The 72,089-nt window shown below is 45.1% G+C and overlaps 1 protein-coding gene across 1 annotated transcript; it reads left to right on the top strand.

The window, feature by feature from the left end:
• Positions 1-20,760: 20,760 nt before the first annotated feature.
• On the top strand, positions 20,761-43,489 carry LOC144150059 (uncharacterized). The gene is made up of 6 exons (XM_077681858.1): positions 20,761-20,843; positions 27,840-27,877; positions 33,644-33,679; positions 33,743-33,955; positions 37,821-38,027; positions 43,175-43,489. Exons 1-6 carry the CDS (start codon positions 20,807-20,809, stop codon positions 43,268-43,270), a joined length of 627 nt encoding a protein of 208 aa, XP_077537984.1. The 5' UTR covers positions 20,761-20,806; the 3' UTR covers positions 43,271-43,489.
• The last annotated feature ends 28,600 nt before the right edge of the window (positions 43,490-72,089 follow it).

Below are 72,089 nucleotides of genomic sequence, written 5' to 3' on the forward strand. Positions count from 1 at the left end.
GACTCTGAACAAAGCAAAATGGAAGAAGGTGACGTTGAAGTTCAAGAACTCAGGCGGGCGGATTAGCGAGGGGGCGCGTCCTCAAAGGAAAATGCCGCTGCTTCTCGAGGAGACCAGATAATAGCCACAAATAGCTTAGCCGCGGCCCGCGTCCCGGGCAGAAGGCGGACCCATCGATGGGCGCCGACGCCGACAGAGGTGTCCATGAGCCACCCAAGATGAGCGCAGGTTGTGCGAGTATCTTGAGAAATGACAGACAAGGCAGGAAATAAACAAAGAAACATCACACAGAAAAAAGCAGGTGAACTAACCCCCGGCTCATGACATGAAATTGATAGATACAACAAATTGTTAGCGTAGATTTCATATTTTTGCAAGTAACAAGGGATTGCACATTATGAAAAAAGTAAAGAAAAGGTGTGACGCACGTACGAGAACAACTCTCCAGTGATCTAGGAAAAAAATCACACTTCGTAGGTAGTCATCAACGGCAGTATGAATTCGCACACAGCATTCTTTAAACAAACTGACAAACGAAAGAACAAACAAAGAATACACGCGTACAAATAGTAGGACATGGGGAACCATAGCAGTGAACAAAAATAGCTTACAAAGTGACATTTCGGGCAAAAGAGCAATGAAGCATACGGAGAAAATGTCTTATCCACAACGCTAGACCGAATAGTGCTTGGAAAGTGTAATGGTGGCATACAGCAAGATCTCGTGCATGAGAAGCATTAAAGCACACGGAAAAGTAACATGCTGACCACGATGAACCACCCAACGCTTCAGAAGTGGTAACATGCGATACGGGCCGCTACAAGGTCTCGGGTTGAAGGCACGACAGCCTTACCGGAGACTCATTGATACCTCTTGTGAGAGTGTTGTTTTGTGAATCAGATAAGATTCGCAGGCTTCCCTGTCGAAATAGGTTTTAAATCCTGATTGGAGCACTGTAGCCTTACATTGGTCGAACGGGTGTTTCAAAGAGCTGATATGTTTGGAAAGGGGGAGATAAGGTTTTGTTTTTGCATCGGATCTATGAATATTGATGCGAGTTCTAAAAGAATTTTCAGTCGGTCCAATATATTGCGCACCAGAAGCACCACATTCTAGAAGGCTAACTATATTTGCAGTGTCACAATAAAAGGTGCCCTTGATCTGAATAGAAAAGTCAGATTCCCTGCTTTGAGCGCTTGTTGTTGATGTCATCATCAGACAGAATTTGCACCAGGGTTTTCCACATGGTGTGGAACCTGTGAAACTAGTTTCTCTTGATCGAGATGATGTTACAATGTCCCTGATGTTTTTTGCCCGGCGATACACCACGCGTGGTGGGTCTGAGATGACGTGCTTCATTATTTCACTCTGGAGCAAGATGTTGTGGGTCTCCTCAAAATTGCATTGACGTTTGGGCCAGGTGCCCAAAATGTCAGAATCAGATTGGTTTGTGACCTCGAAGTGGAGGTTTTATTGCCCTTAAGAAGTCTAGAGCTCTCCTGTTCTGAAGCCTTCCTTATTCAATCTTCAATGAGTGGTAGTGAGTATTTTTCTCGTGCGAGGTCAATACGGAGCTGATCACAATTAGAAGCGAAGTCATGTTGGCTATGGAATGGCCGTTTTGCAGTGTCTCACGTGGCTGCTATGAAAGTTCAAGTATTGGTGTCGGTCGGTAGGTTTTCTGTACACCGAAGTATTCAGTCTGTGCCCGTTAGTTGTTATCTGCACGTCAAGGAAATTTATTGTACAAGTTGAATACTCATGTGATAATGAGATATCACTGTGAGCACTGTTGAAATCGGATATGGATTGATTCAGGGTTTCCTCACCATGAGACCAAACCAAGAAAATGTCGTCGGTGTACCGTTTGTAAAACAGTTGTTTTAATGGGAAGTTCTCCAAGAACTGTGTCTCTGTGTCTCAAGGGTTCCCATGAATGTGTTTGCATAATTTGGGCCTATTTTTGTCCCCATAGATGTGCCACGTATTTGGACGTAGCGCTGGTTATTGAATTCAAAATTGTTTAATTCTCGTAATAAATTAATTGTTCGGCCAGAGTGTTGCTGTCAACAGGTTTGGCCCCTTCTGAATTTTCGTAGGCTCTTATGACGGATTCGATTCCACTGGCGTGAGGTATGCTTGCATAAAAAGAGGCTACATCCAATATTACAAGGAAGGAGTTATCTGTTATAGTGAGGTCTTTTATTTCACTTAGAAAATGAGTAGTATCCTTTATGTACGAATTGAATATGGGCGGAATTTCTCTTATAATGTTGTCAACATATCTAGAAATGTTCTCGGTCACGGTTCCTATGCCAACGACTATGGGCCTGCCCGGATTGTTGAATTTGTGAATTTTGGGAAGGAGGTAACAACGTCCTGGCCTGCAGTGCAATGGAGTAAGAGCTCGCGCGGTCTTTTTGTCTATCAGTTTTTCATCCCGAAGTTGAATTATGGTATTGCGGACTCGTTCTTTGTATTCTAATGTCGGATCGACCGCAAGGGGCTGGTAGAAAGACGTGTTACCTAATAGCCTTTGCGCTTCAGTTTTAAAATCCGTTTGGTTCATACCAACAATGACTCCTCCTTTATCAGCGGGCTTTATAATGATGACAGAGTGGGTGCTAAGGATTTACAGTGCCCTCTGTTCCTTTCCTGTGGAATTCAGTCGGTAGCAGGAGCACTTTCTGTATTCCGCTATGACATCTTTTTGAACTGCGTTGATGTACGTATCCCTATACTTGTCACGTTGTGGTGGTGGCGTCCAATGGCTAACCGATGGAAGGCTCGGTCCTGTGTTTTCATCTCTGGGGACTTCATGATAATACGCTTTTAATCGGAGTGACCGTGAGAAATTTTCAAGATCCTGGTAGAGTTGCAGCTCATTTAATTTTCCACTGGAGGACAAAAGGATAGACCCTTAAACAGTGCGGTCAATTCATCCTCTGAAAGATTAACGCTAAAAAGGTTTACTAAATTATCAGGAGTAGTAGTAATTTAGTAAACCTTTCCACCGTTAATCTTTCAAAGGATGAATTGAGCGCACTGTCTAAGGAGCTATAATTTTGTCCCTCCAGTGGAAAATCAAATGAGCTGCAACTCTACAACCTTTCCACCCTTAATCTTTCAAAGTAGAATTGAGCGCACTGTCTAAGGGTCTAGCCTTTTTTCCCTCCAGTAGAAAATAAATGAGCTCCAACTTTACAAGGATCTTGAAAATTTCTCACGCTCACTCCGATTAAAAGAGTACTATCATGATGTCCCCAGAGATGATAACATAGGACCGAGCCTTCCATCGGTTAACCATTCGACGCCACCACCACAACGTGACAAGTAAATGGATAAGTACATCAAGGCAGTTCAAAAAGATGTTATAGCGGAATATAAAAAGCGCACCTCCTACCGACCGAATCTCAAAGGAAAAGAACAGAGGACACAAGAAATCCTAAGCACCCGCTCTAACATCATTATAAAGCCCGCTGATAAAGGAGGAGCCATTGTTGTTATGAACCAAACGGAGTATAACACTTAAGCGCCAAGGCAATTAGGTGACACGTCTTTCTATCAGCCCCTTGCAGCCGATCCGACATTAGAATACAAAGAACGAGTGTGCACTACCATAATTGAACTTAGGGATTAAAAACTGATAGACAAAAAAACTGCGCGAGCTCTTATTCCATTGCACTGCACGCCAGGACTTTTTTACCTAATTCCCAAAATTCACAAATTGAACAATCCGGGCAGGCCCATAGTCTCTGGCATAGGAACCGTGACCGAGAACATTTCTAGCAATGTCGACAACTTTATAAGGGAAATCCCGCCCACATTCAATTAGTACATAAAGGATACTACTCATTTTCTAAACGAAATAAAAGACGTCACGATACCGGATAACTCCTTCCTTGTAACATTGGATGTAGCCTCTTTGTATACAAACATACCTCACGCCGGTGGAATCGAATCCGTCATAAGAGCCTACGAAAATTCAGAAGGGGACAACCCTGTTGACAGCAACCCTTTGGCCAAACAATTAAATTTAATACGCGAATAAAACTATTTTGTATTCAATACCCATCACTACGTCCAAATACGTGGCACATCTTTGGGGACAAAAATAGGCCCAAATTATGCAAACACATTCATGGGAACCCTTGAGACACAGAGACACACGTCTTGGAGAACTTCGCCTGAAAACCACTGTTTTACAAACGGTACACCGACGACATTTTCTTGGTTTGGTCTCATGGTGAGAAAACCCTGAATCAATTCAGATCCGATTTCAACAGTGCTCACAGTGATATCTCATTCTCACATAAGTATTCAACTTCTACAATAACTTTCCTTGACGTGGAGATAACAACTCACGGACACAGACTGGATACTTCGGTGTACAGAAAACCCACCGACCGACAACAAATACTTGAACTGTCACAGCAGCCATGTGAGACACTGCAAAACGGCCATTCCATACAGCCAAGCCCTACGCGTCCGCAGAATTTGCTCTAACGAAAATGACTTCGTTTCTAATTGTGATCAGCTCCACATTGACCTCGCACGACAAAAATACCCACTACCACTCATTGAAGATTTAATCTGGAAGGCATCACAACAGGAACGTTCTAGACTTATTAGTGGCAAGAAAACCTCCACTTCCATGTCAGAAACCAATCTGATTCTTTCATTTTCGGCATCTGGCCCAAACGTCAATGCAATTTTAAGGAGACACCACAACATCTTGCTCCAGAGTGAAAGAATAAAGCACGTCATCCCAGACCCACCACGCGTGGTGTATCGCTGGGCAAGAAACATCAGAGACATTGTAACATCATCTCGACCAAGAGAAACTTGTTTCACAGGTTCCACACCATGTGGAAAACCCTGATGCAAATTGTGTGTGATGATAGACACCAACAACAAAAGCTCAGAGCTGGGAATCTGACTTTTCCATGCAGATCAGGGGCAGCTTTAATTGTGACACAGCAAATATAGTTTAGTTTCTAGAATGTGGTGCTTGTGGTGCGCAATATATTGACAGACTGGAAATTCTTTTAGCACTCGCATCAATAATCACAGATCCGATGCAAAAGCAAAACCTTATCTCCCCCTTTCAAAACATATTAACTCGTTTAAACGCCCGTTCAACCAATTTAAGCCCACAGTGCTCCAATCAGGATTTAAAACCAATTTCGACAGGGAAGACTGCGAATCTTATCTGATCCACAAATACAACACTCTCACAGGAGGTATCAATGAGTCTCCGGGAAGGCTGTCGTGCCTTCAAACCTAGACCTTGTAGCTGCACGTATAGCATGTTACCACTTCTCAAGCATTGGATGGTTCACCGTTGTAAACAGGTTACTTTTCTGTATGCTTTAATGCTTCTCATGCACGAGATCTTGCTGTATCACATCATTATGCTTTCTAAGCACTATTCGGTCTAGTGTTGTGAATAAGATATTTTCTCCGTATGCTTCATTGCTCTTTTGCCCGAAATGTCACTTTGTAAGCTATTTTTGTTCACTGCTATGGTTACCCATGTCCTACGATTTGTACGCGTGTATTCTTTGTTTGTTCTTTACTTTGTCAGTTTGTTTAAAGAATGCTGTGTGCGAATCCATACTGCCGTTGATGACTAGCTACGAAGTGTCCTTTTTTCCTTGATCACTGGAGATTTGTTCTCGTACGTGCGTCACAACTTTCTATTACTTTTTTCTTAATATGCAAGCCCTTGTTACTTGCACAAATATCAAATGTAAGCTAACAATTCGTTGTATCTATCCATTTCATGTCACGAGCCGGGGGGGGGGGGGGGGGCGGCGTTCAACTGCTTTTTTCGCTGCGCTGTTTCTTTGTTTATTTCCTGCCTTGTGTGTCACTTCTGAAGATACCCGCACAACCTGCGCTCTTCTTGGGTGGCTCTCACACACCTCTGTCGGCGTCGGCGCCCATCAAGGGGTTGCCATTGTCCTCCTTTTGCCCGGGCCGCGGATAAGCCATTTGTGGCTATTATCGGGTCTCCTCGGGAAGCGGCGGCATTTTCCTTTGAGGACGCGGGCCCTTTGCTAATCCGCCCGCCTGAGTTCTTTAATTTCAACATCGCCTTCTGCCATTTTGCTTTGTTCAGTGTCTGGATGACTAATTGTCGATTCTACGCTTCCGCCTTGTGCGGCAGGTTGTTTCCGCTCCTTTGGAGTGAAATGCCCAGTACCGCTTCCTTATTTGTTTACTTTTCCTAATATTGCTGTGCGTGGGTGAGCGGTGGCTGAAAGTAAGTGCCTCGCTTTTTCTTTTCGCCGCGTTTTAATTGAGATGGATTACCTGCACGCCCAGTCGTTCAGTATGTTTCTTTCCACTTGTTTCTTACTGTACTTTCTTCTTGTACACTTTTGAAATCATGTGTCCACTTGCTCACAGCGCTCCCTACGAGCCTACATAAACCCTGTATTCGACCAATGTACTTCACTTGAAAAAGGCTGGATCCCATCCGAAACGTCGTATTAAATATTGTTATATTTTTCGTGGTGACTGCATGCGTAGGAAATGGCTCTAACGTCTCCATGGATGCCGATTCAAATGACGCCATGGGTGTTGCTGTAGTGGGCACCGCAGGTTTAACAGTTCCGCAAGCAGGTAGGGGCGCGAAGTCATGGCCGAAGCTTGCATATAAAGTGTTCGAGGTTGGCGGTTGCCTTTTCGCGGCCTTCTGGGTTTCTGAAGAAGACTTTTTCAAAGGAGCACCCTTCCCCGCTGCTCATGCAGGCTCGCCTTGGGTGACTTGTAGTCAACGTTTCTGTCACCCTTCAGCTTTTGTATGGCCTCCTCTTCCCGAAGGACCGGACAGCGGGCAAACGTCGACTCGGGACTGTTCGAACAGTTGGGGCACCGAAGGTTATCTTTCGAGACTGCCACCGCACCCAGCACAGCGGCTCGGAAGTCTACAGATGGTTGCCACGTGGCCAAAACGCTGGCACTTGGTGCATTGCCTGGGCATCTCAACATAAGGATATATGCGGAAGCACGTGTAGCCTAGCGAAACGTGTTCAGGCGCTGTTTCAGCGGCAAATACAATCCCCACTCGCTTGGATAACTTGCCTGAACGACACAGATTTTACAAATGTTTTCTGACGCAGAGCTACGAGGATGTTAGGCTCCGACAGATCAACTGGAACATCCCTGATCACTCCTGCTCCGCACTCACTCGAGCAAGCCTCATACGCCTGAAAAGGGATGCCGTCACGATTGCGCGTGTCCACAGCTAGAAGGTTGAGCCGATAGTTTGGCCTTACTTGAAAGACTCCATCCAGTGCCATTGACTCAAGGCCACTTTTCAGAGCGAGCAGGTTGAAACGGAAAATGACGCTCGCCACCTTTATGGGTTTGAGAATTACTACACGCCCGTGCTTCGGAAAGAGCGGAACCCTCCCACCGGAATGGAAGACCGCAGAAGTGCGATTCATTCCCAAACCTGGCAAGGAACCACACATTGAAAACCTCCGTCCCATCTCTTTGACTTCTTGCGTGGGGAAGCTCATGGAACACATTGTCCTCACGAGGTTGCAGAAATACCTAGAAAGCACCGGAAAACTGCCATCAACCATGTTTGGTTTTAGGCCGCATCTTTCAACTCATGATATCCTCTTACAACTGAAAGAAGATATCATGATGCAAGCCAACAGCCACACGCCAAAAGCCATACTGGCCCTCGACCTAAAGAGGGCATTTGATAATGTCACCCACCAGGCTATCTTAGTAAACCTCAATGGTCTAGACTGTGGGAACCGGACTTACAACTATGTCCGAGACTTTCTGTCAGGACGGAAAGCAGTTATCAAGATCGGAGACATTGCGTCGGACCCCATCGACCTCGGTGGGAGGGGTACGCCACACGGAGTGGTTCTGTCACCCCTACTGTTCAATATCGCCCTTATTGGCCTCCCCGCTAAACTAGGGGTCATACCATATGTGCACCATGGCTTGTACGCCGACGATATAACGGTGTGGACTGGAAAGGGCTCGGTGGGGGAAATGCAAGACCGCTTACAACTTGCCGTCAACGTAGTCAATGAATACGCGAAGAGCTGTGGCCGCTCTTGCTCACCGAAAAAATCAGAGCTCCTCATGGCGCACAGGGGAAGGCGGCAAGCCCCAAGCATCCAGATCATCTTGGATGGCCATACCATCAGGCCTTCCCGTCAGATCAAGATCTTGGGAATGTTCTTCCAGGCGGACAGCAGGAACACAGTTCTTATCAGCCGGCTCAAGCGCACTACCGAACAAGTGACACATATGCTCCGAAGAATAACGACAAAGTCTACGGGCATGAAAGAGGCCGACACACTTCGGCTCGTTGAGGCCTTTGTGATTTCCCGACTGGCTTACACCCTTCCATATGCCATACTCAATAAGACTGAAACAGCTAAATTGGACGCATTAATCAGAAAGGCATATAAGCAGGCTCTGGGCCTCCCAGTAAGCACGTCGAATGAAAAACTTTTAAAACTGGGTATTCACAACACAGTGGCTGAAATCATCGAGGCTCATCTATCAAACCAGCGACAAAGATTGGGGTCAAGTATTACGGGGGAAGCCTCCTAGGCAGACTAGGAATGACGTCCCCTGAAGAAGTACAGTATCGGGATATGCCAATCGAACTGCGAGAGAAGATTGCAGTAGCGCCGATACCGCGCAACATGCATCCAGTACATCATGCAGGCAGAAGAGAGGCAAGAGAGGCAACAGGGCCAGCACGGTCTACACTGATGTGGCTGACTACGCCAGAAGGGGATCGATGACTGCTGTTGTGACAACCGCAACGTCGCATATTACCAGCATTACCCTACCCTGCACGACCACTGACCAAGCAGAAGAGGCTGCAGCCATTGCCCTGGCCATCTCTCAGACAAACGCAGATACAGTTGTCACAGACTCCCAACAGGCATGCCGAAATTACCTGCATGGAAGAATATCCAAATGTGCCTTAAATATTCTTCTTCAACGTCCGCTTCACCGACGAGTCAAAATACTCTGGACTCCAGCCCATTCGATCCTCCAGGGCAACAAAACCGCCCATAATACTGCCTGAGAGCTATCCCGCCGGGCACCACGAGGTATAGAGGCTGCGAGCCCATTGCTCACCTACCACGAGATCAGCCAGCATTACAGGCTCGAGCGCAAGATTTACCCCCCGGCCCACGAATCCTTAACAAAAGCCCAGGAAAGAATACTTAGGCTGCTTCAAACGAATACGTTTCCCCACTTGACGAAATTGCGCCTAATGTACCCGACCCAGTACTCCTCTCTGTGTCAGTTTTGTGGAGAACCTGGCACGCTTTACCATATGGTGTGGGGTTGTCAGAAAAACCCCAAGTTGGACAGAATTCGTCGCCCGTGTTATGAGCAGTGGGAGAGCGTGTTGTCCAGTTCCAGTCCGGAAGACCAGCTTCGGTTGGTTGAAAGGGCTGTCGCAGCTTTCACCACGAATGGGGTCCTGAAATGAGGACACCACTCCACATTTTTTTCTTTTTTTTGCTAATAAAGAAGTTTATTATCTCTCTCTCTCTCCGAAATTTAATGATAGGCTGGCAACTGAGAGGCAGATGCTGTCTCTTAGAGCTACCTCGCCGTTTAGGAGGCATCACGGTGTGAAGATGTTTTTGTTAGTTCATCCTTACTCCCCGAGTTTTCTTCAGCATAAATAATTGTGCCAGAGGTTGCATTTGTCATGTGTGAGAAGGCATCCTCATCGTCCGGCAGCGGTTGATGAGACGGGTCAGATGACAGATGAGATCAGATGAGAGGGGACTTGCCTAACCAGCTGGTATCGGCGACAATTTCAATGAGGGGGCGTTAGGAGCGCCTCCGTAGGCGTTAGGAGCGTGTTCAGAAGTCATTTCGGAGGCTGCCTGATGAGAGGAGTTCATCTCCAAGTGACCGCTAGCAGCCACAGAACGGGGGCAGAGAGGTGACATCCAGACGTAGCACCCGGAAGCAGACTAGAAGGCGAGCTGGGCGGCAGCCCCGGTGTGGCTGCGCCTGCCGCAGGAAGCATATCCTTGGCTAGTGGGACGTACCAAATTCCACAAGCAAAACGTCAAAACGTCAAAACTTAGTTATAATAAACTGCAAGGAGAGACCAGCGCAGCCAGCCGATCGCTTCTTGCACTTTTGTTTTCAATGGATGTAAACTCTTGATTACTACATATTGCCACGATGACATGGTATACGGGGCTCACGCTTTTAGCCAGCTGCTGCCGCCGCCAAGCGGCTGCACGGCTTTATGAGCGAGGGGATCGGCCTGGTTGCTCTGTGTTCTTCTTCTTCTCTCTTCAGACCTGCGGCTGCAGGCTGTTCTGATCGCCGCTCTTCAATCATTAAAACCCCCTTCCACCTGGACTCTGCTTTGTGATGTGACATTTTGGTGGAGGTGCTGCGTAGCTGTCCATGCACTTTGATCCGGACGATTGCGTCGCTACTGGTTCGGCCTCGGTGGACACAACAAACCTCCACAAGACCAGACGGCGCCTGCGTGGCCTTCAGCCTGAGTTCTGCCGCCTTGCTACGCCAAACAGGGCCGCGCCGAGCAGGGTCGCGATGGTTTCAACGGCGAGCCAGACAAGTATGCAAGCTCCGCCAGTGGTTCTCCATACCCCGCGCCCTCCGAGACCATTCTATGATGAGAGGTTTGAGGACGCCGAAGATTGGCTGGACAGCTTCGAACGTGTGGCTGCGTTCAACGAGTAAGACCAGGTGCGGAAGCTCAAGCATGTGTATTACGCTCTCGAAGAGAACGCCAGGACGTGGTTCGAAAGCAATGAAGCTTCTATGAAAACGTGGCCAGAATTTCGGCGGAAGCTGCTCGCCACCTACGGTGACAGCGAGTGGAAGGAGAAGGCAGAGCTCGCTCTCCAGGTGAGAGTGCAGAAGCCGAATGAGTCGGTTGCCATGTTCGTTGAGGACAATTGTTGGCTAATTAGGCCAGCCGATCCTAACATGCCCGAAGAAAGGAAAGGGGCGCCATTTAATGCGCGGCGTAAAGGAACAGCTGTTTGCGGGGCTTGTGCGTGATCCTCCGGCCACCGTAGCTGACTTCAACAGGGAAGCGACCCCGATGGAGCACGCACTAGAGCAGCGCTTTCGCCAATACCTTCGGCAGACTGACCCGGCAACTCAGAACTGCCATTCGCTGTCCACGGGTAATTGCGGCACAGCCGATCTCCGAGAGACTATCAGAAGCATCGTGCGTGAGGAGCTGCAGAACCTCCACGTCGCCGGTAACCAGCCAAACGTCGACGCCATTTCCGACGTTGTCCGCGACGAAATTCGTGAGGCGATGCAAACCTCTACTTCATCGCAGAGCACTCCTGCTCCGTATTATGAAGCAGCCCCTCCCGTCATTGCGTACACGGACATGCCACGACCAACTGCCCCCACAGTCCAGCACATACAACCCCAGCCTTGGCCGCTATTTCAGCGGTATTCCGACTGTGCTCCGCGAACTGAAGCAGGCCATTACGCAAGAAAGGCTACCATTTGGCGCACGGCGGACAACAGGCCTCTATGTTATCACTGCGGAGAAGCCGGACATGTTCTTCGCCATTGCCCATATCGCATGATCGGCCTACGGTGGTTCTCGCCAGATGCTCCACGACCGCAGTACGGTGAACGTCCCCACGACATCGAAGAGTACCTGGCCGCCCACCTGCGCCCTTCTCCGCCCGCACAACGCCGTGAGTCTCGGTCGCCCTCGCCCCGACGCTTCACGTCACCTAGACGTCCATTCTCTTCGGGGACGACCAGCGGCCGGACCCTTAGTCCTAACCGGGGAAACTAAAGACGGCGTCCTCCGGAGGTGGGACCACCGCCGCTCAGAAAGGTTAACATCCTCCACGTATCCCACGAACCCGCTCACCCGACTTGACACCAACGATCCATACCGACGACTTCACTGGAGCCTGTTCAGAACCCGACTCGACCTCAGCGGTCCTTACCGACGACTTGACCGCACCAGCTCCGTCGGCGCTCCATCACGACAGTAAAATAGTTTCGGCCGATATTGCAGTTATGGTCGATAGTCATCACGTGGTGGCTTTGGTGGATACCGGCGCCGATTTTTCCGCGATGAGTAGCGAGCTAGCCACCAAACTGAAGAATGTAACGACACTATGGGACGGTCCACAGATCCATATGGCTGGTGGTCATCTGGTAACGCCGATTGGTGTATGTACCGCGAGGATCCAGATACGTGCCGTACATTTGACTGGCTGCTTCCTAGTGCTGCGGGAATGTTCCAAGCAGCTAATATTGGGATTATTCTTCCTCCACGAGTAGGGTGCGATTATTGACCTTCGAGAGCTACTCGTGACGTTCTCGACACATGGAGCTTTCCGAAACGAAGGGGAACTACCCAAGGCGGCGTTACGCATTTGCGACGAGTACGTAGCAGTACCGCCCCAAGCTAGCCGGTTCGTCACGGTAGAATGTGAAAGCGACGCCAGCTGTGGGATCGCTGAAGGCAACGTGTCCCTCTTACTAGACCGGCAAGTTTGCGTAGTTCGAGGACTTGTGCAGCTCCGCGACCACCGGACCGAAGTTCTGATAACCAACTTCGGTAACGCACACCAACGCCTAGTGAAGAAAACTGCCGTAGCCCATCTGGACGAAGAGTATGAGTGTACCGGACAACCTTCGTTCTTTGCGATGGAGGAAAATTTTCAGCAGCACACGTCGACAATGGGAGCCCCTCAGGTCGCTTCAAACTTAGGCATTAATATTGTTACGGGGAAATTGAGACAATATTGACAATATTGAGGTTAACCCGTGACAATATTGAGGTTAACCCGGACCTATCGGCAGACCAAGAGCGCCGACTCCACAGCGGCATCTCTTCTTTTGCTGACTGCTTTGCTCCTTCGTCGAAGGTCCGACAGACAGCGGTCACTAAGCAACGCATAGTGACAGAGAAAAGGGAAAGACCTGTTCGTCAACATCCGTACAGGGTCTCCCCAAAAGAGCAAGATGAAATACGTCACCAAGTCAAAGAAATGTTACAAGACGACGTTATGCAACCGTCGACGAGTCCATGGGCGTCACCCGTGGTTCTGGTGGCAAAAAAAGACGGCACTCTTCAATTTTGCGTGGACTATAGGAGGTTGAACAAAATTACGAAGAAAGACGTTTACCCACTCCCTCGGATTGACGACTCCTTAAACCGACCACGCCATGCCAGGTACTTCTCTTCCGTCGACTTACGCAGCGGATATTAGCAGATCGAAGTGGATGAGCGTGACGGCGAAAAGACTGCATTTATCACCCCAGATGGGTTATACGTGTTCAAGGTGCTCCCGTTTGGTCTCTGCTCTGCCCCTGCGACTTTCCAAAGAATGATGGACAGTGTGCTGTCGGACCTGAAATGGCAGTCCTGCCTCGTTTACCTGGACAATGTCATTTTTCCCAGACCATCGACGAACATCTCGATATCCTCTATGCTGTGTTGAACGTGATCCGTTAAGCGGGACTGTCGCTCAAACCGGAAAAATGTTACTTCGCATTTCAACAGCTCAAGTTCCTCGGCCACGCGGTTAGTCCTGAGGGTGTCAGCCCCGACCCTGACAAGACGGCGGCGGTGAGCGCATTCCCGACGCCCGCTGACAAGCGCGCCGTGCGCCGATTTCTGGGCCTCTGCGCTTACTACAGGCGCTTCGTGGCCAATTTCTCCGAAATAGCCGAGCCCCTCACCCGTCTGACAAAGGACGACGTGCCATTTGTTTGGGGCCCTGAGCAGACCAATGCTTTCGATGAGCTGAAGAGCCACCTGCAAAGTACCCCTATTTTAGGACATTTTGATGAGGACGCCGACACCGAACTTCACACCGACGCGAGTAACGTCGGTCTCGGTGCAGCCTAGTCCAGTGGCATAATGGTGCTGAACGCGTCATTGCTTAAGCAAGTCGCACGTTATCACGCGCTGAGGCAAACTACTGCACGACCGATAAGGAGTGCTTGGCCGTGATATAGGCAGTCACGAAAATCCGCCCGTACTTATACGGCAGGGCGTTTCGAGTGGTCAGCGACCACCATTGTCTGTGTTGCTTGCAAACCTAAAAGATCCGTCAGGACGTCTCGCGAGGTAGAGCCTGCGGCTCCAAGAGTTGGACGTGACGGTCGTATATAAGTCCGGAAGACGCCACACCGATCCTGATTGCCTATCACGAGCCCCCCTGGAGCGAGTTACTGTTGACCAGGAAGATGATACACCCTTTCTCGGAGCGTTGGGACCATCAGCCCTCGCCGAAGAACAGAAGAAGGACCCAGACCTTCTGCCCTCATTGAGTACCTCGAAGGTCACAGCTCGCATCCTCCACGGCTCTTCCAGCGCTCGCTGTCATCATTTTTGCTGCAGAACGGAGTCCTTTACAAAAAAGGATTTGACCCTACAGGAGCCACCCACATTCTTGTTGTGCCAGCAGCGCTACGTGACGACATCGTTTACGCCTCCCACGACGACCCTTCGTCGGGGCATCTGGGTTTCACCCGCACACTCGCAAGGCTTCGACAGAAGTACTACTGGCCAAAGTTGGCGCCGAAATTCAAGCGCTACGTCAAAACATGCCGCGACTGTCAGCGGCGAAAGACACCACCCACTAAACCAGCTGGTTTCCTTTAGCCTGTTGATCCACCAAGCAGGCCACTTACGCAGGTCGGCATGGATTTACTGGGGCCATTCCCTACGTCATCAGCTGGGAATCGGTGGATTGTAGTCGCTACTGACTATCTTACCCGTTATTGCGAAACCAAGGCATTGCCCAAAGGAACGTCGGCTGAAGTTGCCCGATTTTTCGTCCATAACATTGTGTTCCGTCACGCCGTCCCATCAGTCATCATAACCGAAAGATGCACAGCGTTCACCGCAGCACACTCTCAAGAGGTAATGAAACTGTGTCATACCGACCATCGCAAAACCACTGCATATCACCCCCAGACAAACGGGCTGACCGAAAGGCTGAACAAGACCATCGCCGACATGATTTCGATATAAGTCGATGTTGACCACAAAAACTGTAATGACATACTGCCGTACGTGACCTTTGCATATAATAGGGCAGTTCAAGAAACGACAAACTTCACTCCTTTCCGGTTGGTCCATGGCTGCGAAGTGACAACTATGTTGGATGCGATGCTGCTTCCAGATGAAATCCTTGTGGTTACTCCAGACGCCACGGAATACGCTAGTCGCGGCGAAGCTGCCCGACAACTTGCGCAACAACGCATCCGTCAACAACAAACGATTAGTGCCCGCCGCTACAACTTACGGCACCGACAAGTAACTTTCCAACCCGGTGACCAAGTCTGGGTGTCGAGCCCTGTGCGACTCCGAGGACGTTCGGAAAAACTTTTACGCCGCTACTTTGGGCCCTACAAAGTGATACGCCAAGTAAGCGCAGTGACATATGAAGTTCTTCCCGAAGGAATACTACGGTCAACGCCTAGTAGGACACTCCCTGAAGTGGTTCATGTTGCTCGGATGAAGCCGTATTGCTCACGTTGACAGTGGCCGCGACATTTTTGCGTGTTGTGTCGTGCTGTTTTGCTGTGTTCAAAGCATCGAGACGATGCTTTGAAAAAGCGGGAGGGGGGGGGGGGGTATTGCCACGATGACATGGTGTACGGGGGCTCACCCTTTTAGCCAGCTGCTGCCGCCGCCAAGCGGCTGCATGGCTTTATGAGCAAGGGGATCGGTCTGGTTGCTCTGTGTTCTTCTTCTTCTTCTCTCTTCTGACCTGCGGCTTCTGGCTGTCCTGATCGCCGCTCTTCAATCATTAAAGCGCCCTTCCACCTGGACTCGGCTTTGTGACGTGACAATATTAAGAGAGAGATTTGTCCTACGCCTTAAGAGCCTTACAATTTATAGATAGGTGGCCTTAAGAGCCTTACAATTTATAGATAGGATTATAGATAGAGAGAGATTTGTGGTGGCGCTCTTGCATTTTGAGTGTTTAGGTAGACTTGATAAGGCCATTGGGGAAGTCGCTGAAATAATCAACCATAGCTACGCCCATAAAAAATTGACACCATATGATGTCCTAGTGGGTCTAGAGTTCCTACTGTGAATGAAAACTCACTGATGCTGCAGTTAACGTGGATCATTTTCAGCGCATTGTACGCACGACACCGGCACCGCAAATGTTAAATGGAGATTTTAACCCGAACCATCCTTCCTGGGGCTGAACTAAAACAAGAGTTAGAGGCAGGCGCCTCTTCGATGAGGCCTGGCGTAACAGCTTGACTGTCATTAATACCTGTGAACCCACGCCTAGCCGAGGCGCAGTATCGAGCACACTAGATGTCACCATGCTCTCCCTGGGACTGTCCCGTAGGCCCAGTGGTACGTCGATATTAAGTCACATGGGTGCGATCACCTGCCTACATATATCTTGCTGAATGTTCTCGGTAGGAGGCCGTTCAATCGAGAAATTCATTGCCCTGATTTGTATCTGTACTCTGCTCTCATTGAGGAGCTCGATGGGGATTTTGTATCGTACACCGACCAAATAGACGCCATGACACGGCCGAGATGTTCCTGGACCAAGTTTTACCGTCTACCCTCGATGTTGTCTTTGGCCGATGTAGAGTACCAAAGGCTCCGCGCGGTGCGTCGCAAGGCTGAAAGGCGTGCTCGCAACACGCGAACACCCGAAGATATGCACGCCGCTAGACGCGCACAGAGGCAGGTACAACGACATATGAAAAAAACAAGCAATTCACAATTGCAGATATATTTGCCGCCTTGTCTTCCGTAAACAAGGCTTGTGCCCCGGGCCCACATGCCATCAGCTATGAAGGTTTATCGCACCTTGGAGGCAAAGCTAAGTGCTTTCTTCCTGGCACATACAACCATACCTGGGAAACGGGCGGCCTCGAACCGAGATGGAAGCTTGGTGGCCTTGTTCCCATGCTCAAACCCGGTGAAATCCCTACCTAAATTAGGTCTTACTGCCCCATCGCACTCCTGAGCTGAGCGGGGAATCTGATGGAGAAGACGGTCTTTGATCGCTTAGACTGGGACTTGGCAAAGCGAACGTGTGTGCCCCACAGATGACTGGACTCAGACAGTCTCACATCAGCATCGACAACGTGCTTGCCCTTTCAATTACATAAACAGTGCGAAAGTCGAGCGTCGCATCACTCTAGCAGTGTTCATTAACATTAAAGCAGCCTTTGATGGTGTGGCAGACGAGGCAATAGAATCTGCATTGGAGTCGGTAGGCATCGGAAGTCGCACGTATGCGTTGATATCCGATTATCTGTCTGACAAATCCGTATCTATGTCCACGAAGGACGTTAAAACAGCCTCTCACAATGTCACGCGAGGTGTGCCACAGGGCGGAATTTTAAGCCCTACCCTATTTATTGTCATCATCAATGGAATTGAGAAGTGCGTGCAACACATTGTGGAAATATCGCTCTATGCTGACAATATCTACATCTCGAGCTCTCGCCGCAACAGGCGAGTTTTACGAGCTCACCTTAAAAAACCCATCAATTCAACAGTGGGCTTTTTGACCAGACGCGGCCTCGAAATCTCGGCTAGGAAATGTGCGGCAGTACCCTTCACCAGGCGTGATGTCTCCCTCTATCACCTTTCAGCGGCCGGGGTACCCATACCCTTTGTAGACCAACAATGTTTCCTGGGCGTAGCACTTGACAGGTCGATGACGTGTACCCTGACGTTAGCCTCTTGAAGGAGAGACTGGGCTCCTTTGCTCAGGTGTGACACAAGCTGACCAGCGACTCAGGAGGCTGTTCTCTGGGGCGCCTCCTACGTCTCTACTCCGCAATCAACGAAGAACTGCTCCGATACAGCCTCCCACTACTCCGCCCTCTTTCCAAGACCAACACAAGGCTGTTAGAAAGTATGCAGGCCCGAGCTCTGCGGTTTTGTCAATGTGGTCGAAGGACTTTTCGAGTGTCGCGTCGCCTGGAAAAGCGCGACAAAGCAGTTGCTCACTGCATTTTTCTCAACGTCGCTTTTACCAGCCTCCTACTTCCACAAGTGCCGAGTTGCCTCCCCTCACTGTCACTAATGCAGTATTCGTGAGTACACAGAATATGTACTGCGTGTGTGTCGCCGTTGTGACAACCCGCGGCTAACCTTTAAAACAACTTTGGCACTGCGTGCTGATGCACCACTGAAGCTTTGCCACGTCATTGGTCCATGGCACTCAACTGCCCCGGCAACACGGAGTACACGGGCCTTGGAGTCATTTCTCCGTGACTCTGGCCTGAATGAAACCCTGTGACCGTTTGCATTACTTTACTTCTGTTTGTGTGCTTTGTGTGTGATGCTGCGTCTGTCAGTTATTGTGCTTATTTGCGTTTGTAGTGTTTATAAGTTTTTGTGTCTTCGCTTCCTTTCACTTTCGCACCTCTCATGTTAATGTGGAGTAGCAAGCCAAGCTCGCTGCCAGGCTGACTTCGCTTCATCATTAAAGGCATTCCTCCTACTACAATTTCCTATTTCGAAGTGAAGAGTGTTTGGTAACTGGCGCTTCCAAACTCCCGCTTCTAATCCACACGAGTAGCCAATAAAATATTTGGAATATTTGCCCTTTACAACGTCACTAGTGACGTATTTGAGTACACCAACACGCCGTTGCCAGTGTATTCACTGTTCGTTAGCAGCTAAGAGAACAAGGTAAGGCGAAGTTTCAAACAAATTACTGTTTTCGTCTTCGCAGTTAGGGAAGTTCAGTTCAATGTGCACATTTTTTATATTCGTACTTTTCTTAGAATGTTGTATTTTTCTCTCAAAACCAGTTTTTCCTTAAGCAAGTCGTGAGTCACCACATTCTCTTTCAGAACATGCTCCGTGTTGTTATTTTTTAAACCAACAAACTTCCAGTTCCAGATCAAAACGCCTCCTGGAATCACAAGTATTAAGAAATTGCTTAGCAACCATTGCTTAGCTGATTTTTTAACAAGACTAATCCGTAGACTCTGTTGCACGTTTTTTCCACTTGTGCCCTTCGGAGCCACGCCCGAAAAAAACATCTTTTTGGGTATCCTACTCTCAAGTTTGCAACATAGGATGCTGATATTCCATTCAATGATGAGAGGAACGCATCAGCCAGCTTTTTGAAATCATTCTGATCAAATGTTGCGCGCAACACCACCATCAAACGGCTGAAAAAGGTTAACCACAAGCGATAATACTTAGCGAACAGCTGTACGATGGTGCACAAATTGGCCAGGAACGACCGAAGAAAGCTGAAAAGCAAAAAAATGACTTGGACGATTCTTAGGAAGCTGGTGCTTTTTAAATAAGTGGCTCCAGTGTTTTTTTTTTTTTTTGGGCCAAACAGTACTGTTTTTCACCTCTTTTTTTACTTTAGTCTCAAAGCAATGTTCCTTATTACGTAGGTACCATTATTCCCTACATGTTCCAGGATAACAAGTTGATTTTTTCCTGTCCTTTACATAACTTGTCAGACCTAATGTACTAGAATTAAAAATATGGCGCTACCCTTTTTTATGTTACACAACTTTTAGTAGTAAAAAATGCCACAATTTAGGTACTAACGCACAAAAAATCCTACAAAATTGATTTTGAGATATGTTTCCGAATTTTACAACGGGAAAAGACACATAATTTGACAGAAACGATAAATGCATAATGTTAAATACTTTATTAAATGCCGAGAAAAATGTACATCAAAATTCGTAAAAATGCAGGCGAAGTATAGGGCTTACACTGTGACCTTAATTTGTACGATAGCAGGGAAGTACAAGGAACGCTATGGTTCACAGTTATCTTTATTACTGAATTTAGACCGCCGCGTTCCAAACCAGAAATATATTCTAAATATACGGCACCGAGAGCGCGACAAGTATGCGTTGGTTAGCAATTGCTGGTAAAACATTTTATTCCTTATCTCAGATGTTGGAATGTTGAGTTGAGGTTTTAAGGATTCATATCGGGTTGACGCGGTGTTTTGCCAGATCCAAACTCGTATTTACGTTTTGCCGCTCCTTGATGGCAAGGAGCGCGGTTTGTTACATTTGCAGCTGTAGCGTAATTTTCCCTCCATTTTAAAACAAAGCTACTCTTGATGAACTATTATAGAAGTTTCACTGGTTAAAAGTGAACATTTTTACAATAGCTTTGCCCATCCTTTTATTGAATACTTTCCCACCAGTCACACTGATTTAGCTTAACGAAATTCCACATGGTTTAAATTTCTGTATAAATACAAGCATGAAAAGCGATTAAGCTCATGCGTGATGTTTCTAGCATGAACAAAAGGGCAAATGTCTTGCTCTAGGCAGACGTACTCTGAATTCAAGTGTACCGGGAGCTTCTGATTATCTAATTCGCGCCTTTCAAATAGGCTTTTTGTGTAACCACTAACACTCAAATAAAATCCCAACAAAAGTAAGATTTGCTCAGCTACTACAAGTTTCAAAACCTCAAAAGCTCATGTCAAGTGGAGACATAAATCTAGCACGCGGGCAGGAAAAAACCGCTTTCATTCATTCTACTCCGGGTGTTAGGTGGAAAGCAAAAGTAACCCAGAACTTAAACCTTTGGGCAAGACATCAACAACCGTGCGTCTGCGTGGTTAACCACCGCTGTAATTCCAAAAACTACTGAGGCCATGCCTACTCGTTTCCTGGTGACACTTTCTGAGAGGTTGCTAGACCTCTTAAAAGCGCCTGCCTGAGATCCACATTAATATTTAAGGTCTTTCATGAGTGAAACTTACCGTGTCTTTTCGTGCCAGCCGTCGTAGCTTCCACTCACTGGATTGCAATGGGAAGCTACGTGCCGCTGGCAACTGTTTTCCTCTGTAAGTAGAATTACATTCAAAAGAGACGTTTTGATACTTTTTTACAGAAATCCAATATGCGATAGGCACGATGGCAACCGGCATATCGCGCTAACTTTGAGCATGCATTGAACGAAATATATTCGCAATTTATTTCGAGACTTTTCTATGACAACGAGAATCCCATAGCCCTGAAAGAAAGCCAACATATTTCTCTGTTCCAAGGGCGATAATGACAAAGAGTTTAACAATTACGCGCTTATCACCTTATACTTTGCTGTTATACAGGACGTTTGCAAAAGCAATGGGTGACGACGTAAGCAAAGCATAGATTTCTAAAAACTCCAAGAAGAGGCTGCGTCAAGCGAAGGCTACTCAATATTTGATCAAAGTGATTCTGGAGAGGACGTTTTCAAAGTCTGTGTAGTAAAGCAAGCCTATTTAGATAGGATTCTAAGAGACGTGAACCAATCTGTGTACACTGCAGGACGGATGCCTTCCTTCACAAATGAGGCTTGAAGACGTATATCACAAAGAATCCCACAGAATGTTCTGTTGATGAACGGTTCTACAACAGAAGTTATTAGAGGATTGAGTTAAATATTACGATGAGCGCGTTCAATTCTGTTGAGGCCGCCCCGCTACTGCTATAAATCAGAAACCGTACGATAGAAGGTCCTACATTGACTTATGCTGTATCAGGGGAACGTACGAAATAACTTTCAAAGAATGGTGATAGATTTCCTCCAAAGACGGAAGGGAAACACGGAGAAAAGTACTTTGGCAAAATGATTTACTGCCAGACTGGAAATGGCATTCAGTAAAGTTTACTAGGAACGACCCAGATAACGGGAAAATGAGTATACAGTTGAGATGGCATTGTCACACAGAAATTGTAGGAACACATTGGTAAAAATATGTTAGTGGATGGATTTTAAAAGCTTTGGTTTGAGGTTAACCTAAGTATATATAAATTAAATGCCCCGTGCCGTGAACTTGAAATGATTGCCCTTTTTTGCGTAGGTAATGTAATCCTTGAAGAAGGACGAATACCTATAACCTGTAAACGCGGTCATTGAAGATCGCAAGCTTCAGGTGGGTGCACTACATAAAAGTGGAGTAGCTTGGTAGCATTCACCTAAAGCTCTCCGATACTAAATTTTAAGATACCAATGTCGCTTAAAAGAACAGGACAGCGATTACGTATTGGCGTTGCCTTGAGGGAGGATTCTTTCACGTTCAAAACGTACACCAAAGGGTCAGAAGACCGTCGAGGGAGCCTTTTGACAATGCGCGCTAACACTAACTTCAAGGGACGTAAAGGAAATTATCTGCCGAAGAAACATTGTTGGGTGTGTGATATTATGGCGTTATGAAGGGAAAGTTGAGTTGGGGTGCTTCATGCTCCAATAAAAGGAACACCGGCGGGCCACTGTTTTCACAGAATGACTACAAAAAGGCGAAGCTAAAAGAAAATGAAGACTATCACTCCACTAAAAAGAAATCGAAGGAGATACGGTAGAAAAGAATGAACTATCACAAATCAGCGACTAAGGGGTGCATAGTCTGTACGATGGGCTTTCGTCTGCAGTGCACATAGCAGAGCGGATGATGACTATAGGGTGCCAAAGTTGTTGATGTATCGTTAAGCAATATTTGCGGGTACCGCTATTCAAGGACTGTTTTTTTTCCCGCAACTCCGAAGATTTGCAAAACATTTTCGTTAACCCATGCCTATGAATATATCCCCATAAGGTATTCACCGTGTAAACGTGTATAATAACCGACACATTATGACTTGCTGAGGCCACGGTGAAAAGGCGAAAAGTGCGTGGCGTACACAGCCACCCCACAGAGCGAAGGCGAGAGGACAAAATGGGACAGTGTATCTTACCGAAACTTTCATATCGTGCTTCTCAACCGTATAGTGGGGAAAAGTAAAGTCTTGCCAAAAACTTTATGTTGTAGAGAATATCAAGAACAGAAGACCTGCAGCCGGCAATGTGGTAGCCCTCGTGGAAGCCATGACTGCGCTTCAGAATATTACAAGAAACACTTTACAGTTCTCTTTACGGTTTGGCTTGATGAGTTGAATTCTTCATCCAAAATGGTTTTTTCCCAGACTGATTTTTCCCGGTGAAACAAGAAAAAAATGGTTGAAAAAATTCAGTTTCCTTAATACTCTGGAACGGAGCTGTTTAAAACATATCCTCAATTTCTTGCAAACTCTGCTTGTCTACTTGCACATACGTGCACTATCTGGTGAGCGATATTGTTGCTTTTTATTGAGCAACTGTTGGTGTGATGGCAATATGTGCACCACCCCATGCAAATGGGGCACTCGTTTCATGGTGACACCAGGCGTGGAAGCTCTATGAATGACAAGTTACAACACATTTTATTCCTAATATCTCCTTCTGTAGGCCCACTTTGCAGGAAACGTCGCACGGCAGTTATTTCGTGCTGCGGCCGAAGTCTTTCTGTCTAACATGTGCCACCTGCTGCAAGCGACAGTATTGTTTCTCCGAATAAAGCGTCATTTGTTTACAGGAGCTACAAACGTATTTTGAGACGCGATGTAGAATAATATTGATCCGAAAAACAAAGACGTTGAGAAGACCTACGTGTTTCTGCGTGGTGAATGCGAAGCAAATATTTCCAATCGAACTCCGCTGCGCACAGCCTAGACGTGTGAAATTCGAATAACATAGCCGTATATTTAAAGTTGTGAGTTGGGAGATTCATTGAGCAAATTTGGACATGGTGCAAATTGCGGTTAAAATATATTTTATGTTCTCTGTAGGCTGAAAAAACTTTAAACTCATTGCGTAGAGTTTTATTAAATTTATTTTAATTCCGGTGTTCGGTATCGTGTACGCAAACCTTCCCTATTCTGTTTTTGCAGGGACGAAATTATCAAACTAAAAAGACGAAGTATCCCTGCCTTTTTAAAGACCTACCAATAGGCCTGTTAAATCTCCCGCTGGCTATGCGCCAGTCATGATCAGCATCGTGTGGATTATCCCGTGTTAGTAAAGTGATCGTCCCCGCGAAGGGCAGCCATGGCCCCGGTCTCGATTGTGTCGTTCTTCCGCTATATTTCTGGTGCCGTTAAACCCGGGAGGATGACCGCACGCGACGACGGAGGAGACCACCTCCGTACCCTTCGGCTTGAGGTTCCTAGAACCCCGTGATTTCGACTGTTGTTCCGCTGATAAGCCCCGCCCTCAGCCGGAGGTTGGCATGGCTGGCCCTGACCGCCCACCTAGGACTGACTAGAACCTTCAACAGGACGCAGGTACGCCCCGTCATGTCCAGGGTACGATGCTTGGGAGCAACTGTACGTCCCCGGAGTACCAAGCTGGTAATGACCTGGACGCCCTGCGTTCGTTGAGAAAGGTTCTTCGCGCTGCAGTTACGAGACTGCTTAAAGCAGCGACCGCGCTCCGGCAAGCTCCCTCACCATCTGCACTGGACTTTGAGTTGGCTATCAGCGAGCTCGAACAGAAGGACGCCGAACTCAACAAGCTGAACGATATGGTGGGTGAGCTGCTGGAAGGAGATGAGTTCGAACACAATTGCTACTTGATTTTGCACTACCAGGAGAGGATATGCGGGCCCCTCAGTCGGCTGCGATCGACTTTGAACGATATGCGGGCAGCCGGCATTACGTTTACCGGAAAGGGAACTTCACACCTTCCACACAACCCCTCCCACGTCGGCTCGCACACGTCGACTTCGCCAGTTGTACTGCCGATGCTGCAGGTTTCAACTTTCAGCGGTGAGCCACGTGGGTGCAAGGGGTATCGGTGCCGTGTCAAGGTGACGTCCCACAGCCACGTTTCAGCTATTGGCGACGTGGGAGCCAGCACCGAGTTAGCGTCGAGCGTTCCAGCGGAAACCAACTGTGAAGAACTCGCGGCCACACCAACCGCATACAAGGACAACTCAGCTGCTCCTATCCAAGTAGACGACAGAACACGGGAAGTAAACGACGTGAACAAAAGGATAGAGCCACCACCCTGTGAGCTTCAGTTCGAGTACCTCTTCTTTTCCGAATTCATGAAGGGTGAACCGTTACCGGACATTTGTGAAGGCAGGCTAGCACCAATCGTAGCCTTAGTCTGGGAGGTTGCGTTCAAACGCACATATGTGTCCTTCGGGGTACCTGAAGACACGAAGGCTGAGCCAGCTTTGCTGACCACTTCTAGTCCTTGTGCCAGGCCTGGTAGCGAAGCAGAAGAACCTCATTGGGAGCTGACGCCTATCAGGAAAATGCGCTGGTCAGGAACAGAGTCAGACAAGAAAATCCACGGGAGGCTCAAAACCGAGCTAAGAACAGCATTCGATGCCAAGACATTCCAGGTTGCACGCCGTCATCTTCAGGACAATCGCAGCAAAACACAAGGACATGATGTCTTTCGGGAAGCAGGGCGCATAATTCGGTTATCGTACGGGTCACCTTTTCTGCGCTTGGCAGTTCTGAAAGCGGCAAGACGGCGCAAGCACCGGTGGAAGAGCAAGAGGGGACAGGGTTTGCCTACAGCTTTGCAAGGATTGACCTCCTGGATTGAAACGAAACTTTACGGTTGTGGACCTATTTTTATCCACTAGGAACTATCTTGCGGGCCGGGGGAAATGTTAGATCCCCAGCCAGGTATACGCTGCCCCGCAGGGCAAAGGTTGCAGCATTCCAAAGCCACAAAGAACTGAATCAGTGCGTTCAAGTTGTACCGCAGGGCTGAGGTGTTCAAGACGCCAAGAATCAGCGCGTAGTGATCCGAGCCCACTTGAGTCAAGCGTTCGGATTAACTGCGAGACTCCCTGCGCGTATATCATCCTAAGAGACACTTACTAGAGGGCCATGTAGGAATTTGGCCGATACGCGGTCGTGGTGCAAGCTGGAGAAGCTGACGACTGGCCAGCAAGTAGGGTGTGCTGTAGCGCGCTTCTGCAGCGGCAGACACGCACGTTGCGCGCGCGGGAGGATGTTAAATCTCCATCTGGCTATGCGCCAGTCATGATCATCATCGTGTAGATTATCCCGTGTTAGTAAAGTGATCGTCCCCGCGAAGGGCAGCCATGGCCCCGGTCTCGATTGTGTCGTTCTTCCGCTATAAGGCCAATAAAGAATTTTTCGGGGAAACATTTAACGACTTAGGAGAAGTTGGCTTTGTTTGCAGATCGGAAACAAACTTTTATCTAACTAGAAAAGTTGTCCAGCTGAAGATCAAGGTGTTTAGAGCAGCACAGAAATAGTGTGTGTCTTAATTTACCGCGTGAGCTGTCCGAGACTCGGGAAAATCGACTAGAGCCAACCCCCATGGAAACTACCACTAAAAAAGATAGAAGCAGTGTTTAAGGTCTGAGTTGCGGTAGATGTTACGTTTCAGGTAAAAAGGAAGCTTTCAGGCCGTTTTTTTTTTGTATAACCACTCTGGCTTGATTACTCGAATGCCTATTTAGGTCGTAGTTATCACGTCTTTAAAAAATGCTTTTGTATTGGAAGTGTGTATGCATTATATTGGTTGTTAGGCAAACAACTATTAATGAGTAACGTGGGCGCCACGGTGCCACCCGTCAAGGCAATTATTTGCAGTGATACATTTGCCTGTTTCTCACTCCATACAACTGGAAGCGGCACTGCAATTTAATGTTTAATATGCACTGTGGTGGTTTATTGCCAATTGCTGTTATTATTACAAAAGTAGTACAAAAATAGCCACCCTCGTTATAATGGCTGACCGATGAGGGCACGGCGTCTTTAATAAATCGGTTATTTACACAATGCCGATGAGGATGGTGCGTACGCCAGCAAACGACAGAACAGTTTCTCTACTCACTATCGATAAAATTTAAACAGAACAAATAAAATAAACGTCCGAAATAGTCTCTTTCACCAAGCGCTGGAGCAGCACTAGTGCTGTATTCCAGGTACTTTCGGCCACAGGTTGTTCGAGTCTGGTTTATTTTAGCGACACAAATTAGAAAGATGTAATAGCAGTACAAGCGTGCCCCCTTCACACAAACTGGCAGACAGACCGTGTCGGGAAATTGTTATTCCTGTGCGTGTAGTTTCCAAGGCACACTGGTTTATTATCTGGGTCTCTGTGTTCTGGTCGTGCTCGTTCTTTTCGGTTTCGGTTTCATTTCCCTAGTGCTACATTGGGCATATTTGGCGACACCCCAGAATAAAATCCTTGGTCCTCTTTGCCATGTTCGGCCTTGCCTCTACTGCCCTTATTTTTTTGGTCTATAATTCCTAAACAGATTTGCGCATTGGCAAAATAGCCAGTGTATGAGCAAAATATTTACGTAGGATATTCACAATCCCTGACAGAGTATTTACTCGAATGAGTAAATGTAACCTCTGCATCCCTAGGCGCATTAACTCACCGTGGCATGTAAATATGATCTGTCGCGCTGATGAAATTCATGATGAGCTACAGTCAAAAGCAGCTGAGCCAGTGCTTACCAAAGAGGGTGTGCATATTTACAGAACTTGCTAATTCCGATTTTGTATTGGTACGCACTTTACAATCACCATAAGTGATTACAGGCGCCATAGGGAAAACCCATTCAATTAAAAAATCCAACCATGATGCTCTCGTTCAGACACGCACATTTCCTGCCTAACAACGCCGAACAAGATTTCCTTTTTCTATTTATAGCCGTTCCCAAAAGTGTACGTGAGAAAAGGGGGACTACAGCTTGGCCTTAAATACAACGTCGTGAAGCCTTTGCCGAGCGGTGCTGCACCTTTTTTAAGTTCCCGTTTTTTGGGGAAAGGATGGCGTCTAACAAATAGTAGTTGCATTTCGTCGCCCAAGGTTTGAATCTTTTGATACTAAAACAAGACTCTCAGACTCTTTAAAATGGTAAACTTCATGACGTGAACTACGAAAATCAACTTGATTCCTTGTAACACCGCGGGGCAACTCTCGTTTGGTTTTGGGTGTTATACTCATTAGACATTAAAAACAGAAACTAATCTTGTCCCACTTTGATTCATTCCAGTTCTAGGTGCTTGGAAAATCAGTGGCACCACCGCACAAGTGAGCACAAGTTTTTTTTTATATTTTGCATGTCGAAGCTCATAGTCAGATAGTATTTGTTTTCCTTACAAGAAATAATACTAACACCATCCAGTCCAAATCAAGTGGAGAAACTTGCAGTTATGTAGTATTCCCAAAATCAAGGGTATGTTTATTTCAGAAAAATTTATTATCCCTCAATGCATAAAAAACATCTCACTCTTTGTTCTTTGAACGATCACTCTGATAGGGAAACCAAGCAGGAAGGACGCTTATATGTGTGGCACACCAGACGCTATTGCACAGTTTAATAACTTGTCCCCACTGGAGATATAACAGGGTATCATGAATCGAGTGCTTTGTAAAAAATTCTGACCTTTTGAAAACACGGAACAGGGAGTGCGGCTATACGACTGTTAAAGCGGGGATACGGTTTTCAAAACGTACAGCGCCTCTGCGTTTTGCGGATTTTTTTATGTGAGAGTATTCACCAACCAAACTTGTACAGTTGAATTCCGATGAATCCAGGTCGCCCAATTTGAGTTTTCTGCTAATTACTAGTAATTGCTTGTTCCTAAAAGTTTTCTTGGAATCCGAGGGAGCATATTACTCTTTAATTGGAAGCAAAAAACGAAGTATATTTGCTACTTTGATGCTTTTTTTGTAAAAAGCATAGAGGTGACCGTCATTTCAAGATAAAATTCAGAAATGTTCAGCCCAAGAAACAGCATTCTGTTGTGTACTTATGTTAGCGCCATCGTAGCTGATGCAGAGCGCAGTTGATAAACCGGCGGGCTAGTTAATACTAGGTCATGTCAGTTTACCTATGTGTCTCCTGTGAGGTGCTACACATTTTCTCTTGAGCGCAGCGATTAGTGAGCAGTTTTTGTGATGAATGCTGCTGGACTCGATTTTAGCCATAAATATAACCTATCGCGGTAATTTCTGTAGTACCCTCAACGGTGCAACAAAAGCAGAAATTTTAAAAAAAAATTACTAGGGAGACGCGTAACAAAGAGTGGCGTTCTTGGTCTGTTATTTTATTGGGAGTTCAGGTAACTCAAAGTGTTTAGCGGTCCTGTGTACCTGTTATTAGCAGGAGTCGACTGTTCTTTTTTGAATGTACCAAAATAGTTCGTCGGTATAAGGCAGCCGTTCATACATATACATACGATGTGGTGTTTTCTTGAAGCTTGAACATATTTAAAACAAGTGCGGAAAAAAGGCCACAGCAATACTTCTCAGGTAAATTCTCGACCCGCTACGATTCATATTTTCAGTGACACACCCTCAGCAGCTGTATTGACGTCAAGCGTTTGCACGCTTTATGAACATAAATATGAGCACCTAGTTCCTGCTCCTTTCCAAGGTATCATTCTTACCGGCTTTATACGTAACTCTGTGGAACTGATAGGTGTGGTTGTATATGGCAGCGCTAAATTTCCCTCCTATTTAGAAAGGTAGATGCCTCATTCGAAGATTTATGTTGGATTTATAGATTCCGTCATGGGAAGAACCACTCGAGAGTATTGGGGCATTCAAATATTCCCTCATTGCATTCGCAAAAGGTAAATAAAGGTTAAAAGGAAACTAAAGATAAATAGACTGAAAGGTTTCTACTTTAGCAAGAAGTGGTTAATGGGTAGCACAAACAAATATTTTACTACGCCCTTTATTTAAAATATCTGTCGACAAAACCAGCCTTCCAACAAATTTGCGAGGACATTAGTATTTTGATTTTCAAATGTGATATAGTTTGCTTCGATCTTGATTTTTAAACCGTTAAGTGTGGAACATTTCTTCCTAAGCGGAATTCTCACTTCAGTGCCATGATACAATGATATCACTTTTAACAAGCGGAGTTTATAGCATGAGAGTAAATACTAGATGGGGCTAAGCATTGTTTAAAGCGAGTTTTTGTAGGTAGACATACCCAGCCATGCTGCTATCTGTAGCTGTCCGTAGGAGGGTAACTTAGGAAACGTCGGTAGCTCTGACCAAAGCATGAAGTTTAGCTTAGGAAAAATTCTTCTGAAAGGTTTTAAAGACGCAAACCTCGCAAGGAGCGGGGACGTTAGAAGCACCGTCATTCGCTTTCTTTTCGATCATTGTATCCTTTCGTTCTCAGCGGCGCTAATGTTTACACACTGCTTAGAACGAAAAATATGCTGTAGAGGATTACATTACTTACCTTTGTCTCTAATTAGCGGTACTATTTATAAATATGTCAGATATTTCCTTACTTGGCTGTAACGCGTATAAGGTTATGGTTTTCTATATATACCGGAAAGTATTTCCACAACACATTTCCCCTTTGTTTGCATGCCAAAGTGCTAAACAGTTTTCAAAAACGTAATACACGTTAGACATTCCACATTTTTCTATCCATAATCGGCTTGCGTAACTTGAAGTTATATAAGGCAAAGACATTTTTCGAAAACACTGCCGAATTTAGGTTAGAAGTTGTTTTACGTTAGGTTTTGCCACAAGTTAAAAAACTAGGTTTTAGTTTGCGTTGAGCGATATTGTGAAAAAAGGTTGCTCGGTAAATTATTACGTTTAGGTGTAGTATCGTGTAAAAAAATTATGGTATAAGCTTTGGTTTAGGGATAGTTTGCAAAACATTTGGTTGTGTTAAATTTAGCCTGCTCTGTTTCTATTCCTATGAAGTCGTTCCAATTCACCTTAACCACCCATCACATACCTTAGAACGCATATTCCTGCTGAATATATCTTACTTTGCCATGACTATTTTTATTCAGATAAATGTACTTTCATATTACGTAATAGCATTTAAACTTCTGTTGCCGATTTCTATGTTATTCAGTTTATTGAGCTGAACATTCGTAATCAGTATTACACTATTTATTTTCTCCGCCCCATTCTAAACCCTTCATACCTCCACTATTCATTTTGTTTGTCTCATGTCCAGTGCGCACTTCATTTAGGGAAAATTTAAGGGTCTTCCTTGGCCTTGTACACCCGGGGCCGTATTCGGGGTCAGACTAATTGTGCAGATACCTTCGCTCGCATACGTTAGAAAAGAATTACAGGTTTGTGATTCTCTCTAAAAGCAACTAAATCAGAAGAATATTTAGTTTTTAGAGAATACACTAATATTTTCTCAATTTTTTCGCAGTTTCGTTAAGTTATATTTTTCAAGCGTTGCGGTCTTCTTTACAATCTTTTCATAAAAGAAAATTAAGTTGTAAAGCATAGCCATGAAGTTGTCGTAGGCTTCGTTGGTCTTGTTCTAAGTGTATATTGATGTCGGGACAGCTTATGTTCGAGATTGTGGATTAGTATGAGCCCAGTTTCAGCGAGGTAACCGACGCTCGTGTAACGGGTTCTGGGTCACTCGTTCTTTAACAGTATCATCAATCAGAGACGGCAAGAGGTGGCTGACGTCATTGCATTAAACGTCTTCTTGGTGTCTTTTAGTGTTTATATTGCAAAGAGCACATCAATGAGCCCCGCTGAATTTGGTGTTACGCGTGTCACTGATGTCGTTATCATTTATGGCAGTTTCATTCTATTTTCAAGAAAGAAACGATGTAAGAAACTGATGTCTTTAGAATGGCCTTGTTAAATTCACCACAATAAACTAATCGAAGCTTGTTGTCATTTACGTATTGCAGTAGATTGTCAAGATGCCGCATAAAATTGTTTGCGGGGGAATGAGGTCATTTGTAGTAAGTTGAGTATGCAGAATCAAAAGCTGTCACGGTTAAACAGTCGATGCCAGTGCAAACAAAAGATCATTCCGGACTAATGCCACGATGAATCTTTTATTAGAACAACATCTCCTTGTTTGTTAAGTTGGTTTACGATAGAACAATGTTAGCCATGGCGTTTTTCCAATTTATCTTAATTTATTCTAATGAAAAGTACACCTAATATTTTTTCCTAATTCATTGGAATCTATTTTAATATTTCTCAAGCAGTTAAACTATATGAATCTACATAAATTGCTCATGATTATTTTAAGACAGAAAATGGCTTCATCTCGCTTCGATGCTTCATCTCCCTCCACCTATCGTTAGGCTTTAAACATCTTACGTCGTCTTAATGTAGCCTAACCAACCTAACCGAATTTATTCTGTCGCAATTATTCCTATCGCAGGCAACGTATTCTATTTCACTCGTACTCTAACTAGTCGTTTTAAATTTTTTGTAATATTGTCTGCTGTAACTCAATCGCTCCTAATACATCCGAATTCATCTTACATCAATATAGTACCCGCCGCAGCGATTGATTATATTGTCGGGACTGACCGCTATAACCGAGCCAAAAGGACAAGTTGTACAATAGCCTCACGCCAAATTATGAAGAAGCCTTGTAGACAATGACGACCACATTCGACAAAATGTCTATGAGTTGCACTGAGAGGGTCACTGCAGAAAGAAGCTCAGAGTAATGTGCAAAAATTTGCTCGAACGTAATAATGTCAAGCAGACACCCGTAGACTGCCGCATAAACAGAACATATCACACACGACCTAAAAAAGATGTTTTCCGGCTAGGTGTCGGTACAATTTGTAGTTGATAAAACAAGGCATGCGAAGCGGGCCTCGGGTTGGTTTCTCATAGAGGTATGCATGCCGATTGAACATACGTAAAAGGTGACCCATTGCGGGGCAATAGCCGTAGCAATACAATAGTATTACTGAAATTTCGGGCAGCACGGTCGCAAGCACGCAGAAATTGAAGAAGGTTAGACGCGTTGAGTGTCACAGCACACAGGCATCATCTCTGAGCGAATCTAATAACTTCAACCTCGACCGCTTTTCTGATGCAGGCGAAAAGCGAAAACAGCGTGTGTACTAGATTTGGCCGCATGTAAAAGATCCTCAGGTGGACAAAACCCCTATAATCAATCACATTTATCTTGAAGCGATACGCAGAGCACGCTTGAGCAAAATTTCTCAAGCCATTTTCAAGTGACATGAAAGGCTTTAACACGTTGTGAGCAGATTCGGTGGTTTTACGTGAACATTTCAACGACCTGCTTCGTTATCATTCCAAAAAATAAATAGCAGTGACACTAAATTGTCACCTTTGCTAATGTAGATACTGCGATGACCTTGTCCATTTTATTATAATAGTATTATTAGACGATAGCTTGGTGTCCCCTCTGTTTTCGGTTACCATCTTCAGTCTACGTTCAAGGCTGATGTTAATATTTTAACCTTCGTGCTGATCGGTGAATCAAGAAGAGGATATGTTGTATCATGTTATAGATCTGCAAAACATATTTTATTTTCGTGTGATTTAAAACAAAGGGCTCTCAATAACGAAGTTAAATGACGCAACCAAAATTGAAAGGTTGCCTATAAAATTTGAATTGGAGCTTTTGCAGTGGCAGGCAACACGTAAGAACGTAGGAGAAACTACAGCTGTTTGGTTTTCTCATTGTAACCTTTGACATGTTTCTTGCAAAGCTACTTTGTGGACATTTTCTCCAAATTAATACTACCGCTTCTGCAGGATAGAATATCGGCGACCAAAAAAGAATTGTTTTCGGGCCTTTCTTTTCGTAAGTGCGCGCAACAATTCCAATAACTCGCGAATCACACTTTCGAAAGTTTATCCCTGTCAACGTAGTGGAGATGGCGACTTCGAAAGAAACTAAGTAAGTGTACCGTCATACGTCAGTAAAGATCGCCAATTTTATTCACATTTTCAGTGAAACGTACTATGAACGCTCTGAAACTAAAATACCAGTTTCAGTTTAACCAAGTGGCTTTGTTTAAAACCTTCTCACCGATACTCCGATACTTCTTCCAGGACTATGGCGGAGCCGCAGTGAAGAAAGTGGATTCGGTAAGTCAAAGGGCTTCTTCGCAGAAAGCGCAGCTGGTGCATCACAAGTTTCTTTTCCGCCAGAGCTACGACGACGACGACGATCGCCCTGGGTGGTATGGTGGTAGCACTGGTGGTGGTTCAGGCCATCCCGGCTGGTACGGAGGTGGCGACGACTCAGGTCGCCCCGGCTGGTACGGAGGTGGCGACGACTCAGGCCGCCCCGGCTGGTACGGAGGTGGCGACGACTATGGCGATGGAGGAGGAGGAGGAGCAGCGGTGCAAAAAGTGTCCAGTGTGAGTAGCGAGAGTTAATAAATAGATTGCTTCTTACTAGATATCAGATGACACCCGTGACGAAAATCACACTTTAGATTTTTTCAAATTTTAAAATAAGGCGCTTTAGTGCTAGAAATCGCCATAAAAGGACTCAAATTAATGAATGAAAGAAACATTGCGGCGTTTACACATGAGTACCAGAAGCAGATAGTAAAACTCGTTTCCCTCAGAAGCGGAAGACGCAGCATCTAAATTGTTTTGCTTTGAAAGGCAGAAGGAATATAATGAACATCGATTTTGTCCGGCAACGGCCCGCCCAGTCTTAACTTATTTACTAAACAAGTTAGAATATTATGAAGGGATATCATTATGTGGAATGTATTCGTGGTAACCATTAGCCTATCTTGGCCCTTTAGGTTGAGAACAGCCATCAATAGTCTGCAAGAGCTTAGCCCATGTTATTCATGGATTGTTGTAAACCTGCTATTATGTGTTATAATCTCGTACAGAAAAAAAGAAAAAACAAGCTTCGTTAGTAAATTCAAAACAAACAAAAAGGAAAAAGCGTCGATGATGGAGTCGCCACAGTGATGTGCATAGTTGATCGTCGGCGACTCTTGTGTCGCGGTGCTGGCGCTGAATGAATTATCCGGGCCCTGTCCATTCAAAACCATGCAATTCAATCGTCCTCTTGTCGGTTGAGGAAGACGAGCCTAGGTGCGTGGCGACAAGACAGTGCCTTTTCTTATCTAATGGAAGTTGCCTGGCTCGTCATAATACAAAACAGCAAAACGAAACTCCGCTTGAAAAAGAAGAAAAAGTAACCGGATGTGTTCATGAGCTGGTAATACAGTAAACAAAGTGAATTACGCGGGTAGCAATGCCGCTTTTCTCAAGCTGTGCATATCTCTGTTGCTATTCCATTGTATCTTTCACGCATTTTTATTGTAGTTGTTTTTTTAATCGGTATTATCCCAAACACAGTAGCGGAGGGCTCTCTATGAGACTGCGGTGTCGCACGCAGCTAAAAAACCACACGTGATTACCTGTGCAGCTCTCGGCGCCTCAGCGTCGTAGGTGGAAGCGTCTGGCGTGCAGCCCACACAGGTCTTCGTTTACGGCCATTATCTAGCTGCAGGGTGGGCAAGCTCTACCTGTTTTAGGTATATCTGGACAGCGGTCAGGATGTCGTCACGGTCTACATACCAAACAATGACGGCCACCATTATCGTCAACTGTATTCAATTGAATAGCTCGGATAGAGTCATTGGCGTAGTTTTCAGGACCGGTGTATTCTGCCTAACGATGCACAATGGAAAGTTTTGCACAACGTGATAACTTTAACTTTGACGTACTAGGTAGCTTAACCATGACTGCTTTATTCGGGCTTTTAACAGTCCGGCCGTTTGCAGCTGATATGACATACTCCTTTCAAAGTCCGTTTGGTAAAACTCTTAGCTTGAGCTGTTTAGTGGAAGCCGCTTGGCACCGGCATTACGACTTTATGGGCTATACGCTGCAGCAAAAATCTGGGAACGATGCATTTGGTTACTTCTTGCGCTGCCTACCTGTAAAAAGCGGTGTTGTTTAACTGCCAGGTAATGCACTCTTTGGGTGCAGCAATGTGATTCTGTGCTAGTGTCGTTGGAAACGGTCACAAAAGGTCCACGCATACCTCCTGGAAGCGTCTCGGTAAGGGGGCGACGGCCGGAGGAAGTACTCCGGGCCACGACAGTAGCACTTTTCACCCCTGGCAACCACGGAATGTCTCTCCGTACTATGTGATGTTGTAATTAAGCGGGGGCAGTGATATCTACTTGATTTTCCCAACTTGCAGTGTGAGGTGTATGACTGAGGAGCTTCTCATCAGGCTTCCAGAATATTTTTGCCTAGGCATGGGTGATGACACGACAATTTGTTCTTGTGGGGTGTCAAAATATTTTCTTTTTGTGTACAGAGTTTTTGAGGTAGAATGGTTGCTCTCTTTGTATAAAATTCTTTGCACGGGGATGTTTTGTCTGTGAAGGTGGCTGATTTGCCCTACATTTTGGTGTCTGCAGTCTTATGGGCGGTCGCATTGCAGTGTAGCGACTGTGAGAAACGTGCCGTCTTTGTCAGATGCCTGTGAGATGCGCGTAAACGTGAGCGTATTAGCCAGTCAGCATCACAAATTTTCCCGCCGGATATGTAGAACATAGCGGCAATGTTGCCTGCAGGCGCATGGTCAATCCCCCAGGACGACGCTATTATTCATCGAATTTGCCACTTAACAATGCGCAAAATATCCTTCCGCAAACTCCACGGCAAACCCCAATATGTCCCTCACCAATACCAGACACTCCGTTAAAATGCTGAAAAAGTATTTTCTCTTGCTTAGTTTTTTTCCTTGGTGAAAGACTTAATTTGCATTTTAATTACATTGCCTCAAATATCGCGTATCTAATTTAGTGATTCTTTCTGTCGGCACGCATCTTTGCGTTAGTGACGGGGACGTTCTGCATCTTTTATGGATGCCACTTTACTTGTTCGTCTTCTAACTGATCTCGGTGCCGAAGGCAGTAGAAAACACGCTTTTTTTATTGGAAGTTGTTTAATGATAGGGATGTTAGGTAGTTGTGCTGTCTGTCGGCGTGAAAACACATTTCTACTTCCACGCAATGATTGTTGAGGCATTCATTTTTCATGCAATTTGAAGCGCAGCGTTTCCTTGCAAGCTTGATGCCATGGATAGGTTCACTTTGAGTTTTCCAGGAAAACTATTCACGAATAGCACGAAAAAACTTGCTGTAGGGTTCCCGTGGCCCAGTGATGGAGTCGCTGTCCCTAAGACTGCGGCGGTTTCTTGAGCACAAGCCGCCGTATATTTGTGTGTTATGTTGCTATTTATGTACGTCATACCCAGTATTTACTTAAATATTGTTCGTTACAATGTACATACGTTTATGGTAGCGAATTTTTCTGAGAACAAAGTTATCTCACAGCTATCACGGCTACAGCAGTGACGGTCTTGAACCTATATAAAACGAAATGCCGCTCCAGCACTGATAGTAGCGGCCAGAATTTCTTCCTCATTACGTAGAATCTTGCATCTAAAATGGCGGCTATCTCTTGGCGTTCATACTAGTTCCCTGTCCTCCAGGGTTCGTTCAGTGCGGTTTTTGTCCACACAGTCGTTTACCCCATTGGCTCTAACAACACTTCGCCACCAGTGAGGTGAAAAGATTTTTTTGCGAATCGAGGCCGCTGAGTGACTGCCCAGGAAAATTGGAGGGAGCGAGGATTCTCATTGTGAACAGAAAGATGGTTCCGATGACTACGTGTCGTTTCTTGTTAGGCACCATGCCTGGGGATAGGCCACTCTTACCACGTAAGACAGGGAACGGTAGGCACGGACATTATTCGTACTGCTGGCGAGGGTAGTAGGAAGCCCGGTTGGATTAGGACGAGCAGCCATAGTTTTAAATTGTAGTACCCTGTGTGTTTATAATCATTGGTGTTTCTTCTATTCCATAATATATTTTCACACATGAAGTGTTATACTATGAATGACGGTTTGAATATTAACAGTAACAGTATTTATTTTCCACCTCAAATTGACGGCTGAAGCGGTGGAGAAAAAGTTGCGCCAAACATCACCTTAATACAAATCCACAGCTCTTTTTATCAAGGAAGGCAAAGTACTGAGTACGCCTAATACAAATGCCCCTTCACCACACCTGTTTCCTAAATGTGTACAACACCACCCAACGCCATTAGGTGCTTTTCCATATTGGAGAATCTCGCATTGCAGTGTTTCAGATTTTCAATGGGTGACGCATGGACGGTAGCTGTTTATCTCCACTGGACGCTATCCTGCAACTAATGTTGATAGTCATTTTTGCAGGGTTACCCATGGAACGGAGGTGGCGGTTATCCCCCGTGGTGGTGGAATCAGTGCACTTACATGACTCCGTGGAACTGCGGTGGTGGAGGTGGCCGTGACTATCCCCCATGGTGGAATCAGTGCACTCCGTTGACTCCGTGGAACTGCGGCTACCCATCGTGGAATCAGTGTTCTGGGAGGACTCCGTGGAACTGCGGGAGAGGCTTTGTGAGGCTGCAACCATATTTTTTATAATAAGTTAGCATTTACGCGGGCGAATGCGTGATAGGCAAAAAAATCGCGTCGCCGTTCGCCGTGCCCTTCGTAAGAAGAACAAAGAGTGGCGATATTTCGTGCGAACGTGTTCGGGCAGGTGGTCCTTGTTTTCTGAGCGCTCGTGTGGGTGGGTATCGATATCACTTACATAGGACATTCTCGGATGAACTTGGGAAGGCTACACTACTTTCGGAAATTATATGCCTTCAAAAATATTTTCTTTTGCCTGACTTGGTGAAGGAACACCTGTCTCAGCGTACAATTCTTCATGGAAAATTCATTGGTGGTTTTCCAATTTCACAATCTTACAAGCTAATAAATGCAAATAAATGCCAGCCGTGTGCTAAGGTGTCAAAATGTCAAAATTCTCGCTGGATAGCTATACAAGACGGTGGTGTGGGTGTGATCACGCTCACATAAAGTTATTCAATCAGAAATGGGTTCTCTTTGTAGCAGTTCCTGTTCCGTCAGTGAAAATGTCAGCATTTTTAATTCCCCAGTTGGAACGTCATTAAACCGTCGAAGGAAGCATTTTAAGGTTACTAACACTCGCTCGCTATCGCCTCAAAATATACTGTGCGTATGGTTAGGAAAAGAAATCTTCTGTTTACATGTGGCAGCGTACGTGCTTGAAAAGTATTATGGTTCATCCTTAAAGGGACACTGAAGTAAAAGTGCAAGTTGCTGTACATCTGAACACCGAGAAAACCCCTATACAGGTGTTGCGCGTAGCTTTTTTATACCGTACAGTATGGCTGAAGCGTGAAGGAGAGGTGCGCCGCCACTGGCTATACAACGCAACTTGCACAGGAAATGCTTAATTCACCTTGCGGGCCAGCGGCTTTTCTGCCTTCAGCTGGATGGCGCAACTCGTCCATACTTGTGGAGGCGGTGCCGCTTTTCAACGAAGCATGCGGCCTATGGACACTTTGGTAGTTCGACGCCAACATTCGCGGAGCGTCAAAATGACAGCATGTTTTTCTTCAATTAAGCTTCAATACTGATCAGGAGTCTCATGAAGGAACATTTTGATTATTGGTCCGGAGCTGAAAATTACTTGGGAGCTCAGATAACCACGGCTGATATACCTGACACTGACCAAACCGCTCTCAATCTCGTAGCGTTGCAGTCAATTGAGAAATTTTTTTTTCGAAAAAATCCAGATCCACCTAACGCGAATATGAGAAAGAAGCGGAATTTTGTTATTGAACCTAAATAAAACGCTGCCTGAGCTATCATAGGATATATTTTGCATGTCAGATAGGGGAAGCGTATCACCACAATTATTAAAAATTATGGTGTGACTGAGCAATACTGAGGTGATGAGCTTGGATTTCGCTCAAACTGATTTGAAACATTCAAGTTGATTGGGTTTCCTCATAAAAATGTTTGTCACATTGACTATGAAGCATGGTTCGATTGAGTTTTGGCGGAAAAGGCATAAAATATCTAACAGGGCTTGAAGAACAGCAGGACTATAAATGGAGAGCAGATGAGGCCTCCTGGGACCATTCGCAGTGCTTTTCGAATTCTTACCTCGGATAATGTTCATGGACACGTGTGAAGGCACCCACTAAGAAAGCAAGCTCTTCATTGCTTTACCATGAATTTCCAAAGTGATTCACAGGAAGGCTCCTCATATTTTTGTCTTCAGCTTAGTAAATTAGTTTGTAGTCTTAAACGGGAGGGGGTGGGGTCGGTATTCGCCAGGGCTTAAAAGTGGCGGCTATCTAGTTAAGCACAAAAATAGTAAATATCGGAGTAAAACAATAAATATAACCGGAGTTACTTCGGAGGGTAGGGTGAGACGAAGCTAAATCATTGTTTCAAATTTCTCAGTTTTATTGCGTTGACCTCTTTCGTTCTTTTCGTGCTTGACGTATAGGGACAGCAGATCTTTCTCTGATCTCGTAATTTCTGCCTGAATTCATATTAAGCCAGCTCCGAAAACAAAAAAAAAGATAACTTCCGCAAACACTTACGAAACACTCTAAACAGTCAAACGAAAAGCAAACGCCCATTGGGCAAACGGATTTGGCTCATTGTCGATATAAACTACGGTCTGCGTATTCGTTTTCATGGCATTATTTCAACTATTTTCTTCCCACCCCTTTTTTAGAGGAAAGTTATCTCGTTTTTCTTGTCACTGATATTTTATTTGACTCAGATTCGGTTTGCGGATCTGGCTACGAAAAAAAAAATGCCGCAGTTGCTTTTATGCGACAGCACATCAGGGCATCCTCGCTTGCTTTCCGTTTATGGTGAAACAAAACGTGACTGCCGTCACTATTTGTGTAACGTTCTATCAGCGTTTGATAAGCAATTTCTGAGCAATTAGGACATATTTCTGCACCGAATCAAGGCTGAAATGGGTATGGGAAGCGCAGACTTTAGTTTGAAATCTTGTTGGTTGCCCGTTATTGTCCCGTTAATGTACGCAGGCAGCCTTCAGTGCCCCCCCCCCCCCCCATATTTGTAATATTAGTCAAGACCGTGTACAGTCATTCGTGCTTAAATAACTAGGCTTCTCATTCTGCGCCTACTCTGGAAAGGAAGGCGGGTCACACCCTTCTCCTAAAATTCCGCCGCGGTAATCCGTTGTTCTTGCGTACCCCAAGATGGCTGCCGGTGTGCGGCAGTACCACTATGGTTTAGTACATTTCGCTGTGAGCACTTAACAACACCGTCTTTGCGACCCAGGGCCATGGTTTGTGCCTAATTATGATGAAAGCACTTCTGTCACATTCGGAATAGGGCAGCATGCCTGGTGGCCGGTGAAGGAGGGCTCCCTTTTAATAAACCTCGAACAGCGCACTTGGATAAGCGTAACAAAACTAAGTTGAGCAGTTATCCTTAAAGTGTCAACGCCACTCTCAGTGGGATGATGCTGGGAAACTCAAGTTAGTCCGACTATAACTCAACGCAAATAAGTGTATTAAATTATTTTGTTGCTTAAGCATATTTCATTCAAGCGTTACAATCCCAGGCACGTAAAGAAACGCAGCTAGATAAATACCAAACGAAGAATAAACGCGATGTTATATTTAAATGGATGTTCTTTCCGTTGAACATAGTTTTTTTTTCAAACTGCGAGTACCAAAGAATACAACCTTACTGGAGATATTGCGTGGAAATAGTTTTAACATACTTTATTACACACGTACAATTTCATAGCCCGTGCTCATTCGTCACTTTATGCCATGAAATGGTGGCGTTTATTCACAGAAAAATCATAGGAAATGCAATTAATGCTAAACTAGTAGAGAAATATAGCCTCCATCAGGGCAGTTTCTTCTTTGGAGCTTTAAATGGAAATATTCGTGAAAAATGCGGCCGTTGATATCCGGTAATTCGCTTATAGGGAATAGAAGCTTCCGCGTAGTAAATACGTATTCCACGCACTGCCAAAGAATTATATACATAAAAATAGGCGAATTCGTTTCAGTTTTTCAACTATGGCCAAGTGTTCACTGAGGCAAAGCAGAACAGGTGAGACTGCAAGATACAGGAAAACAATGCTTGATGAGCTACAATCACAAAAACGGCTTTGGTGCTAAAAATAAATACGAACAAATTTAAATTAATCAGGAATAACCATGCAAGACTGCGATCTTTGGCTTAGGAAGCGAAACGCTAGAAGTAGAATACAAAAACTTCGGACAGATGGCTAGTACTAACCCCAAACACGAGAGAGAAATCTTCGCAGAACATGTATGCGTTGTGGAGGAGTCGGCAAGCACTCTCAAAAAATGAAAAGTATGATGCCTCTGTCACTCAAAAGATAATTCTACAAACAGTGCAAACTGTCGGGCATGACACACGGAGCTGAAACTTTGCGTCTTACTATAAGCAACTATAAAGCAAATTCACGATGGGTCAAAAGGCCATGCAACAAATTACGTTATGTATAGCAGTCTTGGACAAGAAACCTGCTATCTGGATGAGAGAACAAACTAGCATGGACGCTATCTTAGTTAAAATAAAGAAAAATGGACTTGGGCTGGCCATGTACTGCGACGAACCGAGAACCGGTGGAAAATTAGGGTAGAAAAAGAGGTACCAAGGGATGCGTATTGAAGAAGGGGAAGACCAATAACATGATGAATGGGTGAAATGCGGATCTTCGCGGGTAAATTGCGGACTGGAGCAGCGCAGGACAGGATCGTGTGGGGGACAATGGGAGAGGCCTTTGTTCTGGCTTGGACCTAAGCATGGTGATGGTTATGATGATTTGATGGTGGTGGTGATGATGATGACGATGACGATCAGGATCATGATTGTGCTTCACATCACGAATGAACTTTGCTGGTTGCTCAAGTGAAGTTTTCAATTAACTAGAGCAGCCGTTAAGATAAGGATGCTGGAGATGGGAGCTGGAGAAAAAAACAAATGATCAGCGAATTCAGAATTTGTGCTTGGCGAAAGCCATTTATTCCTTTCCAATGTAATGCAATTGAACTTTCTTGGGGAGTCCGTGCGCTGGCTTGCCTGAATTAAACGGGAAAGCTAAGTAGTGCATAGTTGGCTTGCTTTGCTTTCAACCAATACCTCACGCCGTCTAGTCTTCGCAATCTTTGTAGCTGCATCACAATCTCACCTTTAATTTAGAAATAATTCTTAATGCTCTCTTGTTTGCCCCATGCTGCTTCATTTTGACAATAAACAATGAACAAATCCAATCTTTTAAGCAACATAAAATGAGTTCATAGAAGACAGCTTTAGGCTTCCTCAACAAAATTTCATCATAAAATGGAGATTTTCTGTTCAGAACACCAAGCTTATGTTTACAATTTGTTCTCTGAATTTGCGTGCACCGCAATCGGTAGTGCTTCAGTGGCATGAGGCACTTCCTTCATGTATCACATGCTGCTCACGCTTCACAACCACGTGAAAATTGCTGGCAAGTTCGTACTCGATATTTTCTTTCAAGCTATCAAAGAGAAAGCGAAAAGCATTTGACAAGTGAAAACGAAATGTGTTAGAGTAGCCTCACATGTTGAGTACCAGGGCGTTTGGAGGTGTAGCTTCTCTCTTTTAAAGGTGCATGTGTTTATGCGACGTGTAATGCCTTCATTGCTTTTGTAATTTTTTTTTTTCAGAATCCACGACCTCACATTCTCTACGGCGTGCCTTTTGTAGCCAAAGGATATGTCTACATGAGGAGGCCCCGTTGGCTGTATGGACGGCAGTATTAATAATCGTCAAAATACCGTACGGTTTTCCAAAACTCTGGACATATTGCTCGGAAAGATGAACTTGTGATTCGAACTAACCCGCTGGCAGAACATTTACACTAATTAATATTTAAATAATTTATATCTGTTCCGCAGTGATTCCAAGTCTTCTTATATTTGCTTAAATGCATGTCTGACTGTTAAGAAAAAGAATGTTTTTTAATAAATACTGTAATAATTTTTTCCTGAATAAAATATTCTAAATATGGAGTGTTCAATACTTTAAAATAATGAATTCTAGTTGAGATACAGATGCGTACATCTTGTGATAAAATCCGCACTCAAATGCAGCATAAATCTGCCCACTAAAATTAAATTCACGTTACTTGAAGACAGTTGAGTAAACGGATGTTGGCGCCGGAGATGAAAAATCTCGAGTCATAGGTCAGCGCTCAATGTTGCCGAAAAATCCTAACATTTGGTCTTACATAATGGCGGGCCGTTCCGTACGCCGCCCGTGCGGCTCTTTAATTGGGCTAAAGATGATCTGTCTGGGAGACTGGCTTTTCACGTATTCCTTACGTGCCTTATGATATTTCCTGATGACGAAGTGCATTTTTCGTCGCCATGAAGGCAGGTGCCGCTGCACTCAGTGAAATCATGAGGTACAGAAATGCACGTTGGCGGCTCGTATAATTTCTTCTGCTCTAGTGACTCCACCCACAATATATATGACAGACAACCATTTCCGCTCCCTCCTTTTCATTCCCTGGCAGATTGAAACCTTCACTTCTCATCCTCCTATTTTCCTTCGTTAAGATAATTTGACCTGGGGCTCCCGCCTACGGAATGCTTCCATTGCCTTTTGTGCCCGAACGCAAGGGAAGGTTACATATGCTGACATTCGAAGAGTGAGAAGGCAAAAACCCTCGAGGTGTTTCTCTTGATAAGCTGTTGAAATCTCTTTAGACCATTCAGATTACGCTCCTCGACCCGCTGATACCTCATCATCGGTGACTGCTTCCTCCGGGTGGCGGTGACGACAAGCGGAATTTAGTGCTGCTGTAGCCTCTTCTGCTGTCTGTACTTTCTCGGTTTCCCACTGTCGATCGAATTCGTAAGGTTCTTTCGTGAGGTTCTACGAAGCCCTGACGACAGGTGGTGCCGTGTAATAAGCATGACCCGCCGCCCTTTATTATATTCCTTATATTCCAGCACTGCGATACGCTATTCCTTGAGCGCTCTCCTTGGCTCCCGAGCGGTGCTGGACCTCGCAACGAAAGTTTCTACAACGCAACTCGCATTCATAACACAAACACACTGGATACATTTGCGACAAACTTGTTTAAGAACCATGGCTGTCGGGAGGATTTGGTCTTGTCGTGGTCTAACCCTTTCTATTGAGGGATAAGAGGGACAGGGTAAGGAAGCGGGGAAATTGTGCTGGGGTGGTTTCGGGGAAAAGGGGCGAGTGCCCCTTTTGCACCCAACTGCCGACTCCAATGTTAAAGACAACAACCTAAAACCCTCGTATTAAAAACTAGGTATCAGTTGCCGCAGTTAGGCCCCTCAGAAGCTCATTTCCGTTTCACCAAATTGAACAAAAGAATAGCAGGTGTGCCCAGCTGTCACTAAAGAGACATAGAAGGAGGAAACAGACGACGCAGGAAGCGTCCACCTGCTGCGGCTGCACACTAGGTGATTGGTAAGGCGATGTCATGCGTTGCTCAGAACCAGGTTATTTGGCCGCATGCATGATGGGTTTTCTCTTTCAACAATGGTATATTATGGAAAAGAATTTGTTGGTACGACAGAAAAAACACAAAGTCTTACAATGAATACTGTTAAATCCGCACACGTTAAAATTGGCAGTGTATCTGATCTCTTCGCTGCAAATGTCGTCAAGATGGTCATTGTTCCATTGCTGCCACACAGTGCATTTCTTGTCTTTTCTGTCTCGTTTCATGTTTTCTGTCTGTAGCGCTCAGGTCATTCATTTTGCTACCCTTTCGATCCTCGGGTAAAAAGAACTAAAAAGGTGGGCTAAACTCAATTTTATTTCGAAGCATTCCTGTGTTTCTGCAATCTACTTGAACCCTGTACTGTGGTTTAAGTTGAAATATTACAACAGACCCCAGGCTCGCACGAATTTTCTGCATTTTTTTGTTTAAAATACAGTTTTGACCTCCAATTTACTGGACAGTAGCAATTATAAAGCGCACATTTGTTTTAATTTAAAAGAACACTTCAAGTAGAAGTTGTGAATTAAACGCCCGTGTTTACAAGTTTTCGGCAAACGTTAAGGATCCGAAGGTGGTCAGAATTATTCCTCAGCTCTTCACAACGGCGCGCCTCATCGCATGCGTTCCGTCGGCGCGTTAAACCCTACAATCAATAATTGCAATCAGCATTTGCTAATTGATGTCATGCGTCGAACTCCCTAATGTTTTCTTCCTGGTCAAAATTATTGTTTCCACACTTAGAGGCTCGGAAAGTATTTTGCCATGTAATGTTTTTGTTCAAGAATGTATTTACCCCTTGGCCCAGCGGCTAAATCCAGGGACACACCAACATAGGTATTAACACTCAGCGAAACAAAACAAAAGTTTTGGTTTAAGTACCCCAAACTAGAGTATCGTCTTGAGGAGCAGAAACGACATTTATTTGGCTAGCCTCAGTCCATCACGTAAAGATGATGAGGTTTCGTGAACTAATATTTCTGAGACTTCTCCGTACTGCTTTTAATGACTCTGAGAAAGAGAAAATTGACCGCTAAGCTCCTCTCCCCACCGCAAATGACGTTGAAAGACTATGGCCTTCTGCCACCTCTCTTTGCCCACTTCCCATGCTGTTTCACCCGTTTACAGAATCCCAATAAAAACACAAAAGCCGGTTGGCTGGGGTAAAATCAATTTTCCCGCGTTCCACTGCTCATGCAATTTACTGGAACCTTTTTTTGGTGTTGTAGCAGATCAAGCTTCGCACTAGCGCTTTGGTATTTTCGGGCCAAACGTTGTTTTGAACGCGATTTTTATATTTGCGCACCGCAAAAATTAAGCACCCATGTGTTTTTTTTAAAAGGAGACTGCGAATACCGCTTATGTAACAAAATTTTGCTTCACATATTCTTTTATACCCGTTTCGTAAACCATACTGGCAGTGTGATGTGTGTTTCCAGAGTCATTTTTCGAATAAAGTTTACTTATATAAACATGCATTTAATTTCTTTTTGGCGGGAGGCGGACACTGGGATGGACAGACAGACGGGAAAGCCTAAAAAAGGGACCAAATGTTTTTATTATTATTTTATTTTTCTTGCGTGCAACCTACAAGTTCTTTGCTAGGGCATTGAGTAAAAGGGGCTAAAAAAGACGTACAACTAGTAAATTTGAAAAATGCGCCAAAAAGTAAGCGCATTACACGAATAACACCATAAAATATCTGAATATGTACAAATTAGTGTCATAGGTCATAACAGAACAACGTGAAACCTGCAGTTAACGGCGAAACAGCAGTTAGGAAAGGATAGAGTTTGTGTAACTGACATTGGCACGAATTGTGGCATAATAAACAGGAAAAGTCATAACAGCCCTTACACAAAGTGTGAAGAGTTCGTTCAGGTAGGCCTAAACAAACAAAAATAAAGCAAAAAATCAGTGAGTAAATGGGTTTGCCGAACAGTTCTAGCTGAATACTAAAAATGTCATATACAAACAAAAACGAAGCAGTGAACCTAACTTTATCAAGTGAAATGCAAGAGTAATTTGTCCCGGAATGAAAGTGGTCAGTGTCTGATCCTAAGTTATCGGGAAGATTATTCTACAATGTGACCGCGCGAGGAAATTGGGATTCCACAAAAGAGTTTGTTTAACCATACATGCGAAAAACACTAAGCCGGTTGTGTAGTATATTTAGTATGTATTAGGGTCTTTGAATTGTAAGTCTCTTCATTTTAGCGCTATTTACGTATTTGTGAACGAGGCATAAAAAGAAATATGGCTGCGAGTGGATAATAAGTGAAGGGAAAAATTCCTTTTAGATTTGCTACGCTGCAGCAGAAATCATAGTGATGAGAAATAAATCAGATTGCCCTATTTTAAACTTCCTGAATAATGTTTAAGTAGTTTTAGGGGAGGGACGTGGTTGCTGGGGCATATTCAAGTTCAGGTCGAAGAGAAGTTTCGTAAGCGAGTTGGCGGACGTTGGCGAGGGAGGATTGTATGTTTTGGCGCAGGTATCCCAGTGATATCAAGCCATTTGCTGAGATATTAGGGATGTGCGAGGATCATGAACGATTTTTTGAAGTGTACGCTCAAATACTTTTATGTGGCAACATGCGACAGCAGTCCTTTATTTTTGCAGTATGATAAAATGGTGGGGTCATACTTACGACTAAATAAGATGGTTTAATGCCATTTTCAGACTCCAGATGTAAGAGCCATATTGTGCGCTATGGATGTAAAAACACCGTTTTCCACAGTTCGGTTTGCTGAGGCATTAAATGACGTCGTTAGTTAGACGTATTACGGCAGTTGCGACAATTGTCTGAACCAGGGCTTATATTTCTACGCGTTTAGTAGCACTTCTCATGTTAAAAAAATGATAATTACGTCAATATGTCTCAGCAGTGTGTAATGATCATTAACATTTAAGGCATTCTGCGAGCTCCAACAATGCCTACAAAGCCCACCCCTGCTCACGCATTCCGACAAAAATGCCGAAATGGAAATGCACACGGACGCCATTGATATAGGCTTGGGTGCCGTCCTCGTCCAAAAGCAAAGCGTGGGCGAAAAAGTAATCGCCCATGCCTGCCTTGGTTTGTCCAAGGAAGAAAAACAACTACTCAGCCTTTGAGAAAGAGTGCCTCAGGATTATATGGGCTATTTCGACATTTCACCCATACGTGTAGGGAAGACCTTTAAAAGTTGTGACAGACCCCCATGCGCTGTGTTGGCTTGCCAATTTGAAGGGCCCCTCTGGCCGACTTCGCGGGTGGAGATTGCGCCTCCTAGAATTTGACGTTACACTAGTCTATAAGTCCGGGAGGAAAGACTCCGACACCTACTCCCTCTCTCGCGCCCCCGTCGACCTACCACCACAACATATCGACGAAGACCGCGTATTCTTCGGACTCGGGGCGGAAAGCGACTTATCCGGCCAGCAGCCTGCCGACCCCGAGTTACGCGTAATGATCCACTACCTCGAAGGACAAAACGTCGCCGTGCCTACGGCCTTCGAACGGAACTTACCATCATTCAGCATGAAAAACTCCGTCCTCGTGAAGCAGAACTTCAGTCCCCAAACAGGAAGGAATTATCTTCTTCTCATCCCTACAGATCTTCGCGACAATATTTTGGAAGCATGCCACGACGACCCGTCTTCCGGACATTTCGGCACAGCTCGCACTATTGGGGAAATTAAAACGAAGTACTTCTGGCCCCGCGTTACACCCGACGTCACCCACTATGTCCTGAGCTGTCGTGACTGCCAGCGACAAAAAACGCCACCGACGAGACCCCCCGACTTCTGCAGCCGATTGCCGTCCCATCAAGGCAATTCCAAAAGATTGGAATGAACCTTCTGGCCCGTTTCCTAGGTCATGATCCCAGAACAAGTGGATTGTCGTAGCAACAGACTACATGATGCACTACGCTGAGACCACCGCTCTTCCGAGGGGGACTGCACAAGAAGTCACCAAGTTTTTCATAAGACAAGTTGTGCTGTGACATGGAGCCCCTGAAGTCCTCATCACGGATCGCGGAACGGCATTTACTGCGGAGCTCATGCAAGGAATTTTACGCTACTGCAACACGGATCACCGAAGAACGACGGGGTGCCACCCCCAAACGAACGGACTAACGGAACGTTTCAACAAGACGATTCGGGATATGCTGTCCATGTACGTCGACATTGAACATAAGACCTGGGACGAAGTGTTCTTGCATGTCACGTTCGCGTACAACACGGCTATCCAAGAAACCACGAAGATGACACCGTTCGAGCTTCTCTGCGGAAGACGGCCGACTACAATGCTTGACGCCATGCTGCCGCACGTAGAAGGCGACAACCTGAACGCCGACGTCCAAGGATACCTTCAGCGTGCGCAGGTGGCCCGCCAGCTTGCTCGAGTTCGCAGGATCATGTGTGGGTTTCAACTCCCATTCGACGACGTGGACTCAGTGAAAAACTTCTATGACGGTATTTAGGACACTACCGGATTCTGCAACGGGTTAGCCACCTTACCTCCGAGGTGATCCCCGATGGTGATTCCGGAACATCACGAGGACGCACGCGGCCCGAAGTCGTCCACGAAGTTCGCCTAATTAAGATCTTACTACGCACGATGAGGGACATTTATTTTTTATCTGTTCGGACTATCGTCTATGTTAGCATAGGGTCGATGCACTCTTAGAAAAGGGGAATGCCGCGAACCATGTATTGAGTTTGTTTATTTGTGTTTTGCTTTTGCCGCCCAGCTGCACCGGTCTGTGTTAACGGTGTTGTGTGCCAAGGCAGGCGCGTGTTCCGTTATTTCTTTCGGTGCCGCATGTGTTATCTCTTCTGATAGGGAGAGCGTTCCGAACTAACGTGAAGAGCCTAGAATATTCTTCGTTGTTCCACAGTTTTCTGGATACAACTCGACTATTCTAGAAACGCTGGCGCCGAGTGATAAATTTCCGCTAAGCAGATTTCGCGACATTCGAATCGCCGACACCAATCTACGCACGTCACTTTGTTGACTGCTGTTTTGCCGCTTGTATAATATTTGAAATGTTAGAGGAGCGCAACTTCACTCCAATAAACTTCTTTTTTCTTCAACACAGCTGCATCGTCTTTGGCTACGTGACAATAAAGAAAGCACATTCAAACTTTTTTGTTTTTCGGAAAAGAAATCGTTCTTCGGGGATTTTTTTTAAATTTTGTGTGTGTCCCAAGTTATTGCTTCCACTCAGTCCTGGTCTGTTCTGAAGAAACGGAAATGAAAAATGTCCACGTGGTGGAAATTCTGTTAGAGAACGCCACAAAGAATAGATACAGTGGTTGTCTTCCATTGCAGCGGGCCTCACACGGCGCAGATTCTGTTGTCGCATTAACCCTTTCGCTCGTATTGCGAGCATAGGCGTCATAAGATGTACCAAAACGACCGTTGATAAGTATGGTCATTGGTCATGACGACTACGCTCGTCATTGGTCATTTTGTCGCCCTGTCGGCTCTTTTTTGCAAGACGTAGGTGTCATGCGCTGAAACCATCTTTTAAGGCAATGTGGGCTTGAATTTCAAGCTGGAAAATATTCTTAACTAATATAAGGTGCTCGTTGAAAACAAAAACGCAGTTTTATAGAGACAACAGAGTATGCGGCCAATGAGTCCCGCTGTAATAGATAACAACGATTGTATCTCGTTTTGCGGCGTGCTTTATAGATAAAATTTCCACGGCATGGGCATTTCGTATTTTCCTTTTTTCAGTCCACAGCTGAACTCAATGGCCGCATAACTAAGGAGAAACCAAAATTTAAAAAGAGCGATGTTGGAAGCGAGATCTTTTCTGCGAATAACCGAAATTTCTGGGATTATCCTTGCTATATTGTGCAAGGCGATGTTTTTGTCGGCTTACAATAAAATATACCGCAGTGACTTGCTATGGAAAACCGCAGCGACCTACAATTTAGGCCACCAATTACAGCGCGCAAAAAAACCCGCTTCCGCGCGCGGACATTCGTGCAGATCAACAGGGGCAAATTCTGCCGCCGCTGTCACCTGCGAGCGCAATGTAACAAGGGACTATCTGAAGCCCAGTGCTGCCTTTTGAAAACCGGCACTCCCAGGATGACACGCCAGCGGACCGGCGATTAAGCATATCAGATAGGGCGGTGGGGGCACTGAGAACACCCTCTTAGTCCGGCGCTCCATGATTCCCATCGGCGCCCACACGTGGCGCAGCGATGCAGTTCAGCCACCGCTAACATGCTCCCTTTACGTCTGCGGGGAGTTGCACCAACAAGCCCGCATTCACACAGTTTTTAAGTTCTGACAGTGTTGATGGTGGTCCTACATTATGTATTCTCACTGCTGCTACGGCTCTAATTTCATCTATGTACCTTTCAGTGACTAGCACTCCAGAAGCTGAAAGTGACATGAAATCATTCGAGAATAATGGTACACCTGATTGCGTTTTTCTTTGATCACAAACGCGCTATCAATTAGTTCGCCATCAATCTGACTTAACACTAAACAAGTGTTTTTTGGCATCTTGTAGATTCTATAGGCACACGCTATAGAACGCACTGCACCGATTAGGAATTCAGAATGCTGCAAGGGTTGTGTTTTACTATGTGTTTTGCTGGTGACGTGTGGGTACGAGCGAATTGGTATTCCGTTATAAGTTTGTTGTGCGCAGTAGAGAAAACACAGGATGAGTGATACAAAGAAGAGCGCTACTTACAACTGAATTTTAATAACAACCACTGGACATGTAGAAAGAAATGAATCACAACACGCTCGAATGATTGTGAATTTTAACACATCACTATACATCCCCCCACGCACTCGTCAGGCACGCACGTGCGATAAATGTTTACACAAGGCTCGGATTCCTGACATTAGATGATCCTTTTGAAAGTAGAAGTTCTGAGCAACTGTTAGTCTTTCTGACGTAAAATTCAGAAAAGTGATTTAGAGTCTTTTCTGTAGACGTAAAAGAGCTATATTACGCCCTCCCTCAGACACTGATGACATCGAGCGTTTAAAATGCCATTTTGGGGTTCGGCCTTGTACGGTTCTCGACTGAATGTTGTGTCTCGATTCAAGATTTTCTGGATTTGTTAGAATTCTACTTGAATTCACCCTATGTTCAAAGTAAGGGGGGTGTGTACCCACAAAAGAAAGGAGTACGTATTGGGTCCTGCGTTGCTCCGGCACTGAGTAACCTCGTCATGGCTCACTTGGACAGGATTCTTGCAGACAGATTAAAGGACACAGGAGTCATAATCGTATTTCGAAATGTCGATGATTTTTTAGTGTTGCTGGAGAGTAGCGTGGAAGCCTTTCCCGTGGACGTGGCCAATACACTGGGGATTTTTAAGAAATGCCTTAGCGCTCTTGAAATCACTCACGAGGTGCCTCAACAGGACAGCCTGAATTTTTTGGATCTGTGTCTGAAATTCTCTACTTCACATGTGTGTTGGTTGTACGATTCCCGTTGTCAGAAACCGTTATGGTTGTTCACGTCCGCGCACAATAAACTCGTGAAGAGGGGCATCTCCAGAACGTGTCTTACTAACGCGCTGAAAAAATCTTGAAAGCACCTGATGAACTCAAGTTTTGATGCTCAAATCGTTCGCCTTACTTCAGCAGGATATACTGAGAGCATGATTGCAGCAGTGGCCAACTCGATTCGTATGAGGAGAAAGAACTCTCAGCCATACCCACCAGATGTGACCCAAAAGGACAAAAATGTAGCCGTCATCCCGCATAGGCATAGCATATCGCACAACCTTGAAAGAATTGGTGGAAGGGGCTGGCGTTAAAGTTGTCACGTCTGGCCTTGATAATCTGTGTAGGCTCTGCAGCCAAATGTGCCCTGTCAGGAAGGAAAAAAGCCGATGCCTAGTTAATCACCAAAACTAGCACTTGGGCTGCACGGAAGGGATGGTCTACAAGTTGCCGTGTATTTGAAAAAAAAACACATTAAGCACACTGCACGGTGCCTCAACACCCGCCTACGGGAACATTGCCACAAGGTACGGAAAGGCAAAGATAGCAATTTGGGTAGCCATTGCCAAAAGAGGGTGGGGAAAGTGCGAGCCTATGTACAATGCGTGCTAAGTCATTTTTCGAGACGCGGATCAGCGCACGGGAGAAATTGTTGCGGATGCGGAAATGCAGCGGATAGGTGACTGCATCACTTCGACGTCCGTATCTTTGAGTTCGAAAGCGCTGGCCTTCTTGGATAAACATTTATCGCACGTGCATGCCTGACGAGTGTGTGCGGGGGATATGTAGTGATGTGTTAAACTTCATAATCATTTCAGCGTGTTGTGATTCTTTTCTATTTATTAGTACAGTGGTTGGTATTAAAATTCAGTTGTAAGTAGCGCTCCTCCTTATATCCCATGTTCTGTGTTTTCTCTACAGTGCTCAACAAAGTTATAATTTTGCTGACGCCTGCCCGCTGCACCAATTGTGGACACCGGCAGTGCGCATGCCTCCACATACCTTGTCAATAGACTCTTCCGTATAAAAATCTGCAATCTTTCGGAGACCACCGCTCAACAACGTGTCTTCAAGAGCAAGGTAATAATGGTGGCCTGGACATCTCCAAAATGCATCAATATTCGCGATATATCTCAGTAGTTGTGCGTTTCTGTGAATTTACCAGATGAAAACCCAGAGCCATCTCCACTAATGCGAAACCTGTTGAGGGTCTAATCACAAAGTGTGCTCTGGTGTTTCCAACGGCAATATCACTGCTAATTGTCAATGAGAGAAAGAAGGCGATTTCGTTTCGGCTATATACAAATGTACATATGCTATATACGATCACGAATCGCATAGCTAATCACAGTCAGTATGCATAATGTATTTTTGGGGTTCTGCTCCCTCGTCCCAATGCTCATGCTGTTGATGGGGCTCCTGCGCTACCAACTCGTAGATCAGGCCACGATCAGGTGGAGGTATGCAGCTTTGCTGTTAAAGTCTCGGTTCTTTGAAGCAGGAAGCGTTCTAGCACCAGGCCTTAAAAAATGAGCGTCTCGGTGTGTATGTTTTGTAGGCGTTACATTCTATTGATGTATTTTATTGATTGTAAATTTTAACGCGCCGACGCAGAGCCGGCAATGTAGTTTGCCGTAGTGGAGGACTCCCGATTAATTTTGACTACCTGGAGTCTTTGCGTGCGCCGAATTCGCGTACACACGGGCGTTTTTCCTTTTCACCTGAATCAGAAAAGGGGCTGCCGCGGCCGAGAATCGAACCCGCGTCCTCGTGCTCTGCAGCACAACGCCTTACCCACTGAACCACTGCGGCGGGTGCGTTACGTTCGAGCGCGAGGCGTGGGGAAACGAGTGTATTACAGTCAATACAGGACACGACTACAGGAGATGCCGGCAGCCGGAGCCCGTGAGGTGCTTCACCCCGAAATTAAAACGGGATCTTCTTAATCTTTAAAAAAACAACGTCTTCTGAAAAAGTTTAATATTCTCGTTGTATGCAGTGTTCCATTCATGCTTTGAAAGACAACCTGCACACATTGAACTTAATGTACACACGTTAACAATACGATGATTTTTTTGTGTGATTTTTGACGTTGTTTTCCGTATTTTTAGGGTGCAGCCCTTTCGCGGCCGTCTCTGGGCTGAGCCGCGTTGTCGGCGTAACCGAGTGAACGATGATAAGTGAAAGAAAAAGCGAACGATAAAAGAAAACAAAGGGGGAGAGTGTCGCAAAAATGGGAAGGGAGGGCAGTTCGCCATGGCGGCGCGAGCCACCGCTTTCCGAAAGTGTGCGGTTGGTAGGCGAGTGGATGGGGCGGCATGGTGGGCCCGCACGGGGCGCTCGACGGCGCGTCGCTCGGCAAAAACGTGATGCGGGTGTGTCCGTGTATAGGATGTGCGTTCGCTTAAGACGCAGTCCGGGGTCCCTTCGTGAGACTCACTTCGCGCCGCCGACGGATGGCTCATCATTGCTGCCGTCGAGAGAATCCACGAGTAAGCTCAGCGCACTGCTGCTGCGCCAGAATATAGCATTAGGCAGTATGGTAATCGCCAACCAATTTTGTGGGGATTTAACACCATCTTTCTGCTTACGTTTGGCTCTCAGCCCGTACGGTGTAAGGATAAGTATTGCGGTTATTATCATTGCGCAAATGGGTAATGTTTAATGAAAGGCCTAGGTGTTTTTTTTAAATTGCTCTAATAACACATGTATCGGAAAACAGAGCTCTGTACCGCATCGATACACCACAGCCTCATGAACAGGATACAACTGTGTGTGATAGTAGTGTGTGAGAAGCAAACAAACACCTGTCAACCAAGGTACTGCATGTTACGTACCTGGACGCAACCTTATGTCTGTAATACTATTCAGTGTTGGTGTAGTACAGCTTTCATTAAAATAGAGGTTTTGTTGCTTTCCGCTCATCCCCACAGCCTTGCGAGAGATAGTCTGCGAGAGATAGAACAAATTCCAGAAATGTCTGTTCGGTTATATCCCCACTTTTGGACACTCTGCGCGCCATTCTTACCCCCTTTTCTTCTCCACCCATCGCTCAGACCATCTTGACAATCCTAGACTTTGCTGCTTTACTTTTGTCCCAGTGGCGGTAGAATGCCAGAGATACGAAACAAGGTCACCATTTTCCAGTGGAACGCTTGTGGACTCCGCCAGTGAGTTCAAGTCTTTCGTTATTTTGTTTATCAGCATCACTTCCCAGTGATTGCCAATTTTGGAATCACGGCTACTTGACCCCATTCTGTTTTAAGGCTGCACAGTATTTCGATGTTGCACTGTTGCGGCACTCACAAGAGTTCTTCGTGGCGTAAGAATTGACCTCACCTTCTTACAGCATAATATGCCTCCTGATGCCTCAAATGAGTACATAGCAGGCACTGTGAACACCACGTGCCGTTCATTTTCGTCATCGCTGCATACGTTCCCCCTCGAGCAGGCTTGGACATTTACCGCCTCCACAACTTCATCCAGGCTGCTCCTCCCCCACAAACTCTGACTGGTGATTTCAACGCGCACCATTCACCTTGGGGAAGCCCCAAAAAATCAGTGAGAGGAAGGCGTCTCTTTAATCTTTGTCTTCAGATCGGAGTGGCGTAAGTTAAACCGGTGACCACACCTTCTATCGCGGGCAAACATCAAGGGCACTCTATAATGCCTTTGTTTCGTTCCAGTTGCTGCCCGCGCTGCATTGGCACGAAGACGCAAATTCACATGTGAACGATGATGCACCTACATACATTTCTCTCGATGGTGTCTCTAATAGTCAGAAGCATTAGTTGTTGGATGTGTGCTGCCGCCATTAATTAATTGGAACTATCTCTCACGTCGTACGAAAAACTCTTATGAGTTTTGATGAGATGAAACTCTTATGAGAGGAAGCGTGTTCGGAGTTCCTCCATTAAAGTACTACGGTTGCCAAAACCGCACGCTGTGGCTGACGCTGAGTACGAAACTCCGCGCGTCACGTCGTAGCGCAGAACGACGGTCCTGGAAACGATGTCTTTAGAAGACATACAGGCTTCCGTGTGTGTGCAGAATCAGATTAAAATACTCCTACACAAAAATTGGTGTACGGGAAGGGCAAAAAATCAGCTCCAACCTGGACCCTCGGAAGCCGCTTTCTCAAATACGGGAGCCTGATTCGAACTATTCGTCTACAGCCTGTACAGCGGCATCCCTTGGAGTCTATAGCTCCCAAGCGGCGTGTTAGCGTTCTGAATGTAGAGGAACAATTTTGCGAGAAAATCAGCGCGGCACCATCGACCAATTCAAAACTTGGTACACGCTGCAACGACACTTCACAATGTAATGCTGCTAGCCCAGACGTTCCGTTCACAATGTCTGAACTGTTAGCTGCACTTAGGTAAGTTAACTGAGATTCGGCTCCTGGTCCTGACGGCATTGGCAAAAGACGTTTCAGCAGCCTTACGGGTGCCTTGTTGACAATTGAACTAGGCACCAGTAAGGGAGCTGAAGCCTCTGCTTTGTTTTTATAAACATTTTTGGTCGGTGCCAGTTTTTATTGTGGTTAGGTGCTATGATTGTGCATTATTGTCTTAGACATGGCATTAGGGCAGGTTTTCGTTCACAAGAGAGGAGAAGTAGGCCGGTGAATAATAAAAAATTTTGCGACAGCTAGAAGAAGAGAGATCCCAAAAGTTGCTCCTTTTTATAAAATAATTTGGATTTAAGTGATAGAGTACAAGTATGCATATAAAAAGGCATATTGAGTCGATACATACACAAATTGCGTCTTAACCACAGTCACGCAATCTCTAAAATAAAGTGCCGTACATTATCAATGAATAGTTCTTTCTTTCCTCACGCAATAGCAATTTGGAATTCCCTACCCAATGACATAGCTTCATGCCCTAACCGAAAATTATTTCGCAAAAAACTTGTAACGGCGAACCTTTCAGCCTTCACGTGATACCCCTGCCGAATCGATTGTGAAAATTCCGTTGTCACGTTCTCTCTTTTTTATTTCTCTCTCTCTCTCTCTCTCTCTCTCTCTCTCTCTCTCTCTCTCTCTCTCTCTCTCTCGAGTATTTACGTTTACAATAGTTTCACTATTCCTAACTGATGTTGCTTTTTATTGTAGTCTTGTTTTTGTTGTTGTTATTTTCGGTGTATGTATTCTTATACCTTGGCGCAAGCCCCCCCCCCCCCCTTATGTAATGCCTTCGGGCCTTTAAGGAGCAAATAAATGAAATAAATGAAATGAATTGCGGTTACAAGAACACACTTTGGCGCGTCAGCCAATTCCAAAGCACTCCGCGCACATGTTTTCGTTTGGATGTTTGGATAAATAAGCGAATGAGATTGTTTGAGCATATGACAATGAGAATGGTTGTTGTCGGTTTGTTTCGTTAAAACCTTAGAATTGGGCGTGTTAGAAAAAGAACTATCAATTGATCTAGTTTTAAGACACATGGAATTGCCGGAACTAAGAGTTTTCGCCAACACTTTAATGTGGGCTCGAGTACTATTACCTTTAATTGCCACTTATGTCTTTTTGTACATATTTAAATAAACAAACAATTATTGTTATTCACATTTCAACCAAACTGCTGCGTTAAAATTAAACAACTCGGCTGGGGTAAGTGTATGATGGAGCCCTTCAATAATTGCTGTTGCTGATGTTAGCTCACGTCTCGCCACCAGCTGAAAATAAATCACATTACGGAGCAATTGTTCTTGGAAAAAGACACCCTTGCTCAGGCAGGTACATTAAGTACTACAGTGCAGCAGTACATACAAAACTGAATATTTATTGAACGTGGGAGTATACAAGCAAAGAAAGCCGCGGCAGTCAGAAGCCACTCCAGGTTGTTTAGTACGTTGGCCTTTGTATCATCGGGTGCTGATCTCCGCAGTAGAATGTTATACTCCTAAAAAAATTATTTCCTAAGTGGTGATTTACTCTTTGTAGATTCAAAATCTTACAAGCTCCAATCGAAACACAGATCCTTCGAACAGAAATACCGAGGAAAAATATACCTTCCATTTGCGTCCTTGCGCCAGCGTCGCTCAACAGGGCAGAAAAAACTCTAAACTATCTCACTTTTTTTTATTATTCTATCTTTTTGACAAATTTTACCAAAACGAGCAGCCGTGAATATTTTGTCATCTCTGAATGTATAGCGTGTAAGTTTGGCGTGTAATTTTGGACCGCTCCCTCGTCAAGTATTTTGACCCCGTCTATGTGGTCAGGAACAAAGGGTAATTTAAGAACGAAAAAAAAACGTTACGCAGGTCACTATTATGTTGGTTTTGACAGCGATGACGACGCGGGGTGTTCTTTATACTTCAAAGGAGATGTTTTCAGTGCCTCCAATCTAATTGTTTCTAATTTCCTTCTTGTTTCAGCGGCGATGATCTCACATTCTTGGTGGTCCGTTATTGGTAGCCATGGGAGTGATCTTGATGTCGGAGCCTGCTAACAAGCCTTCACTAATGAAACAAGAACGCGTGTGCATGGGCAAAGAATTTGGACTGGTGGCTGCATGTGATTTTCCGACTAAAATACAGATAATTTGCAGCTTGTTATGTATTCGCAACAGAAGCGAACAAGCAATTACAAGAAGCAAGAACTGTGGAGAGTGTAACGGGATTTGTTGAGAGGAAAACAATACAGTGGTTTTGGTGTACAGTAAAAATGAATATAACGAAGGTGGAAGAAGTTGGCAATTTTTGTTTTGCATGCAGGTTTTTATTACGTAAACGTTAGGAGTCAATGCTCCGGTGAATGACGTGGATATGAAACCGGAATAACAGGAATCAGTGAAATAGAACTCTCCCATGAATTATTTATTTCAGAGTAACAAACTGCGTGATCGGTGCATGCTGCTTTACCACAGGCTTGACCACCACACGGCGCTCCAGAGTAGCGAGGTTACTTACCACCGTATCATATAACGTACCTTGAGGATCACTTTTATTTTTGACACGTATGGTAGGAAAGAAGTTTCAAGAACCAAACTTATTTGGAAAGGGCACCGTTTTGCAAAGCTGATGTTTGTTTACCAAGTCAAAATTCGTAGGAGGGTGCCAGCAGGGGCACTGTACTGAAAGGCGACTGCATTCAAAATTGCGTGCTTGTCTTGAAATGAGAACATTTGTCGTTTTCTGGCAGCAGAACTCATCACGGACGAATTTATGCCACATACAGCAGTAGTGGCGCCCGACTACACCTGACAGGCAGCCCTAGTACCTCAAAACCTAAAAATCGAACCGACAGTCCACTCACACGTGGAAACGCACGGTAGTTTGTAGTGCAGGTGACAAAAAGAAGTGTGGTGTAGTTACTCTTTGTTGGAAATCATAGAGGAAGAAAGTGTGGCTCCTGGCTCGAGGGCACAACTATTGTCATCATTAATCTGTCCTCGCCATTAAAGAGACGTTCAATCAGGGTACCACGGCTCCGTTTCCTGGTGGCTAGAGCAAATCGAGGTGGTCGATCCACAACATTTCTAGCCGAAACTCAAGGCGAAACGAGCGACTCCCACGGACGTGGACAACCAGCGGCGGCGACGAGTTTCATTGAGAAACGGCCGCCAAAGAAAGTTCGTCCTCCTCAGAACTGCGCCCAGGAGACAACGCGTGGACCTGACTGACTGTCGAGAACGTGAGCCTGATATTTTAACTTAACGATGGACCGGCTGAAGGCGAAACGGGCTTCCAGGGTTGCCCGAGTTACCCAAGTGCTCACCGCGGTGACAGCCCTCATTGGGAGCGGCTGCACTAACCAAACAGCGGTCAGAAAGGTGACGGACAATCTCATAGGCAGCCGCGAGGAGGTTCGCAACATCGACGCTCAGATCGAGAAAGCGATTCCTGCGAGGAGCTGGAAACGGAGGACGAGTCTGCAGCACACTACGACGACCGGAAGCTCGAGACTTTGAGTCACCAGCAGGGCCGGCTTGAGGAACTCAGCGTCAGCAGCGTGGTGCAGGCTGCCCCCTCTGCTGCGACTAACACGCCAGAGGCCCAAACGACGCTTCTATTCCAAATCTTTGGACCTCGTCTCCAACGCTTACCATCAATCCTTTTTATAGGGACCTATGTTGTTCTGGGAGCAGTTTAAAGGCGCAGTTTACACGAACCCGACTCTCCGTACAGACGACAAGTTCCACTATTTCTGCAACTTCCTGGAAGGTGAAGCCGCGGCTGCCATTTCCGGAATTCGACCGACGAAGGCGGGCTACGATAGTGCCGTTCAGCTTCTTGAGGAGAGGTTCGCGGATATGGGCCAGATCATCCAGTGGCATTTCCGATTGCTCCTTGAGCTGCAGCACGTGACATATGCATCGGAAACAAAAGACCTGCACAGACTTTAGGACTCCGCTCAGCTCAACGTCCGCTGCCTGAACGTGTTGGGAGTCCGAATGAGCAGCTTTCTGCGATTCTGTACGACGTGTTGCAGGACGCATTGCCGGAAGAGATCCACGGGGCGTTTCGCCGACATGTCTGCCTCCACAAGATATCAACGGCCACTACATCATTTTCGTCTGGAGACGAAAACGTAACGAGCTACAGGCGGCAACTGGAGCAACTCTTGTCGTTATTGCGGATCGAGCTCGATGCGAGAGAGAGATGTTCTCCTCTGTAAAGTTCGACAGATTGAAGCGATGCGCTCCAAATCAATGGCAAGTCAACGTAGGTTCTTCACGCCTGGCATGCTTCGATGGCGTAACAAAACGAGCGCTTTTTTGCTAATCGTGAAAGTACATTACCGAGGCATGCCATGCTTCTCTGTGCGTCCGTGAAAAAGAATCGGCTAGCAAAATCTATGCGATGCTGTAGATGCACGATGTTGGGGCATCAATCAAAGGATTGGCGGCGAAATATATGGTGCAGGATGTGCAAGGGGGGACATGCGACTGCATTGTGTGACCCACCCTATGATTTCAGATTGAAGAAAGGCGAGAAGCACTGTGACCCAAACTGCAATTTTCCGGTGCAGACGCAGGCCACAAAGTAGATATGTAGCCGCCAGAAAGTAACGGTTGGCGTTCTTCATACGAAAGGGCTTCGAAAAGTGGACACTAATTCGGACATCCACAATGCCTGCATCCAAAAGATGATGAACACGACCCATAGCAAAACCCTGGGCGGACTTTTGGAACAGCAGTCTATGGCGTACGACGTCGGAAAAGACACTCAATAGTAATTTCTAGTGCGAACGGTTATCAAAGATCCAGAATAAATTATTCTTGAGGATCAACATCTCCGTAGGTCATCTCTTTCCGTTGCCTTCAACAGTTGTCAGACGGCAGCACATCGCTCGAGCGGCACAACCTTACAAGTCGACGGTCCTGGTCAAGGAAACCAGCAGTCAAGCTTAACGATGCATTGAAACGTGAAGCTCGAGGTTCCACGACAGAAAAACGGAAGCAATCAGCAAAAGCGCCGAAAAGACAATCTCGTCTGAACTGTCCTGTAAGTCGTTTTGTTGCCGGGAACTGTGGTGCTATGTTTTCTCCAGGAGACATTTGCCAGACCTTAATGTTTTTTCCACACCTGTTTTGTGGCCGGGAGTTTGTTGGAAATGGTAGAGGAGGAAGATGTGGCTCCTGGCTCAATGGCACGAGTAGCATCATCATTAGTCTGTCACCGCCAATAAAGAGACGTTTGGGAAGGGGTCCACGGCTCCGTTCCCTGGTAGCTAGACAGCAACAAGGTGGTCGATCCGCAACACTCTTGCGACTTTGTGTCATGCTACAAAAGGAAAATCTAAAGGGGGGGGAGGAGGGCTACACACTAAACTTTGTTAAACTCTTTTTGGTCGAAAATAGGTGTAAGAATCTTGTCCCATGTGAAACACCTTGTAAAAGTGTTTTAGGGAAAAACAGGTGTGCGGATGAAAAAAGGGTGTTCGTATGAACACCCCAAAAAAGGGTGTAAAATTACACAACGGTTTAAAATACGGGTGTGGCCGGGGCACCAGCTACGTGTGGCAATGTGAATGCGCGGAGTACGCAGCATTAAACACAAACAGTCAGTATGCGCAAGTTTCACTTGGAACACAAATGAAGTGAGCAAGAAAACGAACGGGATGCAGGCGGTACAGGGATTGCAGACTTAGTTAGTAATACATATGCTCTTCTTGATTTTATGTAACTCTTATGTAATTTTATTCAACACCAAACGAATATTCCCCGCTACCTCATAACCCTTAAAAAAGGATGTTCATTATTTCAGCACTGTTTTTCCCAGAAGGGTGTAAAGCTACAAATTAGGGTGTTCCAAACTGAGAAAAAGGGAGTGAAGAAAAAGAGTTTAAGAAATGACCGCCAACTAAGAAAAAAAGTAGACGAGACCTCCAACTTTGGAGGCATTTGTACCTGTTTACACGGGTGGGCTGAACATTATATACGAGCTGGGGGTGTGTTGTACTTCAAGATGTTTAAAGCAATGTGAATTGGCATAATTTATTACCAGTGAACCTGTTTAATCGTGAGCAAGTTTCAGGGATATTAGCAAAAAAATACAAAGAAAAAGAACTTCAGCAACTGTAAAGGGTTCGCCCCGCAGATAAGGTATTATAGCTGTGAAGTCGGATTTTGAGCTTGCACAGCGTCAGCACAAGGGGCGGACGCGTATGCGCACCTCTTATTATAGCATTTCAAAGGCATTAGTGTTTTTTTTATTATAAAAGGCAAAAAAATTCGGACAGCTTGCAAGAGTGGTGCAAGGATGGAGAAGGAGCATAGCTGGAATTCGACGTAGCTTGTTTTCCCATTGGGATCCCCTGGCAGCGGGGGGGGGGGGGGGGGCACACTGGAATAGTTTGAGCAATCTTGATGGTAAAAATCAGATCAAAAGGCTTCCCCCCAGTGGGCCCGGACGGAATACCAATGCAACTGCTAAACCTGCTCGGGCCTAAAAGTAAGGAATCGTTTATTAGGGCATTAGATAAGGTGATAGAAACCAAACAAATACCAGAGGACTGGCAAGAAAGTAGGATGAATTTATTATATAAAGGCAGAGGAGACAAAGTCCGTATTGATCCATACAGACCACTCACAGTAACGTCAGTGTTGCATAGATTCATAATGCAGGCAATAAAATCAGAAACTCGAACATGGATGAAAGAAAATTAAATACTTGGAGAACTGCAGTATGGATTTAGACAGGACAGGCGACTGGATGACAATTTGTTCGTGATAACGCAATGCATTAAAATCGCTATAGCACAGAATCGAGCATTATTGATTCCGTTCTTGGACATTAAAGGGGCGAATGACAACGTAACCAGAGAACGGCTGCGGAGAGTGCTGAAGCTCCAGGGATTAGATGACGAGTTAATAAAGTTCCTTATGGCAATCTATAAAGACAGTAGAGTGCACATTACATGGGAAGGACAGAAATGCGCCCAGCAGGTCAACATCCCTAAGGGAATGAAACAGAGAGGCCCTTTGAGCCCAATACTGTTCATGCTTTACATGGCAGGGTTAGAAAAGAAACTGGAAGAAAGTTAAGTAGGGTTCAGCCTAACCGATATGCTGCAAGGCGAAGTGGTACAACAGCATATTCCATGAATTTTATACGCAGACGACATTGTTCTTTTAGGTGATAACCAAACCGATATGCAACGGCTAATAAATATTAGCGGCCAAGAAGCCACCGATTTCATGCTAAATTTTAGTGCAGAAAAAATCAAGAGTAATGGTTTTTATTGACGCTACCACTGACCTAGTGTCTATTCAGCAAGGCGAATTACCTAAAGTGAAGCAATAGAAATATTGGGGAGTGTGGATAAACGAAGGGGTAACTACTTAAGAACTCACAAGAAGCAACTTTAGGTTAAGGGAAAGCGAAACGCAGCTATAATGAAGCACATAGCTCTGGGGGGTTATAACAAATATGAAGTAGTAAGAGGAATGTAGAAAGGAGTAATGGTTCCGTCACTTACGTTTGCGAATGTTGTACTCTGCATAAACTCAGACGTTGTATCAGGCCTTTAAGCGAACCAGAGAACGGTAGTACGTTTGGCCTTAGGCGCGCATGGAAAAACAACTAACTAAGCAGTTGATAGAGATATGGGCTGTGCGTCGTTTGGAGTTAGAGAAGCACAGATGGAAATATGCTTTGAGATGAGGTTGAGGGCAATGTATCCACGAAGGTGGGCAGCTAAGGTTTTTAGGCACCTATACTTGAAAAGTATGGACAGCCGGTGGTTAAGGAAGACTACAAGGCTAACGATGAGATACGGAGAATAGTGGAGAATCTAAAACAGCCAAGGTAACCCAGAAAAACAAGGCAGATTGAAACGAATAAATGGAGAAAAAAAAACGGAAGCTCAAATGTCATTAGAGATGTACAGGGCTGAGAAATTGAACACCAGAAAGGAAAATTTCTACAATAATTCCCAGGTCAGTGCTTTGCTTTTTGAGGCTGGAGCAGGTTGCCTGTGAAGTAAGAGCTTTGCCGTGAAGTATTAACATATGGTGGGGTATGCGTGGCCTGCGGAAAAGAAACAGAAACTATGTGGCACATAGTGTTAGATGGTGAGGGTATCCATGCCAATCTGCATAAAGGAAATATTCGGCTTCCAGAAGCCCTAGGATTTAAGGGTATCACAGAGAAAGCTATCTAAAGGCTGTCGAGGGGACGAAAAGAAGATAGCTGGTGGACGAAAAGCAGAGAGGGGAATATTGCCTAGGACAGTTATCACCTGTAACAGAAAAAAACGTATTTTGTGCCCAATAAGCTTTTTGTGCCTTCCCTAGGCAGCTCTAGTACTAACAAAAAGTGTAAAACGTAGGTATATTAGTTCTTTTTGGTAAGATGACATGTCATCACCCCGCTACAAAGTGGAAACCAATAGCAATGATCTTGATCATCATGAGCATTGTAATATCCGTTTAAACTTGGCCTCACACCTCAGCGGTAATCCTAGCTTAGCAAGACCTTTGCAAAGCTTAGGAAACATAACAAAACTTTGCAACATCGGAAGAAACTAGGTCGACCCCTAGCTACGCTGTTCTTTTTTTGCAACGGAACACCTATTTTTTCGCACCGTTTCCACACCTTACAGAAAGCCAAGCGTGTTGCAAATGGTAAAAACCCTTTGGAAATGGTAAAAACTATAGTCTTTTAATTTTCAAGGTTCAAATTATTGTTTCACGTGCTAAAGCTATACTTGGGGCATGAAGTGCTCCGCATATGGAAACGAGCGATCATTGCAAACGAGCAATTACTTTTTTTGCGTTTGAAAATTTCTTGCTAGTTGAGAAGTATATGAAGGGATGTCTTGTTCCTTACAGTGCTATTGTGCATCCAAAGATAGCCTTATTCAATGAACAGGTGAACACCTTTTCCACACCCTTGCAAAACCCTAAGAAAAACAAAGGCTTTTGAAGTTGATCAACACTTTTTTTTCGCACAAACAGTGTGTAGAGCTATGAAAAGGGCGTTAAAATTAATGAAAAAGGGTGTAAAGCCCTCCCAACAGCCTTTTTCCACTTATACTACACCACTTTTGGCTAAAATGGTGTAAACTTGTTTTGTGTGTACGTTACGCATTCCAGTAGAGACCGTTTTCTGGCTCCCGCCTCTTAAAGCATTGCTAGTATTCGGTAAAAAAGTGCATTTACCCAGCCGATTTATAGTAAATGGGCAAAAAAGAACGACTGATCAGCTTAGAGAGTTCATTGGATCAAGGTTAATTTCTGCAACACCTTCATTACATAAATGTCGCAAACACATGGGCTTCAATACGGTTACCAATGTGGAATTGAAAAACTTTGTTAAATCAAAGAATTGGTTACATAGAGGTTTGTTACATCCAGGTTTAACTGTATATCCAAATGCATTGTTTTCTGCAAACTGCACCTGCAACAGACAGCAAAATATTAGTTCTCTGTTTAAGAAAACGCGAGAATCGACATCAATGTATTTATTTTTACGGTGTTTTACGCTGCCAATAAAAATGTGTCACATCGATCATGGAATCAACCCCTTCTTCCACAAAGACACAATCTGATGCAAGATGCCTTTGCAAACTGTATTGTGTGCTACATTCTCAGGAAACACGCTATCAACCTTCGGTTACAATGTCTGTCAACAAGAGAGAGTTCTGGAGGACCAGTAGCGGTGTGTTTACAAAATTAAATTGGTGAACAGTTCATATTTAACACTTTGAGGAAAACATGTGAATACAGTCTTGAGTCCTATCAGCCCAGACAACTTTAGTAAGAGAACAAATTTTCATGCGTCCTGTGTTGCAATTGTGTTTTTAGAATCCGCGAGAAATCCACAAAGCATATAATAAGTAGGGATCTTTTCTTCGTTATACTGGTTTAACAACCTGCGTTTATCGTTTTGTGTTCTTGGTTTAAACCTAGTGAAAAACTCAGGAGGGAAATGAGTATTCGAACGTAGACTAACGCTGACCAAACTGAACAGAGACATTATTGAGGTCGCGCCAATGCTATATACATTTTAAAGCACAAACTGGATAAGTTCTCTTTCGAGAACGTGTTAAATACTTTACAATGCGTGAGGTAGAACTCCCGGACACGTGTTCTTTCTGGACGTTTGTCGCCATCGCGCACTAACCCATTACCCTGTTAGCCAAAATCGAGCACTAACGGATTCAAAAGTGACAGACAATGCTGCGAGCACTGAGAAAAGAATGTGCATATTCATTGTTTTTTTTAAATATATCAGAACAGCATTCATATGTCACAAACATCAAGAATCAAAGAAGCACAAAAATTTAGTCGAAAAGATACAAATACAAAAGAAAAAAACGAACTGTATAGCAAACATTGTTCCTCAGGCTAAAGGCCCATATTGTAATCACACGCAGGTGCATAAAATGAAAGTACTTTGTTTTTAGGAGAGATTAAAAGCGTTGGATTTCCTTCTTTTCAGATTTTTTGGTATCAGGAACGCCCTGAAACTTTAACGCATGCGTCAGTTCAAATACCGCTTCAGCAATGACCGTTGTAGTGCAAAACAAAATTATTGCTAATGAAGAGAAGATAAAAATGCGAGGTCTTCATTTGGACCAATATTTGACATCTGCCAGACTGCCTAAAGCACACGGTAACGCACCAGAGAGCACTTTATACGCGCGTTGTGTCGGCAGGCAATGCAGCTACTGGGATGGTTTCTTCTAATATCGTCTTTCGCAGTTCCATGGCTGTTGCGTTTTTAACGTGCTACCGTTTTCATCAGCGGAGCAGTTGTAGGGCGAACCATTATGGAAGTTTCATGCAAACGGCCTCGCAGAAACCGAGAGCAGACACACTGCTGTAGGCAACGGTGGTTCTATAAGGGCGGGTTGCCTACCTCTCTTTAGAGGACGGAGAGGGGAAGGAGTCTGCAGGTGTTGACTTCTAGTGGCTGATTGGTTTGCCTGGTCCGCGAAATTTGCGAAAAAGTGACTCTTCTGTTCTGGAGTCATCACAAAATAGCGTTCAAGCCGACACAAGAAAACCACAGCTCCGCTGTTGTAGCAGATTTTTCATTGGGTGATGCTAAGTTTTAATTTTAATATGTATTGAAAACATTGTTTGCGTTTCCGCCCTCTCACCAATGTTCTTCAGCCCATGGCACATGTTGTGCACGCTGAGTAATCAGCTTTATGCCTGCACTTATGGAATCCGGAACTTCGGATGGAGCCTCCCAAAAACATTTTAGACTATTCTCCACAATCTAGAGAAATGTACTCGTCTACAGTGCAATAATTAGCTTATCTGTTTGTGTTTGCAGACTCTTGGACAGAATCTTGAACAGACTCTTGGACAAAGTTTGCAGACTCTTGCAGACTCTCGGACAAATAGAGTACAGAGCTTCGAGGCCACTTTTTGAATGTGGTAACGGTTGATTACTTTACCAAGACCTGTATTTCCATCATCGTCGTAAAAGCACTGAACTCTTTGTTTCAATGGGGGCATCTAATTACACACTAATGAATTTTCGGTATCTTGAAAATTGGCCCGGGACAATTCAAACATTCCCCCGTTTGTTCCTTTTACTGACATTTGGCTTGTCTCTGGCTACATAGTTTAAACACGCGTTTAAATTTTTATTACGCGCATTGCAATCTACACCACTTGTTTTTTGTATCTAATGAGTGGCTTGAGCTCCAAGCGAAGCACGTGATTTGTTTGCTGCGCGCGTACATTTTTTACACTAAGAGTACACGTATTGAGGTATCCTTTAGCTGCTTTTACAGGTAGATATTACATAATTTCACCACAGCTACAAAATTGAATCAGATTTCAGAGGGTTTCATTTTAGTATCCATCATATAGTTCGGTCCACGTGTTGTGTGCGAAGCCTAAGATGCACCCGGTGATAGGCATTTACATCTGTTGTGCTATTTATTGAGTAATGCTGTCTCCAACCTGAACTCCGTGTAAGAAACTAAACGGAAGTTGAACCCACGATAGGTATTCACACGCTCGGTGTTGCCACCTTCGAAAGATACGACCGCTAAACAATCAAGCTGTGTTAAGATTATATAGAACACAATTTTGTGGAGGTCATATCTTTTAGAGCTTATAAGGGCCAGCGTTTTTTATACTGGGGTGACCAGAAAAACGTCTATATCAAATTGAAGAAATGATTTCAAATTGGAACCGCACTTTCGGAAATCCGTGCCATGTAGTCTCTAAACGTGACATTACCGTGGGTATGCCTACAGCTGCTTTAGTTTGAGTGCGAAATTTAAAACAGTATCAATTATTGCGATGAAAAAACGTATTATTTTTTAATCTCTAGAGAAGTGTTTAGGTGACCATGTTTTGCCTCTTGCGCCATTAAAAATATCCAAGAGCACCCCTAAATGTTGAGGTTGCCAGCGCACTTAAGGATGGTACATCTGAAAATTGTGCTTCCAAATGTCTTAGGGCTGATTCGTATAGAGCTGAATACGTTTATCGGAATATAAATGCTTTCGGTTGACAGTGTTTTATTTCGTCCCCTTTCATTCCGGATAAAGGCATATACTCTACAAAAACCGGCCATCTGTTCGTTTAAGGTCACCGCGTGCAAGTTAGGTCAAACTGTTTGTACCTCCAAAGAGCGCTATTTTTACAGCACGCTGACATTGACGCCCCAGGACATCGTGGCCCAGTGACAGTTCAAGGAAACCCACCGGCCCAAAGCTGGGCGGCAATGAGCGCGTGTGTTAGCGTTTCTTCTGCCGCCGACGCCAACTACTTCATCGTACTTCAAAAAACCGGTCGGAAGCCGGCGACCGCGGATATAAAATCGCACTTACGCTTCTTGGACATAACCATTCAATAGTTTTAAAAGTGTTTTGCTAACACGATTTCCAAACTGTAACATTTGGGAGATGAAGAACGTAAAACGAGAGGATATTTTATTTACCAAGATGCGAGAAAAACGGGTGTCATAAATGGTTACACAAATTACTAGCCTCGGTATATACCAAATCAAACATGAGAAACGTTCTGGCCTCTGCATTGACTGAATCTGAACAAGAGTCATCTGTGGCAATGGGCGCTTTGTAGGGGTGTTACAAAAGTGAGAAGAATGATTCGCCGACACGCTCTTGCCTGAACGTGTTTGGAACGGATGCTATGAGAAACCACAATTAACGTGACAGCTTGGAAATAATGCACCTCAACTTTCAAAACCGCCTCCTTGCTATCTTGTTTAACATTCAGCAGTTCTCTTTATTGAACGAAATTTGAACCCCAAGAAATATCCTTGCTGTCAGTACCACACGCAAGCTTGCTTGGTTCTTTACGTTAAGTAGTTGATTAACATGGCAGCATGCTTGTATAATATCGGAAAGCCGGTTGAGCATTAGGTATACTTCGCCGTTTATGCGCACACACTTATATGAGACGTATGTGAAGGTAAAGGGGGCATGGGTAGTCGAAACGGGACGAAGGAAGGTAAAACTAAAGGTATAGAGGATCGGTTTTGGACTGATGAGTACACGTATTGCCGAAAGCAGCGGGTGTCTTACACGCTGCTTTAAGAATGAAAGCAGTTTTTTTTTATGAAGCGAAATGTCTTACGCTATACGAAGAGTAATTGAAGCGGCAAAAGGAGGCAGAAATTGTTTGTAGGGTTTGGCAGCGTTTCCTTTACTGAACGTTTGCCTGTTTGTCTTTGTTGAATGGAAAATTTGTTCATATAAATGTATGTACTAACTTGGTCCTTCAAATGAAGTTCACGCTCAAAATGAAGAAGGCGCAAATCGCCGTTTTGGACTGCTACCTTCTTGAAAGAAAGAGAAACTGCACTAAACCATACAAAAGGGGGCAAGTTTTATGGATAAGAAAACGCATCTTTAATGTGCGGTGTACGGAGCAATCAAGCCCCGTATTTATGTGTTTTACTTGACTTTGAAACTGGAACGGAACAGGACCGAAACCTGGAGCCGAACCGGTAGTTTTTCCTCAACTGAACCCGAACCTTTACTCAAACCGTTCCTTTTTAGCACCCCGAACCCGAACCGGAACTGAACAGAAAAAGAAATCGCGCCAATCCACCCCGTGAATGTGGTCGGAAAACAAAGCTGTAAACGGCACCCATAACGATTACCCATGCGACCTCACTTAAATTCACTCACATCGCTCTACAAATAGCAAAACCAGAAAGAAGTGAAATGCACTTAACCACACCATTTATTACTTGAAAGAGATATTCTTGTTAAGGTTAAAATAATGCATGAAGCATGAACGGTGTTTGGTTGAGTTGTAGTGGTGTAGCACAGAAGTGCAAACTTTTTTTATAAAATTAAAGTAAGCTCCAACTCGGTGTTAAACGATCTGTCTTCTCCGTCTCTGCGCCGCGGACGGAGGCGACGAGATTTACGGCAGAGAAGGAAGAGGAGCAAGAAAGACTTCTGTTCAGATTTCTGAACGGGCCAGAGTGCAGCCCTGGGGAGTGATGCCTTCTTCTGTGGGGCCCATATGCAGTCCGCGCGGCCGGTGTTCTGTCCACCCGCTGAAGCTGGGTAGGTAGAGAGGGCCTGGACAGCAGCATTTCCCATTGCTCTTGTTGGGTAGTTGACGGAAAGAGAGGAGGGTGCTCAGGGCTAAAGTCTCACACCCCGATTACGGTGCGGAGTGTTCCTACCTCTGAGGAAAATTTACATTCAGCGTCGTAGCGATTCAGATACATTAAGTGAAGACGCGTAGGCCGTGGGAAGGAGCCCGGATTGTATGAGCCGTAGGGTAGTTTGTTGTTCTCTGGAAAGGTCAGCAGGGTAAGGCGAAGGTACGGTCTGTTTCAGAAGGCGATAATGCTGGGTTATCTCCCTGAACGCGACAAGCGGGTGACTGTCCTCGTGCAGCTCCGTAGCACGGGAAGTAAGAGCGCAGGCTTGTTGGGTGGGCGTATTTGTTGCCCTACATTGGAGCGTGAGGGGGTGTCCAGATGAGTTGAATGGAACCGTTTGGGGAGTGGTTTTTTAGCACACGCAGTGCAGGTCAAGACACCCAACCCTACTGGTAATTCCAGTAGGCTTGCTTGGAATCGATGACTACCCTCCGAACCCCTGGTTGAGCGAGAGCCAAGGTGATGGCTGCCTCTTCTGCTGCCATCATTTCTTGGGTCCTAAGCGAGGGAAACGCAAGGAGGTTGGTTCTGGAGGTAGCCACGATGATG

This window comes from Haemaphysalis longicornis, unplaced genomic scaffold, assembly GCF_048455015.1.
Source record: "Haemaphysalis longicornis isolate Haplotype H1 unplaced genomic scaffold, Haemaphysalis longicornis Haplotype H1 scaffold_8, whole genome shotgun sequence".
NCBI lineage: Eukaryota > Metazoa > Arthropoda > Arachnida > Ixodida > Ixodidae > Haemaphysalis > Haemaphysalis longicornis.

Bases quoted from the DNA above. Each gene is read 5' to 3' on its own strand.
- LOC144150059 (XM_077681858.1), top strand. From the start codon at position 20,807: ATGGGAAGCTACGTGCCGCTGGCAACTGTTTTCCTCT. The intron at 20,844-27,839 runs GTAAGTAGAATT...GATTCATTCCAG, and splicing joins GCTGGCAACTGTTTTCCTCT to TTCTAGGTGCTTGGAAAATC. The intron at 33,680-33,742 runs GTAAGTCAAAGG...CTTTTCCGCCAG, and splicing joins CAGTGAAGAAAGTGGATTCG to AGCTACGACGACGACGACGA.